At 44.9% G+C, this 72,089-nt stretch overlaps 1 protein-coding gene across 4 annotated transcripts; it reads right to left on the bottom strand.

Annotated features, from left to right (window-relative positions):
* Window positions 1–4,935: 4,935 nt before the first annotated feature.
* Window positions 4,936–36,372, bottom strand: ARHGAP36 (Rho GTPase activating protein 36). 4 transcript variants are annotated; one of them, XM_070366639.1, is made up of 12 exons: window positions 36,298–36,372; window positions 12,999–13,157; window positions 11,673–11,738; window positions 10,896–11,134; window positions 10,466–10,658; window positions 10,198–10,253; window positions 9,805–9,955; window positions 9,204–9,352; window positions 8,855–9,031; window positions 8,515–8,612; window positions 8,272–8,378; window positions 4,936–6,142 (listed from the first exon to the last, which is right to left on the bottom strand). In XM_070366639.1, the coding sequence occupies exons 1-12, from the start codon at window positions 36,353–36,355 to the stop codon at window positions 5,985–5,987; spliced, it is 1,611 nt and encodes a 536-aa protein (XP_070222740.1). In that variant the 5' UTR covers window positions 36,356–36,372; the 3' UTR covers window positions 4,936–5,984. The 4 variants fall into 4 exon arrangements, with proteins under 4 accessions (XP_070222740.1, XP_070222741.1, XP_005909090.1 ...); XM_070366640.1 differs by lacking the exon at window positions 36,298–36,372 and adding an exon at window positions 21,767–21,897 and having other exon boundaries at window positions 8,218–8,378; XM_005909028.2 differs by lacking the exon at window positions 36,298–36,372 and having other exon boundaries at window positions 12,999–13,311.
* Between the last annotated feature and the right edge of the window lie 35,717 nt (window positions 36,373–72,089).

A 72,089-nucleotide genomic window follows, 5' to 3' on the forward strand; every position in this document is an offset into this window, starting at 1 on the left:
CAGATTCTTTACACTGAGCCACCTGGGAAGCCCTGATTAACTCTTACGCAACAGAAAAAGGTGACCTAGAAAAAGGTGACCTAGGTCTGCCATTTCCTGAACACAAGCTCAGTTGTAGAAAGAGAAGGTGGCCTAAATATGCTCATCCTTTTTCTGGATGAAATGAAAGGCCCACCCATAACAGTGAGCCAGGCAGCACTACAAATCAATAACAGAAAGATGGCAGGAAAACAAAAAACAAAAAGTAAATTAACCTTTAGGAAATTTTAACAATATATTGAACTAAATGAAAATACAACACCTCAAAACTCGTGATACACTGTTAAAGCACTGAATATTTACATTAGAAAAGAGAAAATCAATAATCTAAGTTCCTACCTAAAGACTAGAAAAAGAAGAGGAAAATAAACAATAATAAAGCAGAAAAGAGGATGTATTTGGAATGAGTTAAGTTGAAAGAGACTGCTGTTTAAGGGGAATGATGTAGAAAATGGAATATGAATGGGAGGAGAATTAGAGACAGACATAACCTGGGATGTGCAAGACGATTGCTCAGTGGCCTGAGGGCCCAGTTGGGGCTGGAAATTCTATTAGATGAACCAATATTTGGAGGGTTACTACCTTTCTCTCATGGTGGTCATTATGAGATTGGAGAAATCAGATGCTTAAAGGGACCCAAGATTGAGAGTAAATAGTGCAGATGTGGTGTTTCCAGGACAAGGGGATGAAGATATAGTCAGTTCTGAATCAATATGCCCTGAGATCCTGCCTGGATAAGGAAAGAAGGGAAGAGAAAAGAAAATTCTTGGGTTACTGGGCATCTCAAGAAGCCCAAATAGCAGATGATGTGGGATCCAGCTATTGTTATGAGATTTGAGTCATAACGGGATACTAGAGTTGAGTCTTTTGGAAGTGAAATCATGCCCAGTGATGCCAAGTGGCTGCAGGATGGTGAAATGCTAAGAAATTAAAGGGTGAAAGGCCAAGTTGTGTGGGATGGGCCTTCCGTGTAGATATTGAGGTCACCTAGAATGAGGACAGGACTTGAAGTGTCAAGGAAGCCTGTTGAGTTGGCCCTTTAAGTATGGGGAAGAGTGAGAATAATACCCATATCTACTCACCACTCTCAGTCCCAACTCCTTGGTTGGTAGTCAGCACTAGGGAGGACTGTAGGGGAAGCAATTAGATCAGTAAAAAACCTGGCGTCAGGGAAGGCCAGGAAGTGAAGGGAAGGTTTTGAATCAATCTACTCAACTGCTCACTATCTGGTTCATTTGTTGATCTTCAAGTTGAGTGGGAAAAGCACAGGTAAACTCTTCCAAGGACACGTGGTACTATTTTGGCCCTGTGAAGTCCTGGAAGGGATGAGCTCTGTATTTTCTGCTGGCTTTAGTATCTGTGAGTCCTTGATATAACTGCTAGGGTCTGCCTGAGATGTCACAGTTATTGTCCAACGGCTTGTCTGAAGAAAGGATCTATAAGGAAGGAACCTGAAGCTTGCTTGTTAAAAGTGCAAAAATACAAACCAAGAAAACTGAGTGCAGACATCTCAGTGCATCTTTGTATCAGAGGAAGAATCCTAAAATTTTAGAATAAGCCAGTCTAGTCAAGCTATGGTTTGTCCAGTAGTCATGTATGGATATGAGAGTTGGACTACAAATAAAGCTGAGCCCCGAAGAATTGATGCTTTTGAACTGTGGTGTTGGAGAAGTCTCTTGAAAGTCCCTTGGACTGAAAGGAGATCCAGCTGGTCCATCCTAAAGGAAATCGGTCCTCAATATTCACTGGAAGGACTGATGCTGAAGGTGACACTCCAATACTTTGGCCACCTAATGCAAAGAACTGACGACTCGTTTGAAAAGACCCTGATGCTGGAAAAGATTGAGGGCAGGAGGAAAAGGGAACAACAGAGGATGAGATGGTTGGATGACATCACCAACTCAATGGACATGAGTGTGAATAAGTTCTGGAAGTTGGTGATGGACAGGGAAGCCTGGCATGCTGCAATCCATGGGGTCGCAGAGTCGGACATGACTGAGCAACTGAACTGAACTAAACTGAATATAATCCAGTGGTTAAATTTTGAAGACCAGTTGTTTTCCACTAACCAGATGTGTAGTTTGGGCAGGTTATTTGACCTCTCTGTATCTCATTTTCCTCAAGAAGAAAAATGAGAATAACAGTAACATGTATCTAATAGAGTTGCTGGGAATATTTTTTTAAATGATGCATGTAAAGCTTTAAATATATTTCAAAGAACTCAATATGTGTGAACTTTCATTATGTTATTATAAAATGATCTTTATTACAGGAAGGACCCAATATTACATTTCTGCTGTCAGTAAAACTCTACAGAAGGAAATATCCTAAAGCAAAGTGTTCAAAAATAAATAATACACACCATTCTTATTTCTGGAACCCTGTCCTTGACATGGGAAGTTTCCAAACATGTCATGAACTCTTAGGATTTCAAGAAAGTTTGGCCGTTCCATCAGTCAAACAGAAGCATGTTCTCTTGCCCTTGGGAATCATATGTCTCCAGGTGTTTCTAGGTTTGCATTTTTGACAATCCAGGGGGAATTTCTTAGTTGAGAACATGAGTGATCTCTCCCTTTATTCCCCTTTTTTCCCCACCTTTTAGAGTGCCTCCTCTTAAGTTTTATTCTTTCCCCATACTTCTTTATCCCTTCTTCCATTTTAGTCTCCTTCATCACACACCACATCCTTTTATTCTTTCTCACATCTTATTCCACTTCTCTGCATCACTTCTATTCTTCACTACCCCTCTTCTTCATTCTTCATCACCCTACTTTATTTCACCTCACCTCTTTATTCCACTTCTTTCCATGCCCTTATTTCATATCACCCCTTCCCCTTTATTCCCCAACACTTTCCTTTATCCCACCTCTCCCTTGTTTATTCCACCTCGCCCCTTTTATTCAATTTCTCTCCATCCTTTTATCCCATATCACCACTTCCTCTCCACTCCTCATCACCTGCTCTCCTTTATCCCACATCAACTCCCTGTATCCCACTTGCCTCTTTATTCCACCTCACCACTTTTATTCTGCTTTACCCCCTTTATTCCACCTCACCCTCTTTATTCAGTTTCTCTCCATCCCTTCATCCCATGTCACCCCCTGCCCTCTATCCCTTATCACCTGCTCTCCTTTATCCCACCTCACCCCCTTTATTCTATTTCTCTCCATCCCTTTATCCCATACCACCCTTCCCCTCTATTCCTCATGACCTGCTCTCCTTTACACCATATCATCCCCCTGTATCCAACTTTCCCCTTTATTCCACCTCACCCCTTCTATTGCACCTCACCCCCTTTATTCAATTTTTCTCCATCCCTTTATCCCATGTCGCCACTTCCTCTTATCACCTGCTCTCCTTTATCCCACATCACCTCCCTGTATCCCACTTGCCTCTTTATTCCACCTCACCACTTTTATTCCACTTTACCCCCTTTATTCCCCCTCTTTACTCAGTTTCTCTCCATCCTTTTATCCCTTGTCACCCCCTCCCTCTATTCCTTATCACCTGCTCTTCTTTATCCTACATCACCCCTCTGTACCCCACCTCACCCCTTTATTCCACTTCCCCCACTTTATTCCATCTCACCCCCTCTATTGCACCTCATTCCCTTTATTCCATTTCTCTCCATCCCTTTATCCCATGTCACCCCTCTCCCGACTCATCACCTGCTCTCCTTTATGCCATATCACCCCCTGTAACCCACCTCCCCCTTTTATTCCTTCAACCCCCCTTTATTGCACCTCACCCCCTTTATTCCATTTCTCTCCATCCCTTTATCCCATGTCACCCCTCCCCTCTACTCATCACCTGCTCTCCTTTATGCCATATCACCCCTGTATCCCATCTCCCCCTTTATTGCACCTCACCCCTTTATTCCATTTCTCTCCATCCCTTTATCCCATGTCACCCCTCCCCTCTACTCATCACCTGCTCTCCTTTATGCCATATCACCCCTGTATCCCATCTCCCTTTATTGCACCTCACCCCCTTTATTCCGTTTCTTTCCATCCCTTTATCCCGTCACCCCTCCCCTCTACTCATCACCTGCTCTCCTTTATGCCATATCACCCCCCTGTAACCCACCTCCCCCTTTTATTCCTTCAACCCCCCTTTATTGCACCTCACCCCTTTATTCCATTTCTCTCCATCCCTTTATCCCATGTCACCCCTCTCCCCGACTCATCACCTGCTCTCCTTTATGCCATATCACCCCCTTGTAACCCACCTCCCCCTTTTATTCCTTCAACCCCCCTTTATTGCACCTCACCCCCTTTATTCCGTTTCTTTCCATCCCTTTATCCCATGTCACCCCTCCCCTCTACTCATCACCTGCTCTCCTTTATGCCATATCACCCCTGTATCCCATCTCCCCCCTTTATTGCACCTCACCCCCTTTATTCCGTTTCTTTCCATCCCTTTATCCCATGTCACCCCTCCCCTCTACTCATCACCTGCTCTCCTTTATGCCATATCACCCCCCCTGTATCCCACCTCCTCCCTTTATTCCACATCACTCCCCTTTATTGCACCTCATCCCCTTTATTCAATTTCACTTGGTCTCATTATCCCATCTCACCCCCTCCCCTCTACTCCTCATCACCCACTCTTCTTATCCCACCCCCCATATGCCACCTCATCCCCCCTTTATTATACCTCAACCCCTTTATTCCATTTTTCTCCATCCCCTTATTCCACATCACCCCTTCCCCTTTATTCCACTGACTTAATCCCTTTATCCCATGTCACCCCTCCCCTTATTTCACATCACCCTCTTCTCTTTTGTTCCTCTTCCCCACCTCGCTTTCCCCTTCAGCTCCAGCCAGAGCTTCCCAACTCACCAAGAAAATTTCACAAGAAGACAAAAAACAAACAAGTAAGCCATGAATATGCTGCTGCTACAATACAGATTTTTATTAAGGATTAAATGCCAGAGAAGTTTTAACTATCACAAATCTTCGAGCTCTGTGGTTGTTACCCATTGTGTGAACAATTTCTATCCCTCAATACAGTACATTCTTCATTCTATGGACCTTAGCCATTGTTACCCCTCAATAACAGCTATAATTTTTTGGATGTCATATGTAACCCATACCTGTGTGTTACTGGAGCATGTCCTGCAAATTTGTACTGTCCCGCATAGAGGATGTACAGAGACAATAATTTAGAACTTTTGTAATCAGGTGAGTCTTACTACTTGGAACTATGTGTTCATACCTAACTAGCTATTTTGCTGATAACAGGATATGCCTGCCAGCTCTCTGTAAAATGGATCTAGGAAATAAAGTCAAATTTTTCCTCTAACTTTTGACTCCAGAAAAGCTTGTTGGGTTTCTCAGTATTTGGGGAGTGTCTGTTTGAAGAACCATTGGCCTAAATAATTTGGAAAATTTATCCTGAGGCAGTGGAGTGACTGCAGGGACACGGCTATGAGTTGGTGTGACACGATCTAGCATTAATTGTTAGTTAGCTGTCAGGAGGTTGACCTAACATCCTAGCATGCCTCTTGAGGGCCTTTCCAATTGAGCTCTTAGGAGGAGGGCAGGAAAGTCAGGAAAAGCATGCAATCTCCTTTGGGGGAGGGAAAGCACCTCAAGATTTGTGAGCTTCTCTGGGACGGGTATTTTACCACAAATGCCACATCAATTAAAGGGACAGCTGTAGTAAGGGGAAAGCCAGGATCAGGGGCAAAAGAGAGAGGCAAGGTAGCACCAGGGTGACTGAGCTGACACAGAAACATCTCTGCTTTTACCAGCATAAGGAACCAAACATCCCCAAGAAAGGGGCTGGCAGTGTGTTTGGAATTCTCAGCCTGACCCGAGCATCAGGTAGAACTCCTTCTTACCCTCAGACCTTTACCTTCAAGACTGCTTAATGTTTCCTGTGACATCCCAGGTCTACCCCCACCCTTTCCCCTGTCCGGCACCATAGGGAAGGAAAAACATCTAAGGAAAGAAGTAGCCGATGCCAGTTTTGGCCTCCTTCTCCCGGGGCACACGGAGCAATGGGCGGTCTTGCTCCAGAATGAGGGGGTTACCCGCTCCTTCCTCATCGTCATGGGAACGGGCAGTGCCGGGAGGCACAGCTGGCTCCTCAGAGGAACCTGGAAAATAGTAACAATGTTAACTCATGTTTCTAGACTTCATACTTTGCACAGCACCCAAGAGACTAAGTCCTAATTTTGAGTTTCAAATACAGTATGAAGCAAGAAGTTAGGGCAGAAATGATTATCCCCATTTAACATGTAAGAAAACTGAAGCTTAACAGTAGAACATATATCTCTATATCTAGGCCCACTGTGGAAGCTGGCTGTGGGGGACGGAGGGTAAGAGGGCAAGGCTGTGTTAGAGAAAAGAGTCAGACAGATACCCCATGCTCAGAGCAAATGGGAAATACCACCAGGGAAGCAGGGAAGCGGGCGGCCTCCTAACAGCCACCACCACCGTACAGCCAGCCTGACTAATTTTACTAAGCAAATGAGTAACAAAGCCGGAGCCGGAAGCTTACAGAACTTCATGGAGAGGCGAAAGCAGGCGTTGTTCTTCAGTGACTCCAAGAAGGACATGTAGTCCATGACTTGGCCAGGCTGAGACTGTTTCTTAAAGAAGGTGTTATCTACAAGAAATGTAACATCTGCATCTTCTTGGCGGAACCAGACGGTCTTTGGATGCTGAGCTTCTTTTGAGTCAACAGTATTAGGCACTGGGACTGTTTCCTCATTCATGATTTCTTCAAGATTGACAGCTAGGTCTGGCTGAGGGTCTGGAATTGTACTGAGAATGGAGACATCTTTAAGCTCTGCAGTCACATTAACTTCATCTTCTTCAAAAGTGTTGCCTAAGTCTTTCTGAGAAACTGGAATTTCGTTGCAAATTTGAGTGTCCTTGGGCTCTGGAACCATACTGAGAACCAAGTCTCCTTCAAGATCATGATTTTCTTCGGAGTCTTGGATTTCATGGACATCAGTGGCTTCTTCGCGTCCAGAGATTTCTTCAACATCTGAGGTTTCTTCATGGTTCAGTACTCCACTTTCATCTGAGGATTCTTCCTGGCTTTGAATTTCATCAGCATCAAAGACATCTTCGGGGCTTGTTACCACATGGAGAGTGGGGACCTCTTCAGGACTGGAGTATTCTTCAGAGCCTGCAATTCCACTGATTTCTGGAATTTCTTCAGTAGCTGAGGTTTCTTCCTCATTTGGGACTCCATCAAGAGCTGGAACCTCTTCAAGATTGGGGTCTTCTTCAGAGTCTGAGAGTCCATTGATCTCTGGGGCTTCTTCATGATTTGGGATTTCATGCCCACCAGGGGCTTCTTCAGGGCTTGGGACATGACCACCAGAGGCTTCTTCAGGGCTTGGGACCACATGAATACCTGGGACTTCATCATAATCAAAGTCTTCATCAGAGTCTGAAATCCCATTGATTTCTGGGGCTTCTTGGTGGTCTGGAACTTCTTCAGCATTTGAGGCTTCATCATTTGGGATTTCATCCAGGGCTAGAACATCTTCAGGATTGGGGTCTTCTCCAAAATCTGGGTCTTCGTCATTATCGGAGTCATTGGCATGGTCTGGAATTTCATCAGTGTCAGGGGCTTCTTCATTGTCTGGAATTTCATCAGGATCTGAGGCTTCTTCAATGTTTGGGACAACATCAGGATCTGGAACTTCTGCGAGGTTGGGGTTTTGGTAGTCTTCAAAATCTTCATCAAGGTCGTGGTTTGGGTTTTCTCCAGGGTTTGGGTTTTCTCCAACGTTTGGGACTTCTTGCACATCTGGAACTACACCAGGGTCCGGAACAAAATTAAAATATGGTATTTCATCAAAGTCTGCAATTTCAATGAGGCCTGGAATTTCATCATCCGCATCTAGAATGTCCTCAAGGAGAGGAAGACCATCAAAATTCAGGGCATCGTCATCATCGTTATCATCGTCATCATCATCATCATCTTCTTCATCAAGCTCTGGAATGCCTTCGAGATGCGGGCCTTGAATCTCAAGGTCATTTGGAATCTCAAGACCTTGAAGTTCACCAAAGGCTAATCCTTGATTGAGATATTCAAATACTAGTTCTTCATTGACTGACATATCGTCCTCAGAGGACTCATCTTCTTCAAGGGGCTCAACTTCAACAAGGACCTGGCCTTGAGGAAGGGCCTGACCTTCACCAAGGGACTCACCTGCAGCAAAGGCCTGACCTTCAGCAAGGGTCTGACCGCCAGCAGGGAACTGACCTTCATCAAAGGGCTTGCTTTGACCAAGGATAGCAGCCCGGGCTTCAGCAGAGGTTTCCACTGGGTCAGAAAGTAAAGCATCCTCTTCCATTTTTATCCGTTCGCTCCTGAAGGGGAATGAATTTGAAAAAGCAAGTCAGTTGATATACTTGGGTTGACTAACATAAAGGCGACCTGGGGTCAGAAGCCCCCATAGGAGATCCTACTTCAGGCTAAGCATGAACAAACCCAGAAAACACTCACTGGATCTTCCTCAAATTCCTGCGTCTGATAAAATCAAGGGCTTCAGGGCTGGATTTCCACACACGCTTAGCAACCTGCTTCTGAATATGGGGAGGCACCTGAGAGCAAAATTAAGAAGGTTAGCTGTTATTACACAACATTTTAAAAATCTATACTCCTCTCTATCAGGTACCCAGAACTGAAGGCACCATGCACAGCTAATGTAGGAAGGGCTTTTAGACTGGGAGATTTGTGGCTGCCTGCTTCAGCTATCTCTCAGGGATGCATATAGAACTCTTCCTTGTCTTGGGAACAGGAGAGAGAGAGCTGTGAAATGAGTGTGTCCAAAGCTTCCACCTACCTGGAAGAGGACATCCCAGTTATCAATCATGGCACGGACCACACTGACAGAGGCAACATAGTGGTCAATCCCCAGTCTGGTTTTCCTGGACTCCCTCTTGGCAGATGCCCCCTTCTTCAGGAGAGCAGATCCAAACACCAAAGCCAAATTGGTGGACGTCATACGATTGCCTGAAACCTAGGTAAAAGGAAAGCAGGAAGTGATCAACTCAGAAGCAGTAATGGAAATTACACAAATAGGTCACTTTTGTTCTTGTTATCCTCTCCCTCTGTCTCTCTCTCTCTTTCTCATATATTCCCACACATGTCCCCTGCTATGAACTTCACTACCCTTTCCCAGAGCTTTTTACCAACTGTCCATCAATGCCAATGGAGTCCTCGCAGTTCTCAGCGACCTTATGCAGGACCTTCAGCAGACGTTCTAGGGTGTCACTGTGGCAAGGTGGCATCAGGTAAACCAGCAATTGCAGGGCAGAAAGCTGATCCTGTGGCTTCAGCGCTAGAGGGAGGAAATCAGGGGCTGGCTTAGGGGGCAGGCCTTGGCAGCAGCCTGACACAAAGAAAGGTGTGATTCTGGTTGAAAATTGCTGAAGGCTATGGGGAGGGTACCTAGGCATCTTTTCTTCGCTCATTCCCCTGGCATTTGTGCTCAGGATCCCTAGAACCCAGAAGTGCTCCCATCAAAATAAGATACCCCCCAAAAAAAAAGACCCCCACCTCTACAGAATCTAGGTTTTACTTTGCCCTGAGAGGGTACACACGGCCTCAAGAAGCTCTAGAGAGATTTCCAAAGAACAGACTTGTAGTGGAATCTGGAGAGGTATTTTCATCTTCTGCTATTCATTTTGCCTTAGTGCCTTGGGGTCCTGCAGCCTGAGCTCTGTCCCCAGAACCCCACATCCCCTGTGCTATTTCCTTTCCCTGCCCAGCAAGGGCGAGCGGAAGGCTCACTGGCTGTCTGGAGGAAGGACATGTACAGATCATCCGGCAGCAACGAGTCCTTCATGTCCCGGAAAAACTCCTTGAGGAGCGCAGCCACATCGTGTACATTCTGAGAGTCATCCAGTACCACATCCAGACCTTGGTCAAATTCTTCACGGAGCTAGAAAAAGAGAATACTGCCAGTGAAGGCTCTGCCCACCGCAGCCTTCCTCCTGGCCACTCCTTCAATAAATCTCAGTCCTCAGTAGAGGTAGTTGGCTATATGGTGTGCCTGAGGGGACAGAAAGAAGACCATGCTCCCCTCACCAGGCATGACAGTCTCTTCAAGTCTATGGGGGAGCCCCACCCCACCTGCTTTTTCTCACTGAAGGAACAGAAGTGTGAACATAGTTGATTTATTACCTTACGCACTCTCTTCTCAGAATATTCCAGGGTGAAAATCCCCACTGTGCTTAAGCCTGAAAGAAAAGACCAAGGGAAGCTCAGTATCTCTGCTCACCCCTCCCCCAGCACTACCCTTTTCCTCCTCCACCGCATTCCAACCCCAACTGGTGGCTGGGCAATGTTGCAAGCCCTTCCTCCCTTGACCTGTTGCCCTTCCCCATCTCTAGAATACGGGTCTCTTTAATTGCCTTCCACCTTGATTTCACCTCCATTCTTGGCCCCTTACCATGTTTCTCTATGAAGCTGCAGCAAGCCTCAACAACATGGGGGATTTGCTTAGCAATCGGATTGAGGCTCATTTTCCTTTTGGATCCCAGAAGTCGCTGGCCAATTGGAAAAGAAATCCTGGAAAGCTGCAGGGTCTGCAGTAGCAGGGCCCCACCCTCCAGTTCAGCCAGGCTGTCCGCAGAGACTGCGCCCTGTGGAGAAACCCAGACTCTGTGAAAATGGGGGAGCCGTGGGGGGAGGTGGGGTGTTACCTCAGACCTTCCTAAAGATTGCGTCACGTTCGCAATGGGAGACATGTTCTTCCCCCCCTCCAACGCGTTCTGTTCAGCACCCCCTTCCCTCTGAGGACACAGGCCTTGACCCTCCCGCCCCACATCCCGGACATTTCACTAAGGGCCCCCGCCTGAAACCTGGAAGGTTGAACTCACTCTACGCCCACGGCGAGTAAACTCCCGGGGCAGGAAGGGCTCATCCCTTCGGCGACTGAAAATGCGCCGGATGCGGCCAAACATCCTTTGCACCGCGTTTCCCCGACGACGACCGCTAGTAGCGGGACCGGCGGCTTCTTCCATCTGCATCGTGGCTCTCAGTTCAACTTGCTTGCGGCGGGTAAGCTCGTTCACCAGGACCTCTTCCAGACGAATGCCAAAGGTCTTGAGGGATACGGCTTGGGAGCCAGGGAGAGAAGGAATGAAAAACGTCAGCGCTCCACAGCGCTTATACCGGGAGGAACTGCAGGGGCTGTAGCCCTCCTCTAAGCAACCACCCCCAGCCACCCCCACCCCGCCAGACTCGCAGCGCCCCTCCCCCGGGAGGGAGCCAAAGAGACCCTACGGTGATCTGGCTGAACGACTCAACTCCACTCCACTACCCCGACGGGGTCCCTGCCTTAAGACCTGCCAGGGGGTGACCACCTTGAAGCAATGAGAGCAGTTTCTTCTGGGGATCTGTCTGGGGTAGATTCACCGGGGATCAGATCTGATGGGACTGTTCAGCACTCCAGCAACTAGTGCGCCATTTCCTGAAACCATACCCTGCGGGGTTTCTGGAAGCCGGAGGGGAGGGAGGGGTAGGGGGATGGGAGGGGACGGGGGACTCAGGGGCAGTGGGCACCACCCTGTCTCCAGTAGCCAGGCTCTCGAATGCAGGAGGGGTGCAGCATTCTGTTTCTTTCCTAAGGAAAGTACAGTAAGAGAGACCCTCACCCCTCTCTTGTCCTCTCAGAATCAGAAACCACTTCTCGAAGGTGTTTGAACGGTCAGTAGGTAGAGCTATGGGAAGAGAAAAAACGAAAATACAGGCACTCTCATACAAAAAGGATTTGATAAGTGACTAAAACATCGCAGTGCACTGACCCACAGGGACTGAGGGGGAAGGGAGGGGCAAACAGCTTTGTCTTGTCCTCCCGAAGTGTTTTGCTTTCACTCAGCCTCAGTTTCCCCATTTGAAAACGGGACCAATTCTGTTTACTTCCCGAGACTCCAAGGATGTCACCACACCAGATCCTGTACGGCGCCGCGTGCGCAGCGCGCATCTCGTTACGCACCAGGAGTAGCGCAACACGACGCTTCAACCTGAGATTCCAGGGCTGCGCGGCCGCCGGACAGCGCAACAGGCGAGGGGAGGGGCTCTGCCTGTGGCGCCCGGGCGAGTAGGGGTCGCTAAGTTACTGCGGACGCGCTCGTTCCCTGGAGGCCAGCGGCTCCCAGCGCTGCTGCGGCGGGAGCAGCGGCGACACTCGCTGGCCCCACACTGCGACCCCCCGCAGCGGCGGCTGCACACGGGGTCTCATCGCCCTTCGCTGGGCTCCTATTTTCGGCTGCGCCCGCCGCGCGCTCGCCTGGCGAGCCCACGGCCCCCTGCACTTTTCATCACTGCAGCGGCGCCCCTTGGGTTCGCACGACCCCCCTCCCACTCCCCTCAGCCGCCCAATCTGCGTCCGGACCGGGGAAACCCCGATGCTCTTCGACCCCCGTCCTGCGCTGGGTCCCGCTCGCTCCTCGGCAGCCAGGCGAGGTGGGCAGCGCTCCCAGCGCACCTCCCGCCGCCGCTCCCCGCACCCCACCCGCCCTCCCGCTCCTCGCCGGGATTGGCGCGTCTCTCTCTCGGTCTCGCTATCTCCCTCCAACTCTTCGTCTCTCAACCGCGCTGTCTCTGTCTGTCCCAGTCCTTTCGGAGCGTCTCTCTGCGCCTCCATCTCGTCCCGACTCGTTCTGGCACCGCACTTGGTCCGTCTGTCTCTTCACCTGTCCTCTGTCCACTTGTCTGTCTCTGATATCTGCCTGTCTCACTGTCCCCCAAGCCCCAAGCTTCGACCCAACTCAACTCATCTTTACCTCTTCCCAGTTGACCAAACACCCCTCAAGTCCCACTCCCTCGGTCATCCAGGAGCCTGGAGAACCGGCCAGGTCCGAGACCAGAGGAGAGTCCCTCCCACCCCTCGACCCCCCAAACCCCCAATTCGTTCCGCCCGGCCCGGAGGGTCCACTCGGCCCGAAGGCGAGGATGCCACATACCGGGGTACTGCTCACCTCTTTCAGGTTTGAATTCAGAGAGGAACTGCCTGGCCACGAGTTCGTGGTAAGCAGCCTCTTGCAGCTTCAGACGCTCCAGCTCGGAGAGGCTATGTATTGAGATCATCTTGGCCCTGCGGTTCGGGTTGTGTCCTGGGGCTCCTCCCAGGACGTTCACTAAAAAAATCAAGGCAGACAACAACAGCAAAGGGGGCATGATTCTGGGGTACCGCGTCCTTGCTGTCTTCAGAAAAGGAATGCAGCCACCCATTCTGCAATCATCGGATGATTATGAGGACTGCATCATCCAATTGTCTCTGGACCTGGTGGAGAGAACTCTGGGGGGGTGGGGGGAGGGTGATAAAGAGGGAGGGAAAACTGGGAGGCGGCTTAACCCTCAAGCAGAGCTGCCTCTGGCTGCTTGTTTAAAAAAAAAAAAAAAACTCCAACTTTAAAAAAAAAAAAAAAAAAACCAGCACTGAACCGACAGTCCAGAAAAGAAAAAACCTAATTGGGCAAAAAAAGAAAAAAAAGATTTTAAAAAACCCCAACCACCAAACTTACTTAAAATTTTTCAATGAAAATTAAGGTAAGAATAAGGTAATATTCTTCCATTAATTTTTTAGAACACTGATTAAGTTTATTTTTATTTTTTAATGATAATGCTTGATGCTGTTCAGTTTGGGTGAAATGGGCACATTCATCTAGGTTAGGAGCCCTGTAAATTTTGTACAGCTCTTCCAGAATGCAAACTGGACACATGAATCTGAAGCCAAAAGTCATCCCCAGGCCCTTTGACCCAGTGATTTCCCTTCTAGGAATCTATCCTAATGAAATCTTCCTATAGAAAGGAAAAACCATGTGTACAGGAACCGTAACAGTAAAAAAAAAAAAAACAACAACTAGCCCAGCAACAAGATTGTTTATATACATTACGGAATAGCCATTGTATGGAAAATTATGCAATCATTAAAGTGATGTTTACAAGGAATTTTTAAACAACAAATATAAAATACAGAATTGTATCAATTATGATTACAACTATGTGAAGGAAAACATGCATAAAAATAAAAGACTGAAATAAATGCACCCAATTACTGATGGCATCTGTATTAAGTGGTGGGATTCTGTTGCCTTTTGTCTATTTAACAAAAATTGTGCAACTTGATTATGTTATTTTTTCCTGAAAAAAAAAAAAGTTTGTACCAAAACAGACATCATTTCCAGTCTGCTTCTAATGAGACTTTCTATACAGGATTGGTATAGTGAAGTTTCTTTGTGTGTTGGTAAATGTGTTTTAGATGCCCCTTCTCCATGGTGCCCACTATCTCATAGTGCTCCCAGAATGCACAGGACCCCCCAAGTGGGGATCTCCCTGAACCCCACACAGCATCCTAACTGCACATCTTCACCTCTATTATTAATTTGTTTTTCCATGCATGCATTTAAAAGAAAAGAAAGCTTTATTAATTGCCCACTTTGTGCCAGGCACTAAAGATTCAAATATGAGCGAAATAATAATACTCTTTTCATAAAGGGTTTAACAGTACAGTGATGGAAATAGGCAGGTTAGCAACAATTTACAAAACCTTGTGATAAGTCAATCGCCCAAGATATAAACAAACTACTGTGAGAACAGAAAGGAGGAATCCTCTAAGTCTGCCTGGAGATAAGGAGGGGGGAGCATCCAGAAAGAGAGAACAGCTTGTGCAAAGGCAAGGACATGGGAGAGAGGTTGTTATATTCTTAAAGCTGTATAAAGGGGATGGACAGAGATAAATCTGGGTAGGCAGGAATGAGATCATGAATGACCCTATATGCCATGTTATGGAGCTGGACTTTCTCTTGAAGGCAATAGAGAACTACTGCAGGTTTTTAAGTGGGAAGTGACAGAGAGCTGCAGCTTGGAAAAATCACAGAGCAGTGAGAAGCCTGGTTTGGGTAGAAAGCCTGAAGTAGATAGATGAGCCAAGAGGCAAGAGACGCTGACAGAAGTCAGTGTCATTGGGGCTGGATTTTATGGGTAGAATTGACAGGACTTAGAGAAATCTTTTATTATAATAGGAAGGGTAGCTCTGAAGTTTATGGTCTGGGTGAGTGTGTGATGCTTATTCCCAACAGAGAAGATAATTTGGGACATGGGGAACTAAACCTTTTGACAAGAAGGGAAGTGGTCACATGCAACTTTTCTGAGCTCCCCTTGCCCATGGAGTTTCATGATAATATTCTATATATTATTGGGAGGGGGAGTGCTTTAAACTCCAAAGATCAGGTAATGTAGCATTGACAGAGAAAGGATAGGTAGAAGTTTATCATCCAATAATCTATATAAAACAGCTCTATCCAAAAACAAAAACAAAAACAAAATCCCTCACTTCTTTTGTTTCCAAAATTCCCTTTTGCCCACTTTCCTTAAATGGCCAGAGTCACACATGTCAGAAATAAACACTTGCCTCATAATTAAGTTCAGTATCGGATAGGATGAGGAGTATTTTTTATGCCTTTTGAACTGAGCTATAAGGCAAAATCTTAGCATACATCTTTATAAAAGTTCCTTCAACTGCAAAGCAATATCTTTTAGCCCCAAAGTGAACACCTAAGTCCAGCCACCAAACTGCATCCACAAAATGACCATCTTAACCAAAGGCACACACAGAGAACCTAACCACAGTACCCAATTAAGAGCCAGTAATTCCTGATTCACAAAGACAGGTCCAAAATCAATTAGCCAAAGGTTTCATTCTGACATACACAGCCTAGCTCTGGTTTAATTTTTTTACATGACTCCTTTTTTTCCCCTTACCCAATTCAAACATTTTGGTACCTGTTTTGGAGTTGCAGCTATTTCTTCTTGCCAAGGGTTATAAGATCTGGTCATCCAAAGAGTATAGCTGGTTCTTTTACCCAAAAATCAGGATGAAAATCAATCCTCCTTCTTCTCCCCAAATAAGATGAGAACAAATAAGAGAACCTCAAAACAATGTCAGCCAAGAGAGAGAGAGAGAGAGAGAAGCCTTTGAGGGATGAGTCAGCCTAGATGCTTACAATTCCAAAGAAAATCAAAGGCCTCAGAATAAACCGTTTGTCATTGCCTCCTGCTCAAAGATACAGGGCTAAACTTAAGAGTAATCTTTATGCTGCAATTCTGCCAGCAAAATTGACACTGTCTTGCACGCCTTCAACCCTCTCAGGGGACCAGTAGATATTAGACAGAAGTAGAATTAAGAAGGTCAGTGTGCCCAGACAAGAAGCAGATGGGCAGGTTGGGGAGGAGGGACCAGTAACTAGGCTTCAACACTATGAGAGGCACATAACAGATTCTTGAGATTTGAATATCTGTCCTAGGATATGACTTTACAAGATGATCACAAAAGGAGGCTCCTCACAGAGAGCCAGGCGCCAAGAGACCTCTCTTGCTCCAAAGTGTCTTCCCCTTCCCATTCAGCATGCTCTGGCACTGGCCAGAAGTGACCATAACATCAAAAAGGAAGAAGGAAGATGAAAGCTAGCCCTCTCAATTTCAGCCTAGAATTCAACACATTTGCAAAAACAATATCCTTAGAAAAATATCTGTAAAGGCCCCTGGGGTCAGAGCTAAATAGAACTGAGTTCAAAGCCAGACTTTATTACTTCTTAGCTGTGTGACCTTAGGAAAGTTTGTTGAATTCTCTGAACCTCAGTGGCTTCCTCTATAAAATGGGGAAATGGTAAAGTATCCATTTCAGCAATTGTATAAGAATTGAATAATATATATGTGATATTTAGCATTGGTTTTTAATAAACACATTGAAATTCAAGGTTCTTTACTGAGGGCCTGACTTTACCAGAAAGTATCAGTTTTCAAAAGTAATTGCATAAAATTAGCATGTGTATCAATGCATCCATCCTACTTAGTTCAATCTTTACAAAATTTGAATTAAATTAAAACAGGCAAAAAGATCTTGGGAGATTGTTGCAAATAGATCTTTCTTCTTCAATCTCCAATGACATCAGGGTCAAGTATTTAAAAAATTTATAAAATTTAGAAAAACTAATTGCATAGGTCAAATTTTCAAATGCTACTATTCAGATTAGTAAAAATGCTTGTAAGTCTCAAAATTAATCTATCTTTTAAACCATCTAATTTCACATTGTCACTAGCAAAAGAACATATAATTTCATTTCTATCAGTAAAGGGGCTAGGATATTAGCAGATACTGAGAGACAGAATTTGAACAAAGAGCAGAGATAGAACCCAGTCAACTCTCCAGTAATATGAAGAGAGGAAACACACGAGTGGCATCAAGCTTGTTCCTCACATCCTCCTGAAATGCACGGCACAGATGGAGAAACAAATTAACGTCAGAAAGGTCACCCCGCTTCGACATTGTGAGGACAGAAATGTTTCAGCTAAGCATAAATCCACAGCCTTCACAATTTGGAGGACTAATTTACTCCATTGTCCCCATCAAATAGTTAAGGGTGGTACAGTGCTCACTAGTAAACACCTCAGAAAAAAAAAAAAAAAAGACTGCTCTGATGCTGTTGTTAGAATCCTAATAAATTAGGCATTCTATGGCACCATCAGAATTTTGCTTCTAGCCACTAAGAGATCTTTGAAGTTTGAGAAACTGATAGTGTGCAAGGCTGAGTACCCAGAAGATATTGCATCTACAGTATTCAAATATCTACAGGCAGTAACAATGAATAAAAACATCCCCATTAATATATCACAACATGAGAGAGAGATACAGGTCTCTAGATGAAAACATTCGGGCACCAATTTGGTCTGCTGGCACATTACCTCATTCGTCCCTGAGCATTAATGAGTTAGCCTTTAAGTTGTTATTCCATAACCTCCATTTCAGCAAAGGCTGCAGTCGTGATGAACAAAATGGCTCATTTTACCCTATGCGGTGTACTGCCCCAAGATAATTAATTCGGGGGCAGCATTCAATACGTGAGTCAGCCCATCACTCCAGAGCAGACACTCATAAACTGAAGGTAGTACTGCATTCAGAAAAGCTCTGGCATCAAAAAATGTTTCCAGAACTTATTAGAATATTAGAACGGATCAGAGGTAGAAGGGACTCTAGCCATCACCTAGTCCAAAGCTTTCATACTACAGTTCAAAAAAATGAGGGTCAGAGACAGGAGTTTGCCCAAGGCCACACAGCAATCTGACACAAAATCTAGGCAAGAACCCAGTTCTTCTCAGACCTAGGGCTCTTTCCACTGTCTCATCCACCTTCGTTCTTAATAGCTACAAAATAATTAGCTAAATAATGAAATCAAAAGAATGAATACATAATCAAAGCCTGATTCGATCAAATAAGGGAGGTCATATCCAAAGGCAGACAGCCACCACAAAATACAACCTCTTTGTAAAATAAGGACAGGTGTCATTGTATAGAACGTGGGATGCCCTTTTAAAATTTTATTGACTAAAGAACTCAAGCTCAGGATGGTGAAAGGCAATCTTCGTGCTATAAACATCCCAAACAATAGTGTAGACCAGGTGATGCGACATCAAATACAACAAGATATAGTTGTATTATATATAGATATTCTCCCTGTTATCTGCAGTATGTGTCAGAGTGCATAACACTGCTAGTATCACAAGCTGTGTCACCCTTTATCTTTTTTTCCCTTTTGGTTGCTGCTTCTATTATGTTGTGGTAGAAAAAGTAAAAAAAGAAAATCTGATGTTCCATCAACAGGAGGTAATTTTTTCTAATGTCTAATTTTTCTTGTGCTTTTCACATTCTCAAAAGCTTTCCATGTGTCTGTTATTTTCAGACCCTAGCACACAGTAGGTGTTCAATGTGTTTGTTGGGTGAATCACAGGATTATAAATTCTGACAGTTTTGAGAGAACATAAACATCTTGTAATTAAAACTGCTATTCGTGACTCATGGGTAAATGAATCATGCCATTTTATTCTCACAACAAACCGTGGGAAGGAGGTAGGTTTGGTATTATGCTTCCCATTTTACAGATAACAACAAACTAGGACTCTGGAGAGGTTGTAACTTCCCTGAAGTTGCACTAACATACCATGGAGGGATATGATCTGGGAACTAGCCTATCCCCAGACCTGGTCTTGCCCTCCCCACCAAAACACGGCATTTCTTGGTTTACATCACCAACATTTGCTGCTTGGAACTGGAATGACCTGAGTCAAGAAGATTTCCTTTCCTAAAGAGATGGCTAGATTTTGAGGTCTTTCTTTATACACACTATTATTGGGAAATGGTAATGAAAGAAGGTGATTGATAGACAGGATAAATAGAGATAAATGATGATAGAGATATATGGTTTTGAAAAACACTATTATGAAAGATAGACCAAAAGAATTAATAGAGAGAAAGGCATCAAAAGTGCTTTGTATTACACCCATCACATCTCTTGCCTCAGCCCACTCCCCAGACTGACAGCATGAAATCCTGAAAAGGTCTTGCGATATGGGCTAGAACTCAGGCTCAAATTCCAGCCTTACCACATGTCAGTTTGCACACTCACCAACCAAGTGACCTGGAGCTAATTTTCAAACTTTTATGAGCCTCAGTTCCATCACCTTACAAAATAAAAATCACGGTACCTATGAGGTGTGCCTGTGGTAAAGATTAAATAAAAGACAGGATGAAATGCAAGAATCCTCCAAAGGGTCAGTGCTGAACCAAGGTAGGGAACAGCACCGCCCACAAATACCTGTGAATCAAATTTGAAAGGAAGATGAACAGAAGTGCTGCTATATGGGATGAAGCAGTGTCCCCCCTGAAGAATGCCCTTGTACCATCCATTGTGGGGTGCCAGTGGGTACCATACCCCGTCAACAGATAGCTCACTTTCACAGGGGATGAGTTCAACTGTTTCTTCACTGGGTCTTGCGTGATCAGAAATGTAAGGTAGCTAACTGTGGGGGTTGGGGATCAGTCTAGGCTCTGAAACATAGAAGAAAGTTAATTGGCTCACAAAAGGGATTCAGTCCATACCTTTTGTTCCCTCAGCACAGTGTGTAAGCCATCCATGCTAGAGATGGTGGGGGGAAAGGGGGAGCCATCTGGACTGGAAAGTCTCAGTTCTTGCCTTTGGGATCTTACAGCCTAGCTGCAGGTCACATACACATCAAAAGTCTGCAAGACTATCAAGCAAAGTCCATGGGTCTAACACCTTCCTTCCCTGCCCTATTGAAATACATTTCCTCCCCTTTATTCCTTAAGGAGTATTAAGAATTGACCATTTCTCCAGGTCCACCAGCAGTGGCCAGACTCTTTCAGCTGTAGGTTGTTAGTGTGCATTCAGTAAACTCTGATTCATTTTTCCCATCTTCTCAACTCCCCTGGCCCCAAGCCCCCTTCTTTAAGACATATTCCCTTTCAGACACACACATTCCCTCTCACAAACCTCCATACATACACACACATCCTCATGTGTTCTCACAATGCATCTACACACACACACACACACACACACACACAGGATAGACTTCCCCAGTGTATTTGCTACAACAGAAGGAAGGAGGAAAATGAGATTCTGAATTAAAGAGAGAACCATCCAACATTTGCCCCTCTAGACCACAGCTGGGGCTCCCACCAGTGGACACGAGAGAGGCAAGAACATGGGGACAATTCCTCAAACCATCTGGACAGAGAGAGCTGTCAAGGAAACCTTATAATAAAGTTGTTCTCCAAATAGGTGCTGAGAACTCTCTCTCTTCCACCTTTGTTCCCCACCCCCACCTGCTTCCCTCCTCCTTTGTATCTCCCCCAAGAAGCATTCAATTTTCTGCAGTTTTGTTTTTCAAAATCCTGAGTGGCTGTCATAGGGAACTGGGGCTGTGGGAGATGTTTTTCTGATAGTTTTCATGATAGGAATGGTATTTTAAAACTACACTTAGATAATCGTATTTTAAAAAATATCTGTCTGTCTGACTGCCTGTATCTATCCTCCTTCAAAAATTAGACCACTGTCTTGGCCTATGATGCAGTGAGAAAAACCCTTAGACCAGCAGTCAGGCGGTCTGCCTAGTTACCAAAGCAGCTGAGTGGCCTTGGGCAAGTCTGTGAGCATCCCCAAGCCCCAAACACAAGCAGTGCCATTTATTTATTATTATCTGGCTTATCAGAGAACACGGTGGATACACAGTCCTCACGTCTGCCACGTCCTTGATTCTTCTACAGGACTCAGCCGCCTCCAGGACAGATAGTCACGCTGGCGTTGTCCATAGCTGGAGAGAGAACCCCTGCCCCTCTGCAGGTTTTTTTGCACCAGAGTAGGGAGGGGATAGAAGCGGGTCTCCCTTTCCCTCCCTAATGGAGTCGCAGTCCTGCGATCAGCCCCTGACCCAGAGCTAGGTGACCGCGGATGGAGGGGTGGGGTGGGGTGGAGACCGGGTGACGGGGAGAGGGAAAGGAACCGGCCGGCCATGACCTTGCGCCCTCCCCTCGAAGGGATGTCCCGGGCTACAGGTTGTCGCTGCAGCGCGCGGTCAGGCGGGATTGCGCCCCGCGCGTCTCGCCCCTAAGTGGCTCAAGAGCGCGCAGAACCTGCAAAGTTAAACAAAGCCCCGTCGCGCGCAAAAATCACTCTCGCTGCTTGCCGCTGCCGAGAATTTGAAAAATGCAATCTTCCTTGCGTTTTTAACGTTTGAGCCACTGAACGCGAAACGCTGGGCACCTTGTTCAGCACCCGCAGGCTTCCTCTCCCTCCCGCACGTCCGGAGCTCCGCTTGGAGTGTCCTCACCCCCCACTCAGCCCCTCATGTGGGCTGCACTCAGGACCCTGGAGCCCTGCCCCTGCACTACCTCTTGGCGACTCTCCTGGTCCGGCCACGGAATAAAGGGCTGCGTGACCCGCTGGTCAGTCCTCCGGCGCGACTACGACTCGTCCTGGGACAAGCTGCAGGCTCGGCGGAGAGCTCAGCTCTATGGCTCAGCTTCCCCCGCACGCTCTCTGAAGCTCCCGCGGTGGGGCAGGGGCTGATTCATAGCAATTTTCTACGCAGCAGCCAACTCAGTGCCTTACGCATACCTGTTGGCTAAATTCTCTGGGCTACTCCCACTCTTTCTCATCGTTCCCCTCAATCATCTCTCACGTTATTCAAAGCTGATTTCCCTGTCAAGATTCAGCCTAAGAGTCCCTTCCTCTGAGGGCTCCCTTTCTCTTCCCCTGTCACATTATAGGGGACATTGAGGCAGAAGTGGAGGTTCAGATGGCTAAGAAACTTACCAAAGGCCGTTGAGCTATTTGGTGGCTGAGCTAAGAGGAAGGCCCAGAATTCCTGGAACCCAGCTCAGAACGCGTCTTATTACCCCTCATCACTTCCACTTCCCCTCTGCCCTGACTTCTATGGCATTGAAGGGCAAGTGGTATCCCTTTGGACACAAGGACTGCACAAGAACAACCCCCAGAGCCTCCTTGCCTCACTCTTCTGACTCCTTGTTTGCCATCTCCTCCAGAGCCTCTGCTCTTCCAGAGACAAAAAAGATCATTTTGTTCAGAGTTCAATAAACAGCAAGAAAAATAAATAAATGAATAAACAGCAAGAGCAAGCAGAATTCTTCCACCCATCTGGATGAGAGTGGTTTAAGTAATCCCCTTCTCAACACACACAGAGTCTTCGTCTTTCTATCTTCTTGGCATCTGGTGCAGTCAGAAGGCCATTCACACCTGCCCAAACCATCTTACCTTCTAATATTACTTCCAAAAATGCCTTGTTCTAATCTGCAGTCCAACAAACATATATTCAAATCATATTCAGCCAAGCAAAAATGTATTATTCACAAGCACTAAATATTCTCATCTGACGCAACAAGGGCAATATGGGGTTATAAAGGCAAGATCTCAAATGGGGAGAATTTCAAATACACAATTACACCCCCTCCCAGTTGAATTTTCTCCTCTCCTGGATGAAGCAAATGGATGGAGAGTGTTGTTGACAGAGGGACTGGATGGAAAATAAAGAGGAGAAGAGAATCAAGAATGCCAGAGACTGGATGAGCCCAGCAAGAGGGAAGGAGGCAGAGCAGAGTATAGGCAAAGGAGAGGAGGAGGAAGGGGAGGGGAGAGGATAAACATCCGTAGGTGCTGGGACAGCTCTGGAAGACATGAACTTATTCCCCAAAGGCTCGGAGTTGTGGCTTTTGGATTTGGATTGGAAATGAGATCCAGAAACCCAGTGGCAAGTCTCTTTTAAGCCCTAGCAAAGGAAGAGAGCTTCTGGCTCTCGAAGCAGCCTTGGTGGCACTCTTTTCAAGTACCACCTCAGCACCAGCAATACCAAAAAGGCGCCCTCTTCCCCTGCTACTCTTTCTTACCCCTTCCCGCTCAGGAATTAAATCAATCTTACCCAACACAGCAGTGTAATTTGACTGCTCAGGGTGGTTTTCCTTTCCCTGGAAGGAGAGGATCTCTCCCTCTCCTGCTGAAAATGGGCTGGGTGCTGCCCCTTTATACATTCTAGAGCACCAGATGAGGAGAGGGGGAGAAAGGGAGGGAGCGGCAGTTTGGAGCTGGTCCAATTTGTCCTTGGCATCCTCTTTCTTCTCTTGGTCTTTTTCTGCAGCCCCTCCTTCTGGCCCTGGCAGCTCTGCTCCCCTTCCTCACTACTGCATCCCGCAGCCAGATCCCCCACCCTCAGGATAAGGGACAGATACTGGGGTGCAACTTGCGGGTGATGCTTACTTTCTCTTGTGGGATCTTATGCTGATACGCCAGGGAAAGATCCGAGTTGGGGGTAGGTGGGTGTCATAGGAGATGAAAAGAGAAACCCACCCAGGTAACCAACTGCCTGTAAAGCAACACACTTTGGCATTAGGGGCAGCTGGGAGACATAATCTGAACCTGAGTGCATAAGACACCAATTTAGGCAGAGGGCTGACAAATAATTGGCTTGAGTTACCGTGATTGCCTTGGTAACATAAATACATAGAGATGGCATGATATATTAGAAAGCAGACGATTGAGTATCACCCAGCCTTAGTTTTCTCAACTGCAAAATGGGATAAATGCTCACCGTAGAGCACTATGGAGAAAAGAGTGTGTGGAAATAACATCGGCAAGATACTTAGCACAGGGCCTCAAGCAGAGCCCCTTTCCCCCTTAACTTCCTTCCGGTGTTGAGAACAGGAAGGAAAAGGACTTGCTCAAGGTCACACAGCAAGTAACTGAGTCAAAATTGGAAACCAGGTCTCCCAAACATTCCCCAGAAAGGATGCTTTCCACTCCACTTTGTCCTCTAAGAAGCTGCCTGGCCATCTTTCGGACTGGGGGGAGGGGGAGGGAAGTGTGGCAGTTAGGAGCTGGACTTCCCTTGTGGCTCAGACAGTAAAGCGTCTGCCTACAATGCAGAAGACCCAGGTTCAATCCCTGGGTCAGGAAGATCCTCTGGAGAAGGAAATGGCAATCCACTCCAGTACTCTTGCCTGGAAAATCTCATGGATGGAGGAGGCTACAGTCCATGGGGTCACAAAGAGTTGGACACGACTCAGCGACTTCACTTGGACTTGGAGGATGCTTAATGTACAGACATTCTACCACTGAGTCCCAGCTTCAAGGGTTCACCTTTCTGCTTTTACCCTCCTGATCATCACTCAGGTAACATCCCCTTTCCATCTTGGACTAATTCATCGCCACTTTAGCGCCACCTCTGCTGCCCAACTCTGAGACAGTGACTCACCTTTCAGCTGGCCAGGGCCTCTGACCTCCAGGAAAGAAGCTTTCTTCTTAATGGACTGCAGAAGCCTCAGCCACAAGTGAGACAACCCCCCTTTCCGGAGAATTTGAGGGCTGGAGGGATTTGAGGAGTGGAATAGCACTCTATTTAAAAGCCACTGCTCTCCACCCCCACAGTGCCTGGGGTGCTGCTATTGGAATCGTCTCTCTAGACCCTTAAGGATCCTGTGTACCCTTAAGTCTCGGTGTTTCCGAGGGATTCCACCCAGGGCCTCATTTGCCGCATGTATACAGCCTGTGCTCTAGCTGGCACTGTGCTAGGCACTGGCAAGGCGTAAGTTAAGAGAAGTTGTCCCTGGCATCCAGTGTGTGTTCACTACGGTTAAAAAAATAAAATAATGTGGCAACTTGGAAAGGGGGAAAAGAATTCAGGGTGGGGTGGGAATGAATCAGGAAGTTCCTTTGAGAGGTGAGGTGATGGGCAGAGTGGTGGTGAATTGAAATGTCTTGTGCCTAGTGTATGACACCACTAAAATCACTGCTGTGGGTGTTTCCCTTCAACAAAGCACGTTGCTTAAGTACTTGAATGCTAATTGAACCCCTGTCCAGCCTCTGACTTAGAGGCATTATCTGGTGGCCATATCTCCAGCCTCTGATCCCCCTCTTCCCTAATCTCCCAAATCTTTATCTCTAGTGAGGGTGAGGGAGAGGGAATGGACATCCTTAGGATCTTAACTGGAGTAAGCATTTTGCATGTATTTCCTCCTTTAAATTTCACAATCAGCCTGTAGCCTAAGCCAGGTAATCAACTGCAAAGTGGCAGAGTGGGGATTCGAACCGATACAGACTCTGAAGCTTGTGCACTTTGCACCGCCAGGCGCTTTACACAATGCGCCGCCTCAGGCGGAAGTCCTCTTCCTCCTCCTCGCCAACACCCGCGGTCCGTCTCTACAGAAAGCAGGCAGGCGGAGGATAGGAGCCAGATGGTTATCTGGCCGAGGAACATTCTGGAGTGACCTTTGTAGTTCGCTACAGTGGGAGGGAACCTCAGTTTCCCGCGATGGCTATGCTGCCCAAAGGGCAAAGCACCCTCGGCGACTCTACCGCCCCCTGCCGCCGGTAGCTCCCGGGCCGAGGCGGCTGTCCTTGGGAGGGCTTGTGTGCCAGAAAAAAGCTCACCGCCTGCCCAAGAGGGGTCGACGCTGGTGCTGGGCTGCAGACAGCCCTGCCAAATTTGGTGACAAAAGACGCCCTACTATGTGTCCAACGCGGTGTCGGTGATTCCTAATAGCCATCGCCTTTTATGTGAAAATTAGTGGCTTTGCAAAATAGTGAGGTCTCTATTAAAAGACGTCTTCAAACTAGATTAGAACGAATTTCGCAAAAAGCTTGTCTGCAGGTCCAAACTCCTTACTTCTTGAAACCAATAAAGCTTTCCACCCCCAACAGTTGCTCACTCTCCCTGGAGGGAGAGGAAGCAGCACCCCCGCCTTCCTCGACCCCATCCCCACCCCCACCTCCACCCCCAGTCGCGAGGAGCTGGGGTCTAAGCAGTGATGGGATCTGGGAGGGGGGCTGCTGCGGGGAGGAGCCTCCGGCAGGGTCGACCAACGCAGAATCAGGGTCTCCGCGGAGCTCACGTGCCCTCCGCCAGCCGGCGGATTCCCCGGGCCCTCCAGTTTTCCCGGGTTCCGACTGGACCCCATCTGGACCCAACTCACTCACTCCCTTTGCTTGGGGATGGGGAGCAGGCGGGTTAATGGGAACAACACCCAGGTCAAAGGGAAAAGAGCGTCTGTGCCTGCAGCGCCTCGGCCGCCCATCCCCCCTCCTTCCTTCCCCCTCCTCCCATCCTCGCCCCCTTCTCTTCCGCCCGGAGGGAAGGAGGGGGCGGGCTGTATGTGTATGTATGTATGCATGTACGCGTGTGTGTGCGCGCGCAAGTGCGGCTCGCCTGTATGTGAGTTCCGTGTGTGGCTGGGTGTGGGGTGTGTGTTGCATGCTTTAGTTCGAGTGCTGAGTGTGAAGTGGATTTGGTTTGAGCTCGGATGTGGAGCATGTGTTTGTGTGTGCACGTTTGTAGGTTGTACGTTTCTGCCTGGTTGTAGTGTGACTGTGTGGGTGCGGTCTGGATGTGGGTGTGTTCGATGTATGCTTCTGCCGGGGTCTGTGGTCGTGCTGTAGTGTATATGTGTATGCAGTGTGTGTATGTTTGTGTGCCCGTAGAAGCTTGTGTGTATGTTTGTTTGGTGTGTGTTTACCCTTAGCTGTGTTAGGTCAAGATGGGTTTACAGGCGGTGATTGTTGTGGTGTGTAGTGTGTGTTCGTGAGCAAGGTGTCTTTATATGTGAGCTTACTTAAGGCGTGTGTGTCCAAAGGTTTGTGTCAGGTTGCACTGTGCGTGTGTGTTTGAGTGTGATGTGCTCTTGTGTGTGGTGGGGACGCATGCAGCCAAGGTCTGTGCTAGGGTGGAGGGCTGAAAACCCGGTGTGTGTGTCTTGGAGGGGGGTCGCCGTGTGGTTTTACAGGTGTAGTGTGTGAGAGCATGGGGTTGTCTAAAGAGCCCAAGTGACTGTGTGCTTGGTGTTTTTTTTTTTTTTTTTTTTAATTGGGGGTGGAGGGGGACTTTGCTCCAGGACTGGGACGAAGAAGAAGGAGCTAGGGGCCCGCGACTTCGGCAGAGTCGCCTCGTGCCCGGAATTGCTGGGTCTGGGTCCGACGACCCCCACGCTGTGCGCACCAGGCCCCCCGGGGGGCTGGGTGTGAGCTTACCTGACTGCCTAGAGGAAAGAAGAGGAGGGCGTCGCCCGTGACTGGCCAGGTAGGGCGCCTAAGGCGCTGTGCAGGGGCTGGTGGGAATAAACTGGAAAGATTCTTGGTCACTGATCCCCTCCCCCATCCCCCAGGAGATCCCAGTTCCTGCCCAGCAAAGCCCAGCTATTTGCTCAAGGCCTGGCTGTTTCACAGTTCTTTGGCTTTGTGTGGGCACATACGGTTGCCTGGAATCCCTTTCCCCCTGGGCCTTGTGACAAACTCCTACTTATTTTTTAAGAACTCACTTAGGAGTCACAAAACTTTCTCTGCTTTCCTGTAGCCCTCCCTCCCAGTTGAGGGCTCTTTCCTTTGAGCCATCATAGTTGCTCTCTTCATACTTCTCATGATATCATCATACATAACTGCAATTATTTGTCTCTCCTTTTAAACTTTGGGCTCCTATAGTAAATGCCTGGTATATGGTACAAATAATAATAGTCATCATGATCATTATGTTACCATTTATTAAGTACTTATTGTATACCAGGGATTGTGCTAGTGCATTGTCTGGAGTCTTCACAATGACCTCATGAGGTAATTAGAGCTATGACTTATCACTTTTTTGCACATCACACATCAAACTCTGAGTAGTTAAGTAACTTCTCCAGGGTCACACAGCCAGTGGGAGGTAGAGGTAGTATTTGAATCCAGGTTTGCCAAGCTCCCTAAACCTTTCTTCTTTTCCAAGCAGCCTCACCAAGAATCCCTCATTTCTGCTAGGCACTGAGGTCTCTATCAAACAGTATCACTTCCCAACAAATTTTTCTTTTGAGCTTACTGACAGCACCAAGAGTGCTCAGCATGATTATTTTCTTTGTCTCTGAGACAGCTGATAGCTTCTCCACCATACTTGCTTTGTTGACACCTCAAAATCTTTAATTACTCTAGGCTCATAAGCAGCTCACAGACTCCAGTTCTGGGAGCTCTCCTTAGGCTGGTGCTGAAAGAAAGAGCAGAGAAGGAGCACTTTCTAGCCATAGGGTCAGGGGAATTGAGCATGGATGGGAATGGAGGTGAGGGGTCAGGATGGAGTAAGTGAATGATTTCACAGCTCCCCCTGACCCATTTTTATGGCACTACCACCAGAAATTGATATGTAGTAAATTTCAAGCAGACCAGTCATCGCCACATCAAACTACACACAGAAAAACAAGCAGAGCCCCCCAGTAGATTTTTGAATGAACCCCCTTTTGTATTATTCATGTTTGGGGGGAGCACTGTGCCTACCTAGTGGGGTTTCTGCTGCTCTGATGCCTTCCAAGCAGCCTCATCTGAGAATTTCAAATTAAAACAATACATCGCATTTTTTTTTTTTTGGAACACATTTATTGGGGGGAGAGGGGGGTTGGCTCCATCACAGCTAAAGGGCTGCTGGAAGAACTGATTTCCAGCTCAGCCCCCCAGGGAACCAGCCTAGACTGTCGCAGAGAGGTCAGGGGGTGGATAGAGAGGGACAATTCAACAGTGGTGAGTCACTTTGCCACTTTTCAGGGGGGAAAGCAGAAAGCAAGAAGCACGATTTAAATTGCCACTGTTATTATTGTGCCCTTTCAACTGGCACAAATGAGCCTGGTGTGCAGACGAGAAGCAGCTGTAACATCCATAAAGCTTCCCCGCCAGCTGGGCCTGGGTCAGCACCTCATCCTGGGTGGGCAAGAGAAGCATTGCCTAAACTACTACGTAGCCAGAAAGTGTTGTGTTTTGTTTTTGTTTTTAAGTGCAGTGGGGAAAGTGGTTCTAGAGAAGTCAAAGTCACACAGGGCACAGACTAGCTGAAGCCCCTTGCTGAAGTCTGTCCAGGAAGTTCATGCAAACTTTGGTGTCTTCCAGCATCTGGTCTCAGGCAGGTGACTTTCCTGCTGCTGCGGGGGCCAGTCTGATCCCTCCTCACCCTCCTCTGAATATAGCAAGTCCACTTCCACTTCCTCACTGCCATCCTGCGAGGCTTCTGCCTCCCACCTCTACATACAGACCACTCAAGCACGGGACCACCTATGTAAATTCTGTTGTCTGAGTCCCACCTGAATTCGTGAAGACTGTCTGATTCACTCCAGTCCAGTACTCTTACCTGTGAAATGGGGGACAAACTTCACCTTTGAAGAAGCCGAAAGCTCCAAGACTCTAACTCCAAAGATGCACTTCTAGGCTGCATAACCCACATAAATGGTGGGTTAGGAGGGGCTACCAGGACCCTTGTCAACATTGCCACCACCATGGGGTAGACACACACACACACACACACACGTACGCATGCACACACACTTCCCTTGGAGCTTAAAATCCCCACTATAAAAAAGTCTCTCTCTCTCTGGAGTTCATAACAGGAGGATTATACAGGGAATTGTAAAGGTGGAAAAAATGCTTTAACAAACTCCATTACTGCCAAATGTAAACAGAAATTTGCTTGTTTTCACCCTAAAAACAACCCATACGGGCAAGGCACCAAAACGGGAATTTTATCAAAAAAGAAAGATCTTGGTTTTCCCAAGAAAATGTGAGTAAAACCTTTAAAGATAAGGACCTTCAGACAGCTTTTGAGTTTGTATCCCAGCTCCATCACTTACTTGCTGTGTGATCTTGGGAAGGTTACTTCATCTCTCTGAACCTCAGTTTTCTCATCTGTAGTTTGGAGATGTTAACACCTGCCTTAGACATGCTCAGATGACTGAAGGAGGTAAAATATGGAAAGTGTCAGCCAGATGTCTAACACATCTAGTAAATGTTCAAGAAAAGGATAATTCCCTCTCTTGCTTAAGTCGCCCGCCACCCACATAGCCCAAAGTGTCCTAACTGGGGTGTTCAGGGACTGAAGCTGACTGACTAAGCTGCCAATTTTCCTCATTACTGGTGTGTCTGACACTCTTGAAATAGCCCCTCTTCTTTTAGGGTGATGTTGTGATCAGCCTAATGCAGCCCGGAAGAATTGGACCCTAAGTCCAATTCTCACTCTGCAGTTTCTCCTGGCAGTGTTAATGAGACCAAGGTTTCAGATGTAATATTCCATATAGGAAAGTTTCCAACTACCTGCTCAGCATCTAGACTTCCTCCCATCCCAGCTATGGACTGCACTCCCCAGCCCTCACATCAGAGCCAGTCTTGACCCCATCTCTTAAATGTGTGCCATTGTACCCCAGAGAAAGACAGGGTGAATATTCCCTGGCTAAACTGCCCCCACGACTTCCGTTATGTTTTTTCTTTTGTTTTCTGAACTCTAACCTAGAAATTAGGAGAGGCTCCCAAGGCCACCCTTTTTCTAGCAGCCACCAACATTGCGGGGGGCGGGGAGTAGATGAGGGGAGAGATGATGTTTCTCTGAAATATACATTGCAACACCTAAAATACTGTTCCAATTAGTTGTTATCTAACTGTTCGCAGTCAAAGGAAAATAAACCTACCCTTTGGTAAAGTATAAGAGAAGACCCCAATCGGTGCCCTTTCCTCTCTGATGCTATTGCCTCCCTCTAGAGACAAAAACAAGTCACTACAAGCTGAAGCTGCATTTGGGTAGAGTCGGGGTGGAGGTAGGAGTGCAGGTTAAGAAGTTGAGGGGAGGGGCTGGATATAATCCCATGGAGTGATAAAGAGGCTACAGAGTATTGAGATTTATGGCAGAAAAGCTCTGAGCGGCCAGGCTCCAGGTGCTCTCAGTCTCTGGAAGATGCCTTCAATTCCTCCCTCTTCTTTACCTCTCGTATTCATCCTGCTACCTACCCTCCCAGACCCTACTACCCCTCCCAGACCCTAGACTCCACCATGTGAGATAATCTATTAGTGAGTCCCTCTGAGGATTTAAGAATTTAAGCTTTTCTCTATTTCCTATCCCTGTGTGCTTCTGAGGAGGTCCTGTAGCCCCTGCTTTGAAGAGGAAAGTGGGAGGGGTAACAGGGGTCAGCTACACCATACAGAGAACTGCTGGATCAGGAGAGAGGCCCCGGCCATTTAATAAGCATCACTGAGTGCAGGGACCTCCCAGTTACTGGGTAGCAGGTGCCTGTCCCGAGGAAGCTGTGTGGTTTTTCAAGAACTGTATCTGAGACATGACAGTAGCTGCCAAGGCTCATCAAACACGCCATCTACCTACTTCTGCTGATACATGTGAGAACAGATGATACTGCCAGAAGGAAACAGAAATCGTTTCCTAGTGACTCAGAGCCCCAGCAATAAGAACACAGGTGGTGTTTGCATTGCATCTTTCCAGTTGAAATGTGCACCTTTTCAAAGAAAGCAATCTATAAGTAATCAAGCAGATCAAAGACCAGAATTTGGACTCTGGGCAAGGAAACATCATCATCGTATTGACCACCTAGTAAATGTCTGCTTCTGTACCAGCATGGTAATGGAAGCTTTGCAAATGTTATTTCTTTTAATCTCATGCAGGCTTTGAAATCAGACCAAAAGGGGTTGTGGTCCTTGCTCAGCTATTGTGTGGCAGTGAGCAAGTTACTAAACCTCTCTGAGTTTTTGTTTTACAGTGAAGATGATAATACTTCAAAGAGTTGTTACAAAAGTTAAATGGGATCATTTGTGTAAGATGACTGGTACACAGCAAATATTCGGAGAAGGAATAAAACACATCTTTTGATACCTGAACCATAGAAGGCACTTAATAATGATATCGCCAATAACAATAATACAACTACTACTAAAAGTTATTAAAAATAATTATTATTATTTATAACTTGAAAATGTAGGCATTATTACATTACTTTAAGAGAGGTTAAGACACTTGCTCATTTCAAGACTGTGAAAGCAGGTCTGGAATTCAAGCCCATTCTGCCTTTTCCCACCCAGTATTAGGGGACATTTCATGATCATTGGGAAGATCACATTTGGCTGACCTGATTTAGTCATTACATTTAAACTAGAATTTGAAGAGTATCCCTTAAACTACGTATAGTGGGATTCTAGATAATTATAATTATTATATGGACTATTGTACGGACTATATTATATGGACTATTGTATGGACTATTTGCATTCAACTAGCATTTTAAGAATCTCTTTAGTCCAGGTTCGATGCATGATACAGGATGCTCGGGGCTGGTGCACTGGGATGACCCAGAGGGATGGAATGGGAGGGAAGAGGGAGGGGGGTTCAGGATGGGGAACACGTGTACACCCGTGGCGAATTCATGTTGATGTATGGCAAAACCAATACAATATTGTAAAGTAAAAAATATAAATAAAGAAGTTATGCTCCTCAAAAAAAAATTCTTTTTAAAATATAAGAGTAATTTAAGCACAAACTCGATAAAAATTTTGGGAAACAGAAAAAATAACTATTATCCTATCAACCTAATAGGGTCTCTTACTTGACCTTGTTGCTGAATTTTCTTCCAGTCTTTTAAAAAATGCATATTTGACACATAAATCATACCATTTTCCATGTTGCTACATCTTTGTCATAAACAGCATTTTTATGGGTGTAGACTAGTCTAACAAGTGGAGATGTCATATATTTTATTTAACCATTCCCCTACAGTTGGACATTTAGGCTGTCTTGGTTGATAAGTTGAAAAAAGGAATGACGTTGCTTTCACTGTTGCCATCATCACCCTCAGGGACCTGGTATCCTGCTCCATCAATGCCCAATATGCTTTCTATCATTTGATATTTAAGCTTGATGAATGTCAGCTCTACTGCTGGAGCCTGAGATACACTTGCAAGAGTATCATTTTCTGCCAGTTTTCATCACACAGATGCTGCATTTTATACTATGATGGGTTAAGTGTGGCCTAACCTAGGAACCTAAGCTCTGGAGTGTCACTTTTTTTCCTTTGGAGAAATGTCTTTTGACAAACAAATGTCATTTGACAAACAAATGATTTTCAAAGGCACTTCAGAAAGTCTTGCAATTGGTGGATGGGGGTGCTAGTCCAATGCCATGATCAGGGAAGCAGGGTGTCTCATTGGCAAACTTGCCCCAGCTCTGGGAAGTAATCCTGTGCAGTGCCACCAGACCTGGTCTCAGTGCAACGATTGGGTCCCATCCCCAAGAAAAGATCAAATTTGTATGTAAAGTGGGCCCTAGGGTCCCTTTAGCTTTAGAGTTTTGGCTGCTTTACAGAAGTCCAATTGTCTGAGGCTAAATCCAATGCCAGGAGTGAACTGGGGACAGAATTTCAAGTGGGTCAATTGTGCTGTCCCTTTCCCTGGGAAAGAAGCCCTTTCTGGGTCCCCATTCTTTCCATACCTAATTGATGCTTCTCCCAGATGTCTTCATATGGTCATCGATTGCCCGTTGCCACCCTCAAAAGATTGCTCTGACATACCAACAATGTCCCAAGCAAGAGGTGGTTGGGTGGGTAAAGGAACATTGAGAATGCTTCCCCTAGTCTTCCCAATCATCAGTCAGCTGCTCCCTCCCTGTGACTCCTGAGGATTTCTGGAAGGCATTTGAGAGGAGGCACCAAGGGCAGCTGGAGCCCTACAGAATATCAGTAGTTACCACAAAGTTACATTGATGTGAGTGAGTTCTTACCTGGTCAAAAAACTGTACCCCCAAACCAATGACTTATTTCAAAATGATGTTCTATGACTTAAGTGAGATCACATATGTAAAGGACTGAGGCTGGGGCCCAGCATCTGGGTAGTACTTCACATATATTAGCTGCTCTGTACAAGTAATAGAACTGGTGTAGGCAGTGGTGTACCCCACTGATATATGTAGGGGGACAGGTCTCACCAGATTGGAAATGCAGTAGCAAATATATGTCAAACAACTATAGAATACAGACTCTGAAAAGAGCTTGAGTTTACTTTTTTCTTCAGGTGAAGAAAGTACTTCCAATATAAATTAGCAATTTGTGTGAACTATGTGGCATGTACAAGGGATTTGTGTGTGGCATGTGCATGTGTGATGTTATATTGTGTGTGAAAAGTATGTGATGCATGTGAAGTATGTGTGCACTGGTGACATTGTAGGTGGGAATGTGTACATGTGTGTGTGTTTATGGCTACGTGTCTGTGTACCGTGAGTGCGAACCTGGTCTTCCAACAGAGGGAAAGTCAACCATCCAGGACTATATTTACAGGGACACAGCTGGAAATCCTCTTTTGGCCAGGTCATTGGGCATTCACAACTTGGAGCACGTTCAAAGAAGAGCAGCTAGATGTGGGTAAGAGCCTTGTAGCCGTGTCACGTGTTAAATGGATGAAGGAACTGGGGAGGTTTGGCCTGGATGAAAATAGGGGTGAGTGGGGGTGGGGAACGGAGAGGGTTGGCACTGTTCTCTTGGAAGGATCATGAAGGTCAGCACTAGAGCCAGAAAAAGAGATTTGGGTTCAGCTTAAGGAAAAACCTTCTAATTCTAATAGAAATGACTGTCTTTAGTTGGGAATGGGCTACTTGTGTGATACTGACCCTCTTCCCAATGGGGTTATTCATAAAGGAGACTTCATATTCTTGATCTCATTGGAGTTACAGCTTTCAAGCCAGGCAGGGGTGGAATGGTTCATTCCATCCCCTTTTCAAAGGTAGGGTGTTTGAGCTGAAAGGCCTTAAAAGGCATCTTATAAAACTCCCTTATAATTATTTTTGTCTTCTATATACCAGGATCACATAAACTAGAAAAAAAAATATACAGAACAAAAAATGAAACTCTCCGTGTGTATGCAGATCTTTCTTTCTTTCTCAGAGAACGTGTGGCCTGCCAGAGACTGCACTTGAACTTGCTAAGCATGCTGCAGCCCCCTAGTAGTAGGTCAGAGTTCTGGGATGGTTCTCAGCAGGGTGCTCTGGCTGGCAAGGACTGAAAACAGTTTCTGCAGAATTAAACTGCCTAGGCCCCTCCCCTCCCTGTGAGGGGGCAGAGGAAAGAGGAGACAACCCCAGGTTTGGTCTATGGCTGGTGACCAATGACGCACTCTCACCAATATAGATTTTGGAGGTGGAGACTATGGAAAAACAGGTGGCAGTGGGGGCAGGTGGCAGCCTAGAGGGGGTGGGGCCTACCAAGGGAGAGTGAAGGACAGTGTGAGTGGGGGTCCTGGGAAATCTCAAACAGAAAATATAAGTCTCCTGAAACTTAAGGAGGAGAAAAAATAAATGAGTTTCCAAAATGTACTTTATAGAAGCAGTTCCCAGGAAAGACCACCCACATAGCACACTAGCCCTGGGATCTTTTGTACACCTATGCCCTCAACTCCACAGGAATAGGGAAAACAGCATTGATCTCAAAGTATCCATGGGAAGACCCAGGCTAAAGACCCCAGGCCTCTGCCATTGGGCAGTTTGGAGCAGTGGACAGTTGACAGAGCCTCTGCAGAAACAGATTGGCTGCCAACTCCTTGTGTGACCTTGGGCAGGCCTTTGCCATCTCTGGCCTTCAGTGTCACCATCTCTTAAATAAAGGGGCTGAATTTGATGATCCTAAGGGGCCCCTGTCGATAATCTGTAGTTGAGACTGGCACATGGGGGACAGGCTTCAAGGCAAAAGGATCCCCGCTCCCCCAATCCATCTTCAGGGTTCCCGGGCCCGAGCTGCCAGGCCGGGGGTATTCATCCTGGGGCCTGTATGGCCCTTAGGTTTCGGGACTCTTGGTCCTAAGTGTCTGGCCCCGACGCTCTAGCTGTCCCCGAGGACGGCTGAGCCAGCGACTCCGCCCCCGCGCTCGACCCGCGTCCCGCCGAGCCATTAGCGCGATTGCTCGCTGTTCCCGGCAAAGCCGGTGATTTATGCGGGGCCTCGACGGGGCAGTCCTTGAGCCAGGAACAATTAGCTAAAAGCCCTCGGGAAGGGAGGCGAAGGGGCGGCGATCCAAGCCCCAGGGCGCCCGGCCGGGGCGGCAGCCGCCGGCAGCCCCCGGCCGAGGACCCCAGACCCCCGACTCGGCGGGCCCCACTCACCACGGCGGGGGCGGGGCTCGAAGGCCGACGCGAAAAGGCAGTCCAGCATCCACGCCATGGCCCGCGCTCGGCGCCGCAGCCTCGCAGCCGGCGTCCGCGCCAGCCCCCGCGCCGGCGGCCCTAAGTAGCCCCCGGTGACCACGCCCTGAGCCGCACCCTGCACCCAGCGAAGAGTGTCTCGGTCACCGGACACCTCGGGCCTGTCACGAAAGGGGCAGGGCCTCAGGGGAGCCCCCCTCCCGCCGGAGGAGAGGCGGCTGATCCCACAGCCCCTTCCCCCACGCGGAGGGAGGCCGAAATCCAGCTCCTGTCCCGGGAAGCCCCGACTCTGAGGGCAGGACCCTGCCCCTATCCCGGGGAGCCCCGAGTCTGAGGGGAGACGCCATCTCAGCCCTGGTGAGCCCCGAAGCTGAGAGGGAAGGGAGGCCTTGCCCCCAGAAGCCCCAGTCGGGTGCGTAAAAGCGAGCCTGTCCCCCAGAAGCTGGTATTTGAGGGCGAGATAGTGCACCTGCCTCTGGGAGCTCAGATCTGAGGGTAAGATTGTATCCCAGCCCGAAAACCCCCAAGTTTTAGCGGACACATCATCGCCGCCTTTGGGAGGAGGCCCAGTCTAGGCGGGAAGTGGTGTCTGCCTTAGGAGCCCTGAACAGGATGGGGAGGCCTGGCCTCCGCCCCTGGGGACCCCCTTGTCTTAGAGGAGGCATCACCTCAGCCGTGAATAACTCCGGATCTGATTTGTGATGTCACAGCTCTGTTCTCCAGGACCAAGAATGTGGGAGCCCCAAAGTTGAGAGTACTTTTACTGTTCCTGCCCTGTGGATCCCTCGGGCAAGTGGGAGATGCTTTCCTGTCTGGGATTGTTAGTTTTGAGGGGGTTGGTCCCCAACCGAGACAAAAGAACATGGCATCAAGTGTGTATGAATATGGGGTGTCCATCAGTTGCCGCTAACTTACGGATTCCACCGCCTACGCTTTTGCTCAGGGCACTGACATAGGAGGGGCACCAACATTTATTTTTAGAAAGAATTCGATATTTGATATTTCAATGGGGGGTGGTACTGTGTTAGATTTCATTGCACTTCCTTTATGGCTTTGGTTTTTTAAATTTTAAATGCGTATGGGGGCACATACCATAATAGGTTCAGTGTTTGGGAGCCCCTGGTGCTAGTAAACTAGTCCCACCCCCAAATCCTGGGGTAGAAGCAGCCACCAGGGATGGACCATTTGGGGCAAGAAGGGCTTCTGAGAGAAATTTCCTTTTCTATACCTGTTCAGCCTCATCTTAATTTCTCACCCAGTTCTCCATTGGCAGTTGTACAAACCTGACTCTGTGCCTTGTTTTTCTCTACTGGGAAAATGGGGCTCTGTCGATAAAATGCTAGTGAGGAGGTAGAAAGGAATATGAAAAATTCTCTTCCAACAGCTCGATTGTAGGCTTGAGGAGTGGAAGCTGCAATCAAAGGTCCTTTGGGGAGAGCAGTTATTACATTTGCTTTGCTAACCACTGATATTAGCATTAATGCAGCAAAAGGGGTGCATAAAATGGAAAAATCGTCTGTACTTCACCATGCAATTCTTAGTAAAGCAGAGCTGTAGTCAGAGTTTAAAGGGTTTCCACTCATTTCCCTTCCTTTCCGGGAAACATGGTACCTCTCTGCCTTTATACCAATTTCTAAATCATTTCCAATTTCTCTGTTTTCTAAAAGCAATCAGAGTCAACAAATATTCACCAGACCTGCTCTTTTACCAATTTCTGCTGTACAAATACCCAGTCATCCAAGCCAAACAAGTCTGACATCTAGAAATGTCCAGTTTCAGGCTCTGGTTATTGAAATCTCTGCCTTACCTCTTCCCCTGAGCATATATACCACTAGCTTTTGTGATGGTCTCAATGGGTTTCTTTTTTTTCCCCTGCTGAATGAGATTTTGTGTGTGGGGAGGGGGTCCTATAAAGGCTGCCTGCCCAATCCAATCCAATGGGCTTCAGTAACTGAAGTTTCTCTCCTTCTAAAATAGCTCTACCTGAAGAACAAACTCATGACCACTATCCCTTGTGGTGATGTAGTAAAGGAACAAAGCTAAGCATGCTCACAGGCCTAGACTGGAAGCCCGACTGTGCTATATACTGGCTCTGTAACCTTAGGAAGATATTTTACCTCTCTAAGGCTTAGTTTTCCTCGTCTGTAAAATGGGGATGTTAATAGTTGTGAACAAACTCTTGGCAAACCAAAGCCTACTCATTTGGAAAAAAGAAAAGGGAAAATATGGAGTTCAGAATTCTCAAAAAAATTTAACAGTCAAGTTAGCAGTTTTCCCCAACTCCTTTTGCTTTGACCCATGTCCTCTGCCACTTAATTACTTAGTGTTGTTTCCTTTGAAAATATTTACCCTTAACTAAATGTCACATAATAGGGGAATGCGTTTATCCATCAATCCATCCATTCTTTCAACAAATATTTATTAAATGTCCTTTGTGTGCAAGATATTGAACTGTGGATATAATGTTGATTAACTCAATGAATTATCATGCAATTATTTTTAAGTGTATAGTTTGGAAGCCTATATGATAACTTGAAAAAAATCATTTATGATTATTTTAAGTGAAAAATAATCAAAATGCAAAATGTATGCACACTATTATATAAACAGTACAAATTAATAATAAACTTATACATAAAAAAATGTTAACAGGAAACACACCAGAATCTTAGTAGTGACTCTTATTTAAGCAATGCAATTATGGGCAATTTTGAACTGTTTTATTATTTCCATATTTTAGTATTTTCTAAATTTTCTGTAATAAATGTATATCATTTTCTGGAGTTAGCAAATACCACTTATAGGAAAAAAAAACTATAACTTTGTCTGCTGAGTAAAGAAAGAGGTTGGGTAAGGGAAAGACTGGGGCCTTTACGCTGGGATTGTGCTCTTAGTACAGGGCTCTGGACCTGGCTGTGGTGACTCAGAAAAATCTGAAACTTGGTCTGTGAGTAAAATACAGAACTCCCCTCCTGTGCAGGACCACAGAACCCGTATGGTATCTCCTTTCCAAGAATGCAGAGGTTCATAAGACCCCAATTGAGCAGCCAAGAACCTGCTAGCTTGGACCTGCAACCCCTCACCCCAGGGTGTTCAAGGTGTATTGGGTATAATTGCCCTCACCCTGATAGTTTAAGGCTTAAAGCTTAACAACTTGCTGCCTCATAAGGTTGTCTCATTTCAATTCCAATTAAAAACCAAGCACCCTGCTCCTAACTTAGGTCATTGTTTGCTGTGTAGGAAAAAAAATACACTAGCTAAGAAGGCACAATGATGAAATCAAACTGGAGGCTCACTGACTATGAAAAGAAAGGTTTCCTATCTTTTGGCACCCAGGCAAACAGTTTGCTATTTAAACAAGATTCATGTTTTTTGAAGTATGGTCCATTGGACCAGCTGCATCAGAATCACTTGCTGTGCTGTAAATGAAGATCCCCTGCTCCCACTCCAGATTTTCTTATTTACTCTGGATAAATACCCAGAGAATCTCTGGGCATGGGGACCAGGAAACAGCATTTGAGCTCACCTTGGGGGCTCCTGTACCCAATACAGTTAGAGAAACTCTAATACAGAGGAAAGAACAGTTTCCCTGAAAACCTTCCACCGCTGTCTCTTCCCATTGCACTCCAACTACAAGGAACCCTGGGACAGCCCTATGGAGAACTTGATCACTTTAACCTCACTCCGCTTTCTTTGGGTATATGGGTAAATATGTAGCATGAGAAATTGAACAAACCTCAAAACTTGACTCCTGATAGGATCTAGTGGTACTCAAAATGAGCCTTCACTTGGATTGTCTAAGAATCCTGTGTATGTCGATGTAGCATTTTTCCAGTCAGGTTATCTCATTTGGACTCCCTGCTTGGGGTCCTTATGTGAGGCAAGAGGCAGTGGAGGCACTGTGGAAAGAGTATGGCATTTAAAGCTAAAATATCAGGAGTGAGGTTGGGCATTTTGACTGACTGGCTGAATGGATGCTTCAAGTATGTCTGCTTTGCAACCTGAGCCCCAGGCTCCTCCTCTATGAAATGGGGTCCCCGTCCCCCCGCCCACTTTCCCAGCTGGTCAGTATGAAGGTCTCTGCAATTTCAGAAGTGAGATAACAAAAGTAACTACTCCCAGATCCATGGAAGGAAGTGGGAAATTAGCAAGCCTGCCTCCCCACAACCCCTTTTGAGGAGTCCTATCAGAAGGTCCACATGGTTTGTATAGGGTCATATGTGTCCTCTAAATGGGGCTAGAAACCTTAGGACCTCAAGATTTTGCCTCCCTGCTTTTCTATTTGGGAAGGGTTTACCTGAACTTATGGTGAACACATAGTAAAATCATGGCGGACCATTTGAGACCCCTCTGAGTCTCAGAAAGGCATGGGTGTCCTCATTTTTTAAGTGGAGTTTTACAAGGAAAACTTGAAGTTCCTTTGCAGCTACTTAGCATTCCTAGGATACACTGCTTCTACAGCACTTTATTTTTTCCTATAGCTCTATTACTTCCAAGCATTTCATATCACCAAAGCCTGACAAGGTCCTGGCACCATCTTTGTGAGGCAGAAATGGGAGAAAATTATTCCCATTTTTTAAGTTAGAAAAGCTGAGGCAAAAGACAAGTAAGTAACTAGCCCGCAGTCACCCGGCAGGGGAAAGATGAGCTGAGACTATCCCCGAGATCTCTTACTCCCCACCCATTCTCTTCTAGTACCCCTCCACAGATCCCAGGAGCTGTCTGTCAGTGTGCTGACACCACTCAAGAAAATGCAAGTTTCATCCTGACACCAGGAAGACAGAGCTACGATTACGCTTCAGTCCCCAAGGAGGCAGAGAAATTGCTTTTAGTTGACAAGTGCATCTCCCACACACATACCCCTCTGGTAGAATGAAAAGATAAAATCAAGTTAAAAATCCCAAATGCTCACTTAATTTTGTAAAGCATTTTGCTCTTTGAGCTAAAGGTAGGCAGGATGATAGAATTTTTAAGTCTAGAAGTCTCGACAGGGTAGGGCAGAATAGTAGGAATTAAGGGGGAACACAGAAAAAAAATGTCAGAAGAAAAAGTAGAGAGATGATTATTTAGTTTGTGCCATAATCAATAAGAGAAAATGGAGCTATCTGAAAAAAGAACTAGAAAGAACTGGGTGTGTGTGTTTTTATGCCTTTGAAAAACTGCAAAAGATGTGAGCCACTGAGATTTCCATTATAAATGAAAATTTTGTGGCTTTCAGTAATAAGAGTTTGGGGGCTGAGCAGGGGGACTGTCAACTTCGTGTGTCACCAGGGAAATTAATCTCTTGGTCTTTACTAGCTCTGAAGGTCATTTCTGTAAATCTGCTTCTGCTAAGTCGCTGCTGTCATGTCTGACTCTGTGCGACCCCATAGACCGCAGCCCACCAGGCTCCTCTGTCCATGGGATTTTCCAGGCATGAGTACTGGAGTGGGGTGCCATCGCCTTCTCCTTTCTGTAAATCATTCGCCCTTAAATGTTTAAGTGTGGCAGCTCCCCATGGGTCCTGAATCTGTTTCCACATCTGAGCCTCATATAGCTTGGGAGATTGGCAGGACAGAGATTAGCACAATCCCCATTTTATAGATGAAGAAAGTGAATGCCAGGAAAAGGAAATGACTTGCTCAAAGGCATTCTGCCTTTGGGACCACTGTGCCTCTTTCTCTTGTATTTAGCTCCTTCTCACACCACCTGTATGCAGACTTCAAACTGGTCTTTAGACCTATATTTTCTTTTTTAAAAATATTTATTTTTAATTGATTGCTTTACAATATTGGCTTGATTTCTGTCGTACATCAACATGAATTAATCATAGGGGTACATATGTACCCTCCCTCTTGAATCTCCCTCCCACCCGCTGCCCATTCCCACCCCTCTAAGGTTATTACAGAGCCCCAGTTTGACTTCCCTGAGTCTAGACCTCATATACTTCTTGACTCCCTTTGGACTTTATATAGAGACTGAAGATGTTCCCCTAACTGAGCATTGTAGGGCCCTTAAAAAGCTTTCCAGTAAAGGACACTCTTGTTCTTAGGAGTTATGGGCTGAAGTATCTGCAAGTGAAGTGTCATAATGTCTATAATATAGGAGACGGGGGTGGGGAAGGAGAGAGAGAGAAGGGAGAGTATGCAAATGGCAAATTATTAATGAGGGTATGTACAAATATTTGTGTCATTCTTTCAATGATACAGTATGGTAAAGAATTTGAAAATATAAACTTGGAGGAAATCTATCCAAACCAGGTAGTCCCCCTACCTGCCTATGCTAAAATCTAGGAGGTCAATGGCATATCCCCTTTCACAGGGCATCCTTTGGAATGGCCCAGCCCCAAGTCCAGACCTAGCTCAGCAGGAGGGACAAACTGGACCCATGGCTGGTTTTGATGTCTTAGATGACGCTTGGGTGGTGGGGAAGTGGCTGCATGTACTGAGTGGGTGTTTGGTATGAGGGCTTTTGTGGCAGTGTAGCTAAGTGGAAGTCCTAGAGAATCAGAGCTTGATTTTTTTCCAGAAAAGAGTTTGCTTGCTTTTTAAATTTCAGGGTTTGTTTATCAGAGCTGGAAGTGTCATTAGAGATAATCTAGTCCAACCTCTTCACATGCCAGGGAGGACACTGAGATCCAGGGAGGGAGAGTGACTTACCCAACATCGCCCAGCAAATTAGTGGCTGAAATGGAGTTAGAAGCCATGTGTCCAGCTTCCTTGATCCCAGCTCGGTCCATGACATCGCACTGTCATCTCCCCTTGGATTCGTGGGCTCTTGATAGGTCATCTGCCCATCCCAGGGCTTGCCCTCTTCAGACCAGCATGGCACTTGGGGATTTGCAGTCAGTGACAGTCCCTGCCACTGGAAGCAGAGCCAGGCGCCTGAAGATGGCACCTGTCACATCCCATTGGAATGAATGACCTCCCTCTGAAAGTGAAATGGGCCTGGTGGAATCTGGGAGTGGCACCTTGAGAGCAGGTGGGCCAGGCCTGTGTGGCTGATGTGCCATGGACATTCACGGCAGAGAAGGTCATGGATCTGTCCTGAGAACTGTTTTCTGGGGAGTCTTCCACCTCTCGCAGCCCCCAAGTGATTTATTATTTTGGGGGCAGCCACTCTAGTTGACTGGTTTAGCTTTCATTGCCCCTGTGGGGGCGGGGGGGGGTGGGTTGGCCTGCCGCTTCCTCTGCTCTGTCAGCTCATGGGATTGGTTCATCAGACAGCTTAGTTAGACCCTCGTGAGCCTGTCGGGATTAATGGCATTTGACTGTAAATCATGAGAAATCACATCAGTAGCTGCTGGTGGAGGTGGATGGAGGAAGCAGAAAGAGGGCACTAGAGAAGGGAGAAGGGAAAACAGTAAAAGGGGAGGGAAGAAAAGGTGGAATGAGAAGGGCAGAGGAAAATTCGATGAAGGAGCTCTCTTGCACACCAACCGCTGACATTTTTGAGGCTGTAGCTTCTCTCCCTTTTAATCACCTTTGTTAATTGCCATTTGTCAACACAAGTAAGTCTTTCTCTGCTATAACTTAATCTTGGGGCAACTCAAGTCTTAAACAGGGACTCAAGGCTAAATCCAAAGGCCAGTCTTCCTTAGCTAGTGAGTTGTCTGTCCTTCTCTGCATTCCTACACCCCAGGCACTGTGGGGGCTGGTATGTGAACACCAGACCTGGCCTCAGAACTAAAGATGCTAAAGTGTGAAAGTGAACATGTTAGCTGCTCAGTCATGTCCAATTCTTTGCTACTCCATGGACTGTAGCCCGCCAGGCTCCTCTGTCCATGGGATTCTTCAGGCAAGAATACTGGAGTGGGTTGCTGTTCCCTTCTCCAGGAGATCTTCCTGATGCAAGGATCGAATCCGGGTCTCCCACACTGCAGGCAGATTCTTTACCACCGACTGAGCCATCAGTGGACAATTAGATTGCTTCCATGTCTTGGCTTTGTGAATAGTGCTGCTATGAACATTGGGGTGCATGTATCTTTTTGAATTAGAGCTTTCGTCTTTTTCAGCTATGTGCCCAGGGTACCTATGGTTATCAAAGGGAAAATGGGGAAGGATAAGTTGGGAGTATGGGATTAACAGATGCAAACTACCATATATAAAATAAACAACAAGGACTTACTGTATAGCATAGGGAACTATATCTTATAATAAACCATAATAGAAATGAAATGAAAAAATATATACATATGTGTGTGTATGTGTATAGATATATGAATCACTTTGCTGTACACTTGAAACTAACACAATGCTGTAAATCAACTATACTTTTAAAAAAGAAAGTCCCTCTTACCTTAGCTGTATCTCCCACGTCTCAGAATTTTGCCTGCTTGGTAGCCGTCTCATAATAACCTTCTTATTGACCTTCTCTTTCCTTATGAGCTTCTTCCCATAGCCCACAAAGATATTTAAACTCTCCTATAGGACAGCAAGCCTTCTTCCAGCTATCGTCCAGTCTTCATTTTCTCAGCCTTATTCCTTAGCACCTTCACAGAGGTCTATGGACTTTCTCTCCTTACTTCTCACCATACCTATTCCTCAGTCCACAGCAAGACAGTAACTGCTCTGTCTCCACACACACACACACACACACACACACACACTCTACTGAGACTCCTCTCACCGAAGCTGAGTCACCAAGGACTTTTGGGAAGCCTAATCCAAAGGGACATATAAGTGTAGTCACTCAGTTGTGTCCGACTCTTTGTGACCCCATGGACTGTAGCCCACCAGGCTCCTCTATCCATGGAATGGGACACATATGTGTCCTAATTTTATTTGGCTTCTCTGTGGAATGCCCATATAGCATTCACATGTTACTGTGAACATAAACATGTTCACATTTATGTAGCATAAATTGTGAATCCCTCCGTACTTACTGAAACCCTGTCTTCCCTTGGCTCTGAGGATGCTGTGCTATAGGAGTGTCCTTATCCATGACTTCTCCTGGCTCTGCCTTCTCCCCTGGTACCCCAAATGGGAGCATCTCTCAAGGTCCTGTCCTTAATGCTCTGTTCTTGTGTGGAGGGGCTCATCTACTTTGTTTGCTCTGTTATCTCTGTATCACTTACAGGACCTGAAACAGTGTCCAGTGTATAGAAGACACTTAATTAATGTCTACCTAATTGACTAACATTTGTTGATTACATAGGTCTGGTACGTAACAAATGTTCCATAAAGCATGTTATTGGGGTCTTACAGTTTACAAACATTTCCTGTATACTTACTTGACTTCACCCTTATAATAACCTAGTGAGGTTAATTCTTTATTATTCACATTTTTATAAAAGAAAGAAGGGGAATGGAGCCAATATTTGTCTGCTGTCTATTTTGTGCCAAGTGCTTTATAAACATTTGAATTTAATCTTCACAACAGCCCTGTGATGTAGATGTTCTTAAGCCACATTTTACAGATGGGAAAACTGAAGTTCAGAGAGGTACCCAAGATCTCAAAGAGTATATAATTTACCTCCTCTGCTCTTTCATTGTTCTGTGCATTTAATCATACCAAATTTAGTGAGCAATACTGGGGAGGCATAGAAAAGGTATCACAGAATGATATTATAATTATTGTTTACATAGAAGTTTTCTTTTTGAGTTTGCATTCCTATGAAATGTAATGTCAAGCATGAAAAGAATTGAAGAGGAAAATAAAAGCCTTGTATTTCCAAACACCCCCCGCCTTTCCCACTGCGTGTTATAATAATAGGAATTGATTATTGAGTGCTTCCCGTGTGCCTGGCATTATGCTCAGTGCTTTACTTGTGTGCTTTCATTTGATCCTCACCATCACCCTGTGTGGTCTGGGCTACTGTTACACCCCAATTTATACATGAAGTAATTGCACCCCATAGGAGTTAAGTAACTTGTTCAGGGACCCCTAGTTCATTTTTGAGATAACTGAAATTTTAAGTCAGGTTGCTCTGACTCCAAAGTTAGTATTCTCTTAGTACCGCTAGGCTGTCTTTCCGAGAGGATAGGGAAACCAAGGCTCAGAGAGACTAAGTGATGTCAAGTCTCCTATCTTATATTTTTCCAGCTGCTTGCGTCCCTTTGTTGAAGGGACTGCTTTGTATTGTCAGTAATCTTTATACATCTGTGGTCTGTCTCCTCAGCCACATTGTCAGTTCCGCCAAAACTTCTCTAGGTGCCCCCACAGAGGGTTCTCATGAAATACTTGTCAATTGAGAAGCGGGGAGCTCGCCTCAGTTGAGAGAATTATTAATAAACCATCAGGCTTTGATAAAGCCCTTCTCATCACCAAAGGAGTTGAGCCCTTGGTGCTCAGGAGATGTATCGATTCCTGCCCTTCCCTCAGCTTGAAGTCCAGAGCCCACACTCTCCGCCTCCGCATGGCATCCGTTCTCCAGGGAGCCTCAGTAGCATCACAATCATTTCAATGAAGGCTGAATTACGTGTGTGACTCTGGGAGGGAGGTCCGAGACAAGGAGAAGAATGAGGGCCGTTTCTCACCATTTGAGATGACGTGTCAACCTCTAGCAGCCACACTCCACAGAACAAACCCTAAAGATTGATTGTTACTGTTATTATTGAGAGTATTAATAATCTTTCCTACATTTGTTCAGTGAAATTCCATTTATACAGAAGGGTCCTGCACAAGATCTCATTAGTTTTAAGTGTGTAGTGGCCTTCCACAAAGCCTTTATGACTTCAGTATTCCTCAAAGAAACAAGTCCTCCATCCTGCTTTGGAGGACGGGACCTCCCCAGGGAAGTTGACAGCTGAGACCCCAAGAAGGGGAACATTAGCCAGTTGGAATTGATCCTGGGGAGCAACACACTACTGAGACATGTTTAGTGGTGATCCCCAGCCTCCTTCCTCTTCTTCGCCTGTTTCCCAAGCCAGCCAGTCCTTCCAGCCCAAGCAGAATCCTCAGCTCCTCCCACCATCAGAATTCATCCTTCTAGGTCCCTTCCCCCATCAGTGGCCTCAGGGACACCTCTGCAGAAGCTGGCTCATCAATTATCTCTTCCCCTCCCCCAGACCAGTTTTCTCGTGCCTTTGTGTGAGTTCACTTGGTGCCCTGCAAAGAGACAGGCAGTAGTAGCAATCATAGCTAACACTCCGGGAGCTTTTACTATGAGCCAGGCACTATATTAAGCACTTTACATGCATAATTTCTCTTCATCTTCATAACGGTACTATGCAGAAGGTTTATTAGGATCCCCACTTTTATAGAAGAGAAAACTGAAGTGCCAAGTAAGTAAGAGGTCAGCCCCTAGGTCACACAGCTAGTCAGTGCAGAGCCAGGATTCACACCCAGGCCTGTCTGACAGTATTCTGTCTCTCAGTGTAGGCTTCCATTTCCCAGATAAATGAGATCCAGAGATCAGGAGGTCATCTTACATTCAGAGGAAAGAATCTCAGAAAGTCAGAAAAATAGTTTCCTTTCCATTTCTGCCAGTAACGAGCTAGATGACTCTGGGTGAGTCACTTAAAAGCCCCTGCTTCTAAATTCGTAAGCAGGGTCCACAGTGTGTCAGATTCCAAAGTGATAAGCTAGGGAAGGTTAATCGCCTCCAAATCTTTAAAGTTTAAAAGCACCATGCAAATCAAAGCATTCCATATGATAATCCTTAACATTATTATTCCAGCCTACTCATGTACCAATGAACTTGGGATAGAGTCCTGGCTCTGCCCCTGGATTCTGGTGCCATTTAAGTGCCAAGACAAATGGTCTCAGGGAGTCGAGGGTGATCCATTATCTGGATATGGATTATTTCTCAGGAGTAAATCGTTAGCCCTGTCGGGCGGCTGATGAATTTTCCCATTGCACCTGGGGGCTCATCGCTCTGCATGGGATGTGCAGGGAATGCCAGCAGCAGCTGGAGTTGCAGTGTGACTCTGCAGATGGGTCCCAGGATGGGGAACGGGCTTAGGTTCCACGGAACAGCAACAACTCCACCCACCGTGAGTAAGAAGACGGATAATGAACCCCACCTACCCACGGCCCTGCTCAGAACAGAAAAAGATAACTTATTCTCTCTCCTGATGCTTAAAGCATGTTTGGAGAAGACAGAGCCCAAAAGAGACTGACAGATTCATACATAAGAACCTATTGATAGAAGAATGGGCAGCAGGGAGGGAGGTTCAGGATGGGGGGACATGTGTATACCTATGGCTGGTTCATATTGATGTATGGCAGAAACCATCACAGTATTGTAAAGTAATTATCCTCCAAATAAATAAATAAATCCTTAAAAAACTAAAAAAAGTTCAAATGACAAAAAAAAAAAAAAAGAAATAAAATATGGGGATAAAAAGAGAGGGGAGAGGAAAGAAAATGAAAACAGATTTAAAAACAAAAAAAAGACACAGGAATAAGAGGAATAGAGTAAAATGAGAAATTCAGAAAGAGGAGCTAAGAGGAAAGGGAGAAAGAAAGAAAAACAGTAAGAAAGCAGCTCCCCAAAAGAGAAAAAAGATAAACAGAAAATGAAATGAAAGTGTTTTCTAAGGAAAATATATGGAGAAAGCTAAATCTAGTAAGAAACAGGAACAGGATAAAGGAGAAATAAAATAGAAAAAATGAAAAAAGGATATAAAGAAATAGAAAAGTAGAACAAGAAGAGAGTGAAAGAAAAGGAGATGGGAGAAGGAGGGGGGAGGGGAAAAACAGATGAAGGAAGGAGAGAAACATAGAAGAAGAGATTGAGGTCTTAAAATGCACAGAAAATATTTTTTGGTTTTGTATTTCCTATTTGCATCTTTTCGCTTTTGCACAGGCGATTTTTAATGTGATGACTCAGAACATCAGAGTCACCAGGTTTCCGTCCTAGCTCCAAAAGCTCTCTTCCACTTCTACCATTAGTCATTCTTGTGGGGTAACGCATTGAAAACAGAACCAGAAAGGTAGGGACAATTAATTTACCAAAATAAAAGTCACAGATACGGAGTGCTGAACACACAGAAGAAAACGTGCATATACAAACACACACACGTCTGCAAAATCGGACAAACACATTGACACATTCTGAGGCAAGCAGCTGCACAGGTGCTGAAGGACTTGAGACGTAGGCAGGGACAGACCCAAGCAGACAGGTGTCAGCAGAGTCAACCTGAACACAAGGATGGGCACCAGCAGAAACCGACAAGGACCTAGATACACTCCTGTGAAAGGTGACACAGAGGCACAGAAAAAGATGGACATACAACCAGACAGGTGCAGAAGCAGACACCAGGCAGGGTGGGAGGAGGAAGGGCCGCTTTAGCTCTGATCTTCCTCTCCTCTCTTTGCCTTTGTGAAATGTCCTAATAAAAGGCATTTACTCCCTGTATCTGCCCCCACCTCAGGATTTTCCTTTGGGCATTGTGACTATGGGTAGCAGTGTGTTTTATTTAAATAAACTCACTCCTGCTAATGAATCTGTTCTGTTAGTTACTGTGCCATCCTTCCCAAGGAGCAGATGTCCCTAACTATCTCTAAAAGGCCCCTTCATATATTATATTAACGGGGAGGGAAGTGGGAGGGGGGTTCAGGATGGGGAACACGTATACACCTGTGGCGGATTCATGTTGATGTATGGCAAAACCAATACAATATTGTAAAGTAATTAGCCTCCAATTAAAATAAATAAATTTCCAGTTTTTTAAGGAATCTCCACACTGTTCTCCATAGTGGCTGTACTAGTTTGCATTCCCACCAACAGTGTAAGAGGGTTCCCTTTTCTCCACACCCTCTCCAGCATTTATTATTTGTAGACTTTTGGATCGCAGCCATTCTGACTGGTGTGAAATGGTACCTCATAGTGGTTTTGATTTGCATTTCTCTGATAATGAGTGATGTTGAGCATCTTTTCATGTGTTTGTTAGCCATCTGTATGTCTTCTTTGGAGAAATGTCTATTTAGTTCTTTGGCCCATTTTTTTGATTGGGTCATTTATTTTTCTGGAGTTGAGCTGTAGGAGTTGCTTGTATATTTTTGAGATTAGTTGTTTGTCAGTTGCTTCATTTGCTATTATTTTCTCCCATTCTGAAGGCTGTCTTTTCACCTTGCTAATAGTTTCCTTTGATGTGCAGAAGCTTTTAAGGTTAATTAGGTCCCATTTGTTTATTTTTGCTTTTATTTCCAATATTCTGGGAGGTGGATCATAGAGGATCCTGCTGTGATGTATGTCAGATGGAATTTAGAAAGATGGTAACAATAACCCTGTGTACGAGACAGCAAAAGAGACACTGATGTATAGAACAGTCTTATGGACTCTGTGGGAGAGGGAGAGGGTGGGAAGATTTGGGAGAATGGCATTGAAACATGTAAAATATCATATATGAAACGAGATGCCAGTCCAGGTTAGATGCACGATACTGGATGCTTGGGCCTAGAGCACTGGGACGACCCAGAGGGATGGTGTGGGGAGGGAGGAGGGAGGAGGGTTCAGGATGGCGAACACATGTATACCTATGGCGGATTCATTTTGATATTTGGCAAAACTAATACAATTATGTAAAGTTTAAAAATAAAATTAAATTTAAAAAAGTAAAATAAATAAATAAATAAATAAATTTATATATTTTTTAAAAAGGCCCTTCAGGCATGAGTTTAAATAGTAGAATATCAGGACCTGTGGCTAAGACAAATTTGGAGTCTGTCTTGAATCTTACTTCAAAACTAGGACTCGCCCCCGCCCCCCACACCAGTATTCCCTGATCCTTTTAACTTCATTGGATTTTCCTTTTCTCCTCTGCAGTTTGAAGCAAATGAGAGAGGGAGATCAAGCAACAAGAACTAATACCCGCACTTCCACTTGAATGAGAGGAACACTGTAAAATTTCATGGGATAAAAAGTGTTTCCCACAAAAGAAAAGTTTGAAAATCTCAGGATTAAACAGGGCCAGATGAGTTCTAAGGGTCCCTCCAGCTCTGACATTCTAGGATTCTATGACTAAGAGCTAATTCGTTCAAATCTAAACCCACAGTAAACACAACTTGATTGAATTTTCTGAGCAAATATGGCGTCACTGTCTGCCCCAATAAATACTTAGCCATGGCCCCAGTTTATTGATTGTGTGCAGTATCAGTATCTTGGTGCAGTTTCTGACACTGACTAGTAGACCTGTAATGATATGAAATGTGCAGGCTCAAGATGCCCTCCCGGGAAAACCACGGATGGTTGTTGGTGTGTTCATCTGACTCACGCTGACACACAGACTGCACCACCTCCTCTGGACAGTCCTGGGCATGTGGAGGGCTGTGACAACTGCCTTTGAATGGGGCATAATGCTTGAGTTGGTAGATTAAGTTGGTTTAGAAGCTCTGAGATAGTGTAGCCAACTGATCACAGAAAGAACCTAAGTGAATGGGGCTTCTTTCTGCTGCTCTGCCTCGATGATGGAAAATATCCCTTGGCACCTGTCTCACCCTTCAATTGTTCATTCATTCTACGATTACTGCTTTCTCTGTGCTGAGCTCTGTGTTACAGCTAAGGATGTAGATGTGAACAAGATACAATCAACTCTCTCTCAAATATCTTATTTATGAACCAGAATTAATTATGGTACAATCAGAAGGGGCCAGTATATGCACTAAACCCAAGCAATATTGATGCTTCTCAGCATCAACAAACTTTGGCTATGGATAAATATTTATGAGAAGAAATAATTTGGTAGCACTATTACACTATATGCATGCTTTTAATTATTCCCAATGGCAAAACTGGTGAATGAGACCTTTTTTTAATGCCGTATTCAAGATGCATAGAACTCTTGTAATTAGTTCAGGTAGAATAACCTGATTGTTTTCTAAGTACGACTCTAAAAAGTACAAGTTAACTTAATACTTTTTACTTATCTTTTAGTTTTTTTTGTTTGTTTGTTTGTTTTGTTGGTGATAGTTTGAGATCATTGTGGTTTTTTGTGTTTTTTTTTTGAGATTTAAGGCATTTACTGGCAGAGAAAGGACGATTCATTCCTCTCTTTGATGCTGCCATGACATTAACCCTGTCACTTCTAGAGATAGCTTTGTGTAAGTTTATTTTCCCAGTCATTCGTTCATTTTGTTTATTTAGTATTTCATTCATTCATCAACTGTACACCAAGATCGTGTCTGAAGCATGTACTGGGTCAGGTGTAGGGATACTGGAAAGATTTAGACATTGCCCTTGCCTTTGAGGGCTTCCCTGGTGGCTCAGCGGTAAAGAATCCATCTGCCAATGCAGGAGACTCAGGTTCAATCCCTGGGTCGACAAGATGAATCCCCAGAAGGAGTAAATGGCAATCCACTCTGTTATTCTTGCCCTCTCCATGGACAGAGAAGCCTGGCGGAGTACAATCCATGGAATTGCAAACGTCGGACACAACTGAGTGACTGAACACGTACTTGCTCTTGAGGGACATACACTCCAAGAGGGGAACTAACACGTAACTTGAGGACTTTATCAGGAATGCTGTAGCAGAGGTGTGCACAAAGGGAAGCTGTAAAGAATAAGGACTAAGAGATGAGGGTGGCTGGAGAATTTTGTGATACAAGGTGACCCACTGGTGGGGGTAGGTCTGAAGGTCAGCCCTATTCATCATGACTACATGCAGCCATCTCCATTCTCGAAGTTGTTTTTTTAATCAGTATGTGTTTGTATGAGCAAGAAAGCTACACATCAAGCAGATCAGTCTGTGGCTGGGGTTAACTTGGTAACCTGCATCAGTTTAGCTATTTCAATTTAAGATGAAATATAGCCACCCCTTAACACACACACACACACACACATACACACACACACAGTGAAGGAGTTGATCAGAAACAGGTTCTATCCCCTAACTCCAGCTTCTTGAAATCAGACTTTCCTGGCCCACTCTGTACCCCTTTCTAGCAGAATTCTTCTCTCATGAAGTAGGGAGGGAATGTGTTTGGGCCATACTCAAACCATGGGTACCGTGGTGGCTTTCAAATTGTTCACATTCCAAAAGAGCTTTAATGATTTCCAAGATAATTGGCTGTAGAAATAAGTCCTTCTAAAAATCCAGCAATAAGAATATTTGTGATGCCACAGGATGATTCAGAACATTTGGCCTTAATTACTTTGATTGTCCGCCAGGATTTAATATATGAATATTACATTGAGATCTTCAATTTAATTTCTTGTGTAAATGGATTGTGGCAGAATCCTGTAGTCCTGGAACTGGCACATAATTCAGCGTGGGAGACACTATCTTAACTCATCTCATTACTCAAGCCATTTGTTGTCTTTCAGGAGATGGGAAAGTAGCAGAGGTGATGTGATCTCTCAACCTGGGCCCAGACAGACATGAGCCAAAGTCTCTACTGATTACGTTGTTACACAGACACAGACAACACTTATTTTCAAGAGAAAAAAAAATCCCACTCTTGTCAACATACAGCTGTGGGTCCTGATGTTTCTTAGCATAGTGAAGTGGAAAAGGTATGCAAAAGGCCTGGGTTCTAGTTCTAGCTTGGCCACAGAAATGCTGTATGACCTTGGACAAGTCCCATAATTGCTCACCGTGGGAACTCAATTTCTCTGGGCATTCAGTTCCTCATCATTAAAGAGAGAATCACATGATCACTAAGGGCTTTCGAAAGTGAAGATTTTCTGACCTATGACAAATCTGACATGTGACAAATTTGACATGGCAAATCTGACGGCCTTGGTTGGCATCATGGGTGAAATAAGGTGGTTTCTATCCATCCTGTGAATGATAAGCAGCCCCCCAAGAATGAGCAATGTCAGAAGGAGGGAAGAAAGAGACAGGGGAGATCAGTGGGAAAGAGGGTGACGGATAAAAGGGAAGTGAAGGTGAAGGAAACAGTCTTGGGTGAGCTTGTTAAGACCTTAGCAAAATGGGGGTCATTTGGGCCCCAGGGGGCTGATAGAAATTAGAGGGAAAGAGTGAGACTCAAAAAGTATTAAGTGGGAATCCACGGTACTGGAGAATTTATTTGCCACATATAAAAGATGAAGTGCTTGCATCTAAAATGCATTAAAAAATCCCTACAAATGAATAAAAAAGGACAATCTAGCAGGAAAAAAATGGAGAGAATACTTGAAAAGGAACTGTACAAAAAAGTACATCTGAAAGACCAATAAACATATGGACAAGTGCTCAATCTTATTAGTCACCAGAGAAATGCAAAATAAACCTCAGTGAGATACCACTGCACGCCCACCAGAATGATTACAATTTAAAAAGCTGAGAATACTAAGTGTTGATAATAATTTGGAGCAATGGATGAGTGTAAATTGGCATAACACTTTGGAAAACTGTTGAGCAACATCTACCAAAGTGGAACATGTGCAGTCCCTATGACTCAGTGATTCCACAAGTTAACAGAAATGCATGCACACGTGCACCAAAAGTCAAACAAAAATATTCACAGAAATAGTAGACCTAATAGCTCCAAACAGCAAATGGTCCATATTCCCATTACAGGAGAACGGATACATTGTGGCATAGTCACAAGTGGAATAGTAGAGAGCAATGACAAGGAAAAAAATAAGCTTCACGAACATGCTGAATGAAAGAAGCTATACACAAAAGAGTACATACTGAATGATTGTGTAAACATCAATAACTGATAGAACCATAGAGTTTAGGGGTGCATGCTGAGGAGACAAGTATAAATGAAAGCACAGAAGTCATTTATGTAAGTGTCAGAAGAGTAACTTTTAGGAGGTGGGAAAGAAGTTGTGATTAGGCAAAGGGGCACAGGGGTGCTGATAATATTCTATTTTTTGATGGAGCGAGAGTTAACACAGGTGTTTAGTTGACTAAACTCTGCATATATGACCTATGCTTTTTTCTTTATGTGTGGCATATTTCACACACACAAGAAAAAGCTTTAAAAATACAGATATAGGAAAAATCCAAAGACAAATCTTTTTCTCGCACTAACATCACCACAAGTTCTATCCATCCTCTCAGGATGCTGCTTCTGGCTAATGGGATTCTAGACTTTAGACGAAGAGAAAGCCAAGACTGTGCCCCATTCCTCTCTGTGTGCGTGTGCCACAATTCTCCATCTTTAAGGCCAGACTGACCCACCCTTGTACCTAAACAGCTTTCTGATAATTGACAAAGTCAAATAGTCAAATTTGTCAGCCAAAACCAATAGTCAAAGATATTACCCCAGCTACTGTCTAGGGCCCGTTTCATCCCTCCCCTTCTCAAACTGTTCTACTTCCATTTCAGTTTTTCTCCCGAGTCTTTATTTTGTCTTCAATTTCAGCCTTGTTCATGCCTTTGGCCCTATGACTGAGTGACCCAACTGGGTTTCCTTAGCTTCAACCTCAGCAAGCCTTCCCTCTCCAAAGCCTCCTTTGTTCCCACCCAGCTTAGGTAGGTTATCCACCCCCAACTTGCCCCCAGATCTTACGGGGCTAAAGTGCCTCACTGAAAACCTTCAAGGCCAGATGTTTCAGAATTCAGAGTTTGGAAGATTTTTACCAAGGTCAGTTCAGTTCAGTTCAGTCGCTCAGTTGTGTCCGACTCTTTGTGATCCCATGAATTGCAACACGCCAGGCCTCCCTGTCCATCACCAACTCCCAGAGTTCTCATGTCCATTGAGTCATGATTACCAAGGTAATCCTCTGCATTTGCCTATATTACATAGTACCTCTAGCAGGTTGTGACATAGCTCCCCATAATCAAATACATTAATATTTCTGTCATGAACTACATGAATATTCATACTGAGACAAATAAAGACTATCAATATCTTAACAAGACTTAAAATCAGTTTTAGCGTCAAACTTGTGAGGATTTTTTTTTTATTTTCAGAACTTTGTGGATTTGGAAGTGCAAATGAGGATTGATGGTCTGTAGTAGGAATGACTTAGTGACTGAACCACCACCATCCATGGAGTAATTTTTAAGGCTTCCCTCATAGCTCAGTCGGTAAAGAATCTGCCTGCAATGCAGGAGACCCGGGTTTGATTCCTGGGTCAGGAAGATCCCCTGGAGAAGGAAATGGCAACCTACTCCCATATCCTTGCCTGGAGAATGCCTGGACAGAGAAGCCTGGTGGGCTACAGCCCATGGGGTCATAAGAGTCAGGCACGACTTAGCAACTAAACCACCAGTAGGAACCCAGTGCTGTTTTGGTGGATGGATGGATACAATATGTTTACATATGTTTAGCTTCCCAAATAAGTGACAAATATGCATTTAACGAGAATCTTCACAGCTTTCTTTAGACAAGAGTAGCCAGTTGTGTGCATATTTTGAATCTGTTGCTAGCAAGAGGTGCACTATTAGAAAAATCTACCACAAAGGTCTGCTACCGCATCATGGAGGGCCTGCCAGGGGTCAGGTGACCAACCCAGGCCAATGAGTGGCCACTCCTGTTAATAAGTCAACCAGCCTTTTCCCTAACAATGGTACTTTGGGTGCGGTAGGCCTAACTAGAAGGAAAAGATGGGCAAGGCAAGTACCTGGGGCTGTTCTGTTGAGTCCAATGTGAAAGGAATGGATGGGCTGCATTCATCTTCAGGTTATCCTCCTTAAATAGTATTGCTCTCAGTCATGTTTTGCAAAGGTATGGAGGCAGTGAGTTTGAAATTGTCCTCCCCAGGAAGTACTTGGAATACAGTGAGTTTATATTGCTAGTTAAGTGTAGAGCTAGATGTTTTTAGTTCCAGTCACCTGGGGGCAGAGATGCTATGTCCTATTGAACTGAGATGCTCCAGAGGCAATGCAGAGAGTTAGCAAGGGGCTCGAGCATGAGTCAAAGCTAAATCTTCAGGCTCCACCAACCAGAAGACTCCAAGGAATCATGGGAGAATTCAGCAGGTTAAAACTACGCAAATTCTTCCAGGACCAATGCCTAGAGGGGAAACCCGAGGGAAGGGAAATCAAGTAGAAGTTAGAAGGCTCAGTCTCGGAGCTCCAGGGCATTAGGTTGTGTGCTCCTAGAAAGTGGAGACTAGGAGTTACTCCCTTGCTGTCTCTCACAGCCATGCCCCAGGCTTTTCAACCTTAAAACAAGGAAATAGGACTTACATGATGGCTAAGCTATCTTCCTGCTCTAGTTTTTAGCACCCATGCATCTATGGTTTTCTTTATTAAATGTTTATTGTTTCTCATAAAAATAATGCACACTCCTTATTGAAATTTTGGAAAATGAGATAAATATATGGGAGTTTACACTCATCTATCTTTCTACATCTTGCCCACTTGAACATATGTGCTTTTTGCTTGCTTGTTTTATTTTCCATCTCTCTATAAAATTGTGATCATAGAGTTTTGTACTTTGAGTTATACACAAGTATATCGTGAGTATTTTCATATCATTAGAAAGCTATGATTCTAGTCTAATTTGAATGTCTACCAGACATTGTAGAGCACACTAAAAAGTTCAACATGTGTACCTTGCCCTTATGGACCTTATAATCTGGTTGAGAAGTTGAGACTAGTGTACATGATACCAATAGTGAAAAATTAAAAAAGGAATATCATTAAGTGTCATTTCTTGGGACAGGCCAGAAGGATAGTAAGGACCCAAAAGGAGAGATGATGTGGGCAACACTAGTGCGGGAAGGCTCAGAGAGAAGGCAAGCCTTCAGTTTCCCTGTAAGGGATAAGTAAAGGAGAATGAAGAAAGCAGAGGCATCAATGAAACAGAAGCAATCAGGGGAAGCTGGACGGACACTCAAAATCCCTTTATGCTTTGTTGTTGATGGTGATGATGCAGAGCTACCCATGGCCAGGATTTCAGGACTGTCCAGGGTCTCATCTTACATATGAACAAATAAACCCATGTCTCCAACTTAAAGGGAACTTGGAGAATAAATGTATGAAAAATGAAGCACTCATATTAATGTGGCAGTGGCTTAGGCTCAGACCTTTTTCAGTTTAGTAATGACTTGCTTCTTTGCTGTCTCAAACAGTCATGTTTCAGGCATCATGGTAGTAGTGGCTAGAGTCCCCAGTTGAACAGCTTCCTCTGTACATAGCTGATTATGTGATTCCAGAGCCCTGGTAAGAGCCAATTCACTGCTGTGGGCTGATAACCACAAGAAGAGAAAAATGAGAGAATGCTTATGGCACAAGCCTCCTTCTCCATCCACTGAAACACAGATAAAAACTCATTGAGACAGTTAATTAAGCCACATCTGTGGTCTAAAGAGCTCCCCAGTGGGACTAGGAGTTTCTCAGGGGCACCAAACCTGTGCTTTGAAGAACAATAGAAAGGCATGGTTACATGAAACACCACAGTTCTAGATTCATCTGTGTTACATCAGAAAGTGCCCTTGCCTCTGGTTAGGAGACTTGCCTCTAGTTCGCTGTGTAACTTTGACCAAATTCCATTACCTGTCAGAGTTTACTTCAGTTTTCTTCTTCTTCTGTAAAATGGGAAATATTCCAAGCTTCCCTTTTGGGCACAAAAATTCTATGAACCTATGATTTCTTTAGATTATCACAGCCTTTCATAGTTCAGGAATCCCCTATGACAGTGCAGATAACCCTGAGAAAAGGCTACTTCTTACCCTTGTGTTGCCGGTCACCACCACACCTGGGAATCGAAGTCCTTTGGGGAATGGGACCAGGAGAGCAAGCAGGCCCAGCCCAATGGGAGAGGCACAGAAAAGAGAAACGGGTGGGCCCCCAAGATGTCACCAGTTAAGCAGAGGGGAGGATCTTGTTACCTCCTCCTCTAGCTGCCTCTTCCTTCAGTGCCCAGCAGCAGGCTGTGCTGGACTGCATGCCTACGTAGGTGCCTGCTCACCACAGGATGCCCTGGCTGCCAGCATGCTGTTCCAAGCCAATGGGAGAGCCCTGAGGTGAAGTACCTTGGGGCCAATCATAGGTGGAAGTATCTCTTTAATGGCCAGAGAGACTGCATCTTTGGCTCCTTTTCATTGGTTCAGGCCAACTGAAGGCTTCCTGGACTCTCAGCCAATACTGAGCCGTCAGCCAACAGGAGTGTGCTCGGCTGCTGGTTCCTGTTTTCCTCTGAGGCTGATGGGTAGCCCTCCCTCAGGGGCTGCCCTCTATCCCCATTGTCATTCCCGATTGAGAACTTTTGCCCTGAAGCACAGAAGGCTTGAGCAGAGGGACCTAATCAAGGCATGCTGGGGGCCAGGAGCCATGCCCAGGCCCACATCCCCTGCAGGTGAGTGCAAGTGAGCCGGCAAAGGGAAAGGACAAGCAGGTAGAACTGGTGGGAGTGGGCACCGTAGGACTGAAATGAAGGGCAAATCCTGACAGGTGAAACTCTTATTCCTTCCTTCCCACAAGCCATGATTATCCAAGTGGTTCATCCAAAACCCTATGGTGCCTTCTCTATTCTTTGCCTGTAGCTCAAACCACAGTTGGAGAAGAGGTCCTCCCAAGAGAACAAGAGAAGTTTGTTGGACAAAGAGCGCTGGCTCCCAATAAGAACCTGTATTTCCTGCCTTTGGATTCTCACAAAGCCCAGAGATAGACTTAGTGGCTTTGGATTCCAAGGACCCATGGATCCCATGATCTTTGCTTCTTACATCTCAGACTGCAGTCGGACCAATTCCTTATGTTCTGCAAGGAAGGTTAAGATTGTAACTTCAACCCTCAGTAGACTGGCTAACTTCTGTTTCGCTCCCTGACCACTGACATTATTATTAGTGCCACCCAAAGCCAAACCCCAAAGCTGAGAAGCCACTTAAACAATGAGTAGAAAGGAGGCATAGTGTGTATAAGGGGTTCAGTGCAAAGCCTTCTCTATTTCTGGAGATATTCAGTCATTCATCAGATACTTGTTGAGTGCATTTTTATGTGGCAAGCACTCTACTAGATATTAAGGGGGACAAAGAGAAATAAGACACATGAGCTTTTGGTGAAGACCACCAGGGCAGGGCCAAGGGAAGTGTATTTTGAGCATTGGTGATAGATTGCTTTATGTTCTTTAGTGATTGGTCTGATATTGTAGTTGGCTTTGAAATGCTCCAGAACTGGCCCTTAGTATTAAATAAAACCAATCAGATATGTTTATCTTCAGTGCCTTTAAGATACTCCCCTAGTAAAACTTTTTCTTTCAGAAGAGAATTTGCTACCAAATTGCTGTAAGACCTTGGGAAAGTCAGTTCTCCAGTCCTTCCTTAAAATAAGGAATTTGGGATACGGACTTTTCAAATCTGAAAAAACCATCCAGGAGTCTGCAGCAGCAGTCATTTACTCCTTAGTATAAATTTAAGTGTCTATGCTTCTTTTTCCTGGTCTTAGCTACATTTTAAGCTAATTTTAAAGCTCCTCCCCCACTGTGGAATGAAAGGCTTTGTCAATGGGTGAATAAATTTCAGGGATCCACCTACAAGAGGAAGAAGTATTTGAGGAAGGGCAATGAGAAGGAAAGAAGATACACTTTCCCAGTATTCTAACATCTTCTTGCCTTAGGCTTAGGGCATTCTGTTGAGGCTAATCCCAAATCATAGTTACTGATTTAAAAAAAGAATCATTAAAAAATAAAACCCTCTTTGGGGTTTACAGTGCTTTAACACCAAGGAGCTCTTGTAACCATGAGCACAAAGGGCTTGGAGAAAAGCTCTGAGTACATATCCCACAGGCTCAGGATTCAGGGATCACAAGAGATCTTTGACCACTAGATCAAAGTGGAAATAGGCAGCAGGAATTTCAGTTTCTCTGAAATTTCTGTTTCAGGTTCCTCTGGAGTCCAGATCTCACTCCCACTGACCACGAATATTTTAAATGACACAAGGTCAGGAAAAGGGACAGCGATTCAGAAATGCACATCACTCCTTAAGTACATTTAATGATAAAAGACAAATAATCGATGCAGCCCCATGTCCGAACATGGCAGCTAGAAGAGGCAAAGCAAAGCTTTTGCATTTCACTTCTAACCAAAATAAGAAGCCAAAGGGAGGAGGGAGAGGGGGTGGGATCAATGAATGCAATCAGTGGTCTATATTAATGTTTCTTATACGGTAGTGCTGATTTGCAGCTCTCCAGGTGCCAAATGGCATCTGGGAAACATTACTCCATCCCCCAATTGACGTAATAATTAGATTGCATAAATGGCTCCTCTGTGCTCACTGCCAGCACAAGAGACAAATGTTATTGGCGAGCCAATGAATCTTTCCCCCGTTAAAATTTCAACCTGCGTCAGCAATTATGCCGTGGAGATCGAAAGCCAACCAAATGAGTGAAAAGTGGCAAAGATGAATTTCAGGAGTGGATTATACTGCCCTACTTCCCATCAGGGTATGCTTGGAACCTGAGCAGGTACATGAATAGATTCACAACTGGACATACCACCAGGGGCCAAAAGAGGGAAAGAAGGCTAGTGACATCTTCTGCAATATTTTGCTTTTCTCTGTTCCAACCAATTATCTGCTTCACACTTAGATAAACCAAGGAGCTGAGAAAAGTATGACAGAGAAGAGCATTAATTATTTGGTATTAGTCTTTGTGGCTGGTTGAATGATGCCCACCCCCCACCCCGAATACCTATGTTCTAATTCCCAGAATCTTTGAATATTACCTTAAACAGGACTCTGCAGGTGCACTTAAGGATCTTGAGATAGAGAAATCATCTTGGATTATCTGACTGGCCCCTGAATTTAATTGCAAGTGTCTTCATTAAAGTGACTCAGAGGGATATTATAGATGGAGGAAGAGGTGAGGCAACATGATCAGGGATGCACAGATTAGAGTGATGTGGCTACAGCCCAGTGAATGCTGGTAACTACCATAAACTGGAAAGGGCAAAGCTGTCTCCTAGAGCTTATGGTGGGAGTGTGGCCCTGCCAACATTTTGATCTTGGCCCAGTGAAACTAACATCAGATGTCTGGTCTCTAGATAGTGAGCTAATAAATTTCTGTTATGTTGAGTTACAAAGATTGTGGTCATTTGTTATAGCAGTCATAGGAAACTAATACTATCTTCCATTACTAAGCTCGGGTCACAGGTAGAATGATAAGACATCTTCCTGCTATAGTATTAAGAGCACCAAAATCCTCCTCTACCCAAAATATGCCCTCCATCTATCACAATGCAATCACTAGGAACCCAAAATTCACATGTACATACCAACATTTCTACTTTTGGAATAAGTCTTTCTTGCTGCTATGTTGCAAACAGTACATATAAGCCCTTGTTTTCCATTAGTACTTTTGCATGAATTTATATATCCAATTACCTCCAGCCACTAGGCAGGCCTTGGGGGGACAGGGAGGGACAGTGAGCAGGTAGGGGAATACAGTAAATATGTCTAAATTGAAACCACAATTGGAATCAAATCAAATCTGTTTTAGTAATAACACTAAGTAGGGCCTTTAGGAAAACAAGTCATGGCAGAACTAACTTAATTTACTCTTCTGATAAGGTTAGAAGGCTTGTGGATCAGGAGAATGCTGTAGACAGGATGCATCTGGATTTTAACAAGACTTTTGACTTAGGCTCTCATAAACCCTTTGGAGATCAAGTGAAGAAACACAGGCAGCAGGTGAGACTCCACAACTAGCAGGAGACTGTTGATATGTAGGTCACTATCTTCAGTGACAAGTCACAGGTTTCTGCATTAGTCCCAGTCAAGTCACCATTGTTATCCATGGCTCACACAGAGATTAAGACTGCATACCCTCTGAGAGTGAGGATGCTGGGAGGCTCAAGGGTCCAGCCAACAGACTGGATGTGAGAAGCAGGACACAAAACAGTATCAGTAGCCTGGAACATTGGCTGACCCCCATGAAATGCAAGGTCCCGCACTAAAAGTCCAAAATTCACATATACAAAGACAGGTTTATATACAGAGCAGCCATCAGGGTGCAAAAGGCAGAGGGGGTCAGCAGACAGCTCAATGAGTCAGAATGATGGTGATGCTGGAAAAAAAAAAAAAAGAAAAAGCTAATGGAGCCAGAGTTGTGTCTCCAGAAACAGGAGAGAGCCCTGCTCTCACTGGAATATTCCTCATTGTCCAGGCCACACTGGGGTTCAGTCTGACTCCTTTCCAACCTCTAATCCCAAAGGTAAGCTGTTAACAGAATAGTAAGTATCCTTCCACACTTATTTGCCTATAAAATTTTTAATTTTTAAATGATTATGTGACATTATTTATTATGTAAATTATATACATGAGTAAAAACATATTATACATATTGTTCCTGACCTTGCTTTTTATTTCACAATATGTCATGGGCACCTTGCCATGTGAGTAATCATAACAGCTGATTTTGGGGCATTTTCCATGTGCCAAGTAACTTCTGCAAACATTTCATGTTTTACTTTATTTAAAACTCACAGGAACCCCATAAGATGGGTACTATTTTTACCATCCCCACTTTAGAGAAAAGAAATAAATTTAGAGCACTTTCTCAAGATTACATAATAATTAAATGACATAGGTTGCATTTGAATTCAGGCCTCTGTAATTCCAGAGCTAGTGCTCTTAACATCTACACCATGCTGCCTCTCGGTACTTTGAGCTGAAGTGAAGTGAAAGTCGCTCAGTCGTGTCCAGCTCTTTGTGACCCTATGGACTGTAACCCGCCAAGCTTCTCCATCCATGGAATTCACCAGACAAGATTACTGGAGTGGGTTACCATTTCCTTCTCCGGGGGATCTTCCCAACCCAGGGACCGAACCTGGGTCTTCTGCACTGCAGGCAAATTTTTTGCAGTCTGAGTCACCAGGGAAGCCCAGTACTTTGAGGGCTACCTAAAAAAAAAAAAAAAAAAAAACAGCATAAGAGTTTATTGTATCTGTAGCATTGTATACTTAATCTTATTTTAGTGGACAAAAGATTGTTTCCTTAATGAAGGACTTCTTAGAGCTTTTAATATGCTAATGTGCACTATGACCTTCCCAAGAGGGGAACACAGTGGGCACTGTGTCCCAAACTTCCTTAATCATGTCATTCATTTTTTTCACAAAGCATTGCAAGGACTGGGGTTTGGGGACCAAATTTTGGTGCATCCAAGTGCGTCTGCATTGCCTTGGATGCTCTGCAAATGTAGATTCCCAGGCTTCAACTAAAGTGCTTATTATATATGTAGTTCACGGACCACACATTGAGCAATGCTGCTGTGTGTTGTAGGATTAATCTTTGGTGTGGAACATAAATATGAATGGCTACGTAACTGCAGTTTTAGATAGACCTAGTGTATGAGTAGATGGAGGAGAGAAGAACTCTTTCCCCTTTCCATCAGGCTATCTAGTCATCTAAACTTTATCCACTCCAATGCCAGAAAACCACAGCTCAATGAAGCATTAATCTAAGATTCTTAGTGATCTATGTTCCCCAGGAACTAAGCCACAACTGCCCACACATCATTTCATCCCCCCCCCGCCCCCACAATGAAGGACTGTGCCATCGCTGAAAGCAGAAGCCAACAATAGGTAAATATTTGTAGGGACTTCATTCCTACATTTGAATCCTTCAGTCCTACATTCCTATGGATTTGAACTCAGTACTGGGACCTCTCCCTTCAAGTTTATGTCATATACAGAAACATTAAGAACAAACATCTGCAGACCAAGAATTAACCCAATATAGAAAAAGCAAATATGAAAGAATAATGAAAGTTTCATTTTTTAAAACTGTGGCCTTGGAAAAGTACAAGATGACCTATCATACTCTCAAGTTATATTCAATATTATCAAATCCCATTCACCCTTAAGCAGATTATTGCTTAAGGATCACCTGAGCTTGGACTGGAGATAGAAGGGGGAGGAGTTGAGGGAGAGGACTTAAGGGGAAGGCATGGGAGGGGGAGTGTTTAGCAGGGATGTTCCTAGGAAGATTCATGTCCAGTGAGTGGACAGGGGGCTTACTAGAGAAGGATCCAGAGTAGCTTATTATTGGTTTAACCCCAAACCCTGTACTTGATACCCTCTCCACATATCACACATGCTGAGATTTTCAAAATACCCTTGTCTTTAGAATCTCTAGACCAACCTAGATAGCATATTGAAAAGCTGAGACATTACATTGCCTACAAAGGTCCGTCTAGTCAAGGCTATGGTTTTTCCAGTGGTCATGTATGGATGTGAGAGTTGGACTGTGAAGAAAGCTGAGCGCCGAAGAATTGATGCTTTTGAACTGTGGTGTTGGAGAAGATTCTTGAGAGTCCCTTGGACTGCAAGGAGATCCAACCAGTCCATTCTGAAGGAGATCAGTCCTGGGTGTTCTTTGGAAGGAATGATGCTAAAGCTGAAACTCTAGTACTTTGGCCACCTGATGCGAAGAGTTGACTCATTGGAAAAGACTCTGATGCTGGGAGGGATTGGGGGCAGGAGGAGAAGGGGACGACAGAGGATGAGATGGCTGGATGGCATCACCGACTCGATGGGTGTGAGTCTGAGTGAACTCCGGGAGTTGGTGATGGACAGGGAGGCCTGGCATGCTGCGATTCATGGGGTTGCAAAGAGTCGGACACGACTGAGCGACTGAACTGAACGGAACTGAACTGAGGGTTCCCTACTTCAGCTGTAAGGCACTGATGGGATATTTTACAGGTTTGGAAGAGTTAATAGTAAACAACAGAACTACACAGATCACAGTGTAGTAGAACGTATACTGATATACACAATTTTACATTTAGCAGAATCTTAAGCATGTCAAATTGCATTAAAAGGCTGTAAGGATGTATGGATCCAATATTCACAGTAATCTCTGAGAGTTTGGATTATAAGGGATTTATGTTTTCTTTACACTTGTTAGAGTCTTTCTCCTCAAATGTTCTACAATGAACCACTATCTTCATGCATAGGAGAAAAGGTAAATATTATATAAAAATAGGGCATCACACTAAAGTTCAAGTTTCAGCTCTGACCCTTGTACAAGTTTTTTCACTCTCTCGGGTTTCTACAACTTTCCTCAAGGCTCGAAAGTTGGGTGAAGACTATCAGTTGAGAGAAAAGGCTAAGAGAGGAGAGGAAAAGTTAAGACTGAGGTGCTGCTTTAGTTGAAGTTCTCTTGAGAAGCAGAAGTACTCTTCTCCAACTTCAGAGGTTACCACCTCTGAAGAGAAGGCTTTGCAAGTTGTCAAAGGCTACAATGCAAGTGACGAGAGTTTATTTAAGGGGGGAGGGGCAAGGTAGGGGTATGGGATTAGGAAATATGGACTACTATGTATAAGATAGATAATCGACATGGATATATTGTACAGCACAGGAACATATAGCCATTTTTTAAACTCTTTAAAAATTTATTTTTAATTGACACATAATTGGTAGATAATTGCTTTACAAAGTTGTGTTGGTTTCTTCCATACAACAATGTGAATCAGCCATAATTATACACATATCCCCTCCCTCTGGAGCCTCCCTCCCCTTCCCTCATCCGACCCCTCCAGGGCATCACAGAGTGCCAGACTGGGTTCCCTGGGTTATGTAGCAACTTCCCACCATCTATCTATTTTACACATGATAGTGTATACATGTCAATGTATAGCCATTATTTTATGGTAACTAAATGGAGTATTTTAAAAACTTTAAATGGAATATTTAAATGGAGTATAATCTATAAAAATATTGGATGACTATCCTGTACATCTGAAACTAGTACCATATTACAAATCAATTATACTCATACGGTTAAATCATAATCAATATGAACCCATCTCTGAAATATTTATGAACATTCAATGACAAATGGTGTTTGCTATTATTTTTATTTCAAATAATTAAACAAAGCAGCCATTGCTTAAAAAAAAAAGTCATTGCTATTAGTGACCCCTGATCACCCCTCAGACACATACACACGTAAGCACATGCAACACACCTTCCCCAACTGCCTGAAAATAAACACTTTGACTGAATTTTCTCTTCCATTTCCCTGCAGTATTGCCCTGATGATCTCATTACCAACTCCAGGCAGACTTGTTACTAGCCAATCTAGTTACCTTGGACTCGCCACCATATTTGAGCTCATCCCCCTATAGATTGTTCTGCCATTAAAAAGTGTCATCTACATAACTCAAAGTCATGCCCCAAAGCTTTGTAGCAGCCAGCATAGTGATTAAAAAGCAGCCTGGTCCAACCAGGACAGGATCCAGATCTCCTTATTTCAAACCAGATTAATTGCCTCATTAATGACAGTGCCTCACCTGACTCTAGAGTCTATTTTTGCAAAAAAAAAAAAAAAATACTGCATAAACTGTATACTCCATATCTTTCTGGGGCCTCCCAGCAGCACTGGAGATGGACACTCCCATTTACAAAGCAGAGAGGGCAAGTGAATTGGTAACAGGCAATATCAGAATTCAAACCCAAGCCGTATCCAGGCCAGACTCTTCCCCCTACATCATGAAATTAGTTCACAGTTGGATGGGGAAAAAGAAACACACAGAAAGTATGTTTGTAGACACCTGACCAATGAGAAATTTGGCACAATATACAGCAAAACAAGACCCATGACTTGTAATATGACCTCATTTATAATCTGGGGGCCAGAAATGAGAAAATTCTCTGAGATCAGCACTGAGCTCTCCCACAAGTCATTTATTCACTCACTCATCCTATGAAATATATTGAAAGCCTTGTACATACCAGCCACTGTACTTGGTGCTAGTGGATAAAATACAAAGAAGAACAGAACATGGTCGATGCACTCAAGGAATGCACCATAGTCTACAGAGAGAAAGTGGAAACAGACAAGGATAACTCTAAACGCACAGCAAAGTAGGATTCATGCCATAAGGGAACAAAAATCTCTGCTAGTCTAGAGAGAGCAGTCAGATTCTCTTTGGGGGGTCAGGAATGACTTCATGGGGTATAAGCTTCACTTACAAAGGTTGAGTAGAATTTGAAGAAATGGTAGATGGGTGGAAATAAGGGGCTGCTGGGGAAAGAGAATGGCACAGAAGTAAGAAATCAGACGTTCAGTTCAGTTCAGTTGCTCAGTCATGTCTGACTCTTTGTGACCCCATGGACTGCAGCATGCCAGGCTTCCCTGTCCATCACCACCTCCTGGAGTTTACTCAAACTCATGTCCATCAGGCCGGTAATGCCATCCAACCATCTCATCCTCTGCCATCCCCATCTCCTCCAGCCCTCAATCTTTTGCAGCATCAGGGTCTTTTCCAATGAGTCAGTTCTTCACAACACATAGCCAAAGAATTGGAGTTTCATATTCAACATCAGTCCTTCCTGTGAATATTCAGGATTGATTTCCGTTAGGAAGGACTGGTCGGATCTCCTTGCTGTCCAAGGGACTCTCAACAGTCTTCTCCAACACCACAGTTCAAAAGCATCAATTCGTAGGCACTCAGCTTTCTTGTTCAACTTTCACATCCATACATGACTACTGTTCAACTCTCACATCAGTACATGACTACTGGAAAAACCATAGTCTTGACCAGACAGACCTTTGTTGACAAAGTAATGTCTCTGCTTTTTAATATGCTGTCTAGGTTGGTCATAACTTTTCTTCCAAGAAGCAAGTATCTTTTAATTTCATGGCTGCAGTCACCATCTGCAGTGATTTTGGAGCCCAAATATAAAGTCTGCCACTATTTTCCCATCTATTTGCCATGAAGTGATGGGACTGGAGTCTCATCTTAGTTTTCTGAATGTCGAGCTTTAAGCCAACTTTTTCACTTTCCTCTTTCACTTTCATCAAGAGGCTCTTTAGTTCTTCACTTTCTGCCATAAGGGTGGTGTCATCTGCATATCTGAGGTTATTGATATTTCTCCCAGCAATCTTGATTCCAGCTTCTGCTTCCTCCAGCCCAGTGTTTCTCATGACGTACTCTGAATGTAAGCTAAATAAGCAGGGTGACAATACACAGCCTTGATGTACTCCTTTTCCTATTTGGAACCAGTCTGTTGTTCCATGTGCAGTTCTAACTGTTGCTTCCTGACCTGCATACAGGTTTCTCAAGAGGCAGGTCAGGTGTTCTGGTATTCCCATCTCTTTCAGAATTTTCCAGAGTTTATTGTGATCCACACAGTCAAAGGCTTTGGCATAGTCAATAAAGCAGAAATAGATGTTTTCCTGGAACTCTCTTGCTCTTTCAATGATCCAGCGGATGTTGGCAATTTGATCTCTGGTTCCTCTGCCTTTTCTAAAACCAGCTTGAACATCTAAAAGTTCACAGTTCATGTATCATTGAAGCCTGGCTTGGAGAATTTTGAGCATTACTTTACTAGCGTGTGAGATGAGTGCAATTGTGCGGTAGTTTGAGCATTATTTGGCATTGCCTTTCTTGAGATTGGAATGAAAACTGACCTTTTCCAGTCCTGTGGCCACTGCTGAGTTTTCCAAATTTGCTGACATATTGAGTGCAGCACTTTCACAGCATCATCTTTTAGTATTTGTAATAGCTCAACTGGTATTCCATCACCTCCACTAGTTTTGTTCATAGTGATGCTTCCTAAGGCCCACTTGACTTCACATTCCAGGATGTCTGGCTCTAGGTGGATGATCACATCATCATGATTATCTGGGTCGTGAAGATCTTTTTTGTACAGTTCTTCTGTGTATTCTTGCCACCTCTTCTTAATATCTTCTGCTTCTGTTATGTCCATACCATTTCTGTCCTTTATTGAGCCCATCTTCACATGAAATATTCCCTCATTATCTCTAATTTTCTTGAAGAGATCTCTAGTCTTTCCCATTCTATTGTTTTCCTCTATTTCTTTGCACTGATCACTGAGGAAGGCTTTCTTATCTCTCCTTGCTATTCTTTGCAAGTCTGCATTCAGATGCTTATATCTTTCCTTTTCTCCTTTGCTTTTTGCTTCTCTTCTTTTCACAGCTATTTGTAAGGCCTTCTCAGACAACCATTTTGCTTTATTCCATTTCTTTTTCTTGGGGATGGTCTTGATCCCTGTCCCCTGTACAATGTCACAAACTTCCCTCCATAGTTCATCAGGCACTCTGTCTATCAGATCTAGTCCCGTAAATCTATTTCTCACTTCCACTGTATAATCGTAAGGGATTTGATTTAGGTCATACCTGAATGGTCTAGTGGTTTTCTCTACCTTCTTCAATTTAAGTCTGAATTTTGCAATGAGGAGTTCATGATCTGAGCCACAGTCAGCTCCTGGTCTTGTTTTTGTTGACTGTATAAAGCTTCTCCATCTTTGGCTACAAAGAATATAATCAATATGATTTTGGTGTTGACCATCTGGTGATGTCCATGTGTAGAGTCTTCTCTTGTGTTGTTGGAAGAGGGTGTTTGCTATGACCAGTGCGTTCTCTTGGCAAAACTCCATTAGCCTTTGTCCTGCTTCATTCTGTACTCCAAGGCCAAATTTGCTTGTTACTCCAGGTTTTTCGTGACTTCCTACTTTTGCATTCCAGTCCCCTATAATGATAAAGGACATCTTTTTTGGGTGTTAGTTCTCGAAGGTGTTGTAGGTCTTCATGGAACTGTTCAACTTCAGCTTCTTCAGCATTACTGGTCAGGGCATAGACTTGGATTGCTATGATATTGAGTGGTTTGTCTTGGAAACAAACAGAGTTCATTCTGTCGTTTTTGAGATTGCCTCCAAGTACTGCATTTTGGACTCTTTTGTTGACTATGATGGCTACTTCATTTCTTCTAAGGGATTCTAGCCCACGGTAGTAGATATACTGGTCATCTTAGTTAAATTCACCCATTCCAGGGCTCAAGCAAACCTTGAGTGCACCAGGACCCAGGGACCCCACAGAGACTGAGTAAGAACTGTGTTTGAGTGTCTCCTGTGTAGGTATGGGTCGGCGGTGGTCTGCCTCAGGGACAGGGGCTCTGGGTGCAGCAGACCTGGGTATGGCATTGGCCCTCTTGGAGGAGGTCGCCATTAACCCCACCATAGAGCCGCCAGAACTTACCCGGGACTGGGAAATAGACTCTTGGAGGGCACAAACAGAACCTTGTGCACCAGGACCCAGGAGAAAGGAGCAGTGACCCCACAGGAGACTGACCCAGACTTGCCTGTGAGTGTCCAGGAGTCTCCAGTGGAGGCGTGCGTCATGGTGGCCTGCTGCAGGGTTGGGGGCACTGAGCGTAGCAGTACATGCATGGGATCTTTTGAAAGAGGTCACCATTATCTTCATTACCTCCACCATAGTTTGGCTCCAGGTATATAGCAGGGAGGAACACAGCTCTACCCATCAACAGAAAATTGAATTAAAGATTTACTGAGCATGGCCCCGCCCATCAGAACAAGACCCAGTATCCCCCTCAGTCAGTTTCTCCCATCAGGAAGCTTCCACAAGCCTCTTATCCTTCTCCATCAGAGGGCAGACAGACTGAAAACCAGTCACAGAAGACTAACCAATCTGATCACATGGACCACAGCCTTATCTAACTCAGTGAAACTATGAGCCATGCTGTGTAGGGCCACCCAAGACGAACAGGTCATGGTGGAGAATTCTGACAAAATTTGGTCCGCTAGAGAAAGGAATGGCAAACCATTTTAGTATTCTTGCCTTGAGAACCCCATGAACAATATGATAAGGCAAAAAGATAGGACACTGAAAGATGAACTCCCCAAGTCGGTAGGTGCCAGATATGCTACTGGAGATCAGTGGAGAAATAACTTCAGAAAGAATGAAGAGACGGCACCAAAGCAAAAACAACACCCAGTTGTGGATTTGACTGTTGATGGAAGCAAGGTCTGATGCTGTAAAGAGCAATATTGCATAGGAACCTGGAATGTTAGGTCCATGAATCAAGGCAAATTGGAAGTAGTCAAACGAGATGGCAAGAGTGAACGTTGACATTTTAGGAATCAGCAAACTAAAATGGACTGGAATGGGTGAATTTAACTCAGAAGCCAGATGGATAACATGAAAATCAGTGGATAACCGTATTTCAATGGAGCTGGAATTGGACAAAAGAAAGATATAATGGGAAAGTCTGTTTGGGCCAGATTTG

The sequence above is a fragment of the Bos mutus genome, chromosome X (assembly GCF_027580195.1).
Source record: "Bos mutus isolate GX-2022 chromosome X, NWIPB_WYAK_1.1, whole genome shotgun sequence".
Taxonomy (NCBI): Eukaryota; Metazoa; Chordata; class Mammalia; order Artiodactyla; family Bovidae; genus Bos; species Bos mutus.

Bases quoted from the DNA above. Each gene is read 5' to 3' on its own strand.
- ARHGAP36 (XM_070366638.1), bottom strand. From the start codon at position 13,251: ATGGGTGGCTGCATTCCTTTTCTGAAGACAGCAAGGACGCGGTACCCC. The intron at 9,956-10,197 runs GTAATAAATCAA...CTCTTTTTCTAG, and splicing joins CTGAGAAGAGAGTGCGTAAG to CTCCGTGAAGAATTTGACCA. The intron at 6,143-8,217 runs GTGAGTCCCTTG...ACTATTTTCCAG, and splicing joins AGGTCAGGCCTTTGCTGCAG to GTTCCTCTGAGGAGCCAGCT.